Below are 72089 nucleotides of genomic sequence, written 5' to 3' on the forward strand. Positions count from 1 at the left end.
AAAAAAATCCCTTACCATTCCAATACCTATACCCACCCTAAAACCTAAAAATTCACTTACCACCCCAAAACCTATACCCACGAAAGCCTAAAAATGCCATTACCACCCCAAAACCCATACCCACTGTAAAACCCCATACTCACCCTAAAACCTAAAAATTCCCTTACCACTCCAAATCCCATATCCAACATCAAGTCTAAAAATGCCATTACCACCCTAAAACCCATACCCACTGTAAAACCTAAAAATGCCCTTGCCATCCAAAAAACCATACCCACCTCAAACCTATAAATGCCCTTACCACCCAAATCCCAAAGCCACCTTCAAATCTAAAAATGCCCTTACCACCAAAAACCCATACCCACCCTAAAACCCTAAAATGCCCTCACCATCCCAAATCTCATACCCACCATAAAACCTAAAATACCCTTATCACCCAAAAAGCCATACCCACCCTAAAACCAAAAAAAGCCCTTACCACTCAAAAACCCATACCCCCCTAAAATCTAAAAATTCCCTTACCACCTAAAAACCATACCCACACTAAAACATAAAAATGCCCTTACCACCCTAAGACCCATACCCACTCTAAATCCTAAAAATCCCCTTACCACCCCAAAACCCATACCCACCCTAAAACCTAAAAATGCTCTTACCACTCCAAAACACATATCCAACATAAAATATAAAAATGCCCTTACCACCCAAAAACCCATACCCACTCTAAAATCTAAAAATGCCCTTACCATCCCAAATCCCATACCCACCCTAAAACCTAAACAACCCTTACCATCCCAAATCCCATACCCACCATAAAACCTAAGCACCCCTTACCACCCCAAAGCCACCTTCAATCCTAAAAATGCCCTTACCACCCCAAATCCCATACCCATCATAAAACCTAAGCACCCCTTACCACCCCAAATCCCAAAGCCATCTTAAAACCTAAAAATGCCCTTACCACCCAAAAAGCCATACCCACCCTAAAACCAAAATATGCCCTTACCACTCAAAAACCCATACCCACCCTAAAATCTAAAAATTCCCTTACCACCCAAAAACCCTTACCCACCCTAAAACCTAAAAATGCCCTTACCACCCTAAAACTCAAACCCACTCTAAAACCTAAAAATGACCTTACCACCCCAAAACCCATACCCCCCCAAAAATGCCCTTACCACTCCAAACTCACATCCAACGTAAAATCTAAAAATGCCCTTACCACCCAAAAACACATACCCACTCTAAAATCTAAAAATGCCCTTACCATCCCAAATCCCATACCCACCCTAAAACCTAAACAACCCTTACCAACCCAAATCCCATACCCACCATAAAACCTAAGCACCCCTTACCACCCCAAATCCCAAAGCCACGTTAAAACCTAAAAATGCCCTTACCACCCAAAACCCATACCCACCCTAAAAACTGAAAATACCCTCACCATCCCAAATCCCATACCCACCATAATACCTAAAATGCCCTTACCACCCAAAAAGCCATACCCACGCTAAAACCAAAAAATGCCCTTACCACTCAAAAACCCATACCCACCCTAAAATTTAAAAATTCCCTTACCATCCAAAAACCATACCCACACTAAAACCTAAAAATGCCTTTACCACCCAAAAACCCATACCCACCCTAAAACCTAAAAATTCCCTTACCACCCTAAAACCCATTCCCACTCTAAAACCTAAAAATGCCCTTACAACCCCAAACCTCATACCCACCCTAAAACCTAAAAATGCCCTTACCACTCCAAACCCCATATCCAACATAAAATCTAAATATGCCCTTACCACCCAAAAAACCATACCCACTCTAAAATCTAAAAATGCCCTTACCAGCCAAAAACCATACCCAACCTAAAACCTAAAAATTCCTTTACCACCCCAAAACCTATACCCACCCTAAAACCTAAAAATTCCCTTACCACCCCAAAACCTATACCCACCGAAAGCCTAAAAATGCCATTACCACCCCAAAACCCGTACCCACTGTAAAACCTAAAAATGCCCTTGCCATCCAAAAAGGCATACCAACCCTAAAAATGCCTATGCTACCCAAAAACCCATACCTAACCTAAAACCTAAAAATGCCCTTACCACCCTAAAACCCATACCCACTCTAAATCCTAAAAATCCCCTTACCACCCCAAAACCCATACCCACCCTAAAACCTAAAAATGCTCTTACCACTCAAAAACACATATCCAACATAAAATATAAAAATGCCCTTTGCCACCCAAAAACCCATTCCCACTCTAAAATCTAAAAATGCCCTTACCATCCCAAATCCCATACCCACCCTAAAACCTAAACAACCCCTACCATCCCAAATCCCATACCCACCATAAAACCTAAGCACCCCTTACCACCCCAAAGCCACCTTCAAACCTAAAAATGCCCTTACCACCCCAAATCCCATACCCACCATAAATCCTAAGCACCCCTTACCACCCCAAATCCCAAAGCCATCTTAAAACCTAAAAATGCCTACCACCCAAAAAGCCATACCCACCCTAAAACCAAAATATGCCCTTACCACTCAAAAACCCATACCCACCCTAAAATCTAAAAATTCCCTTACCACCCAAAAACCAATACCCACCCTAAAACCTAAAAATGCCCTTACCACCCTAAAACTCAAACCCACTCTAAAACCTAAAAATGACCTTACCACCCCAAAACCGATACCCATCCTAAAAATGCCCTTACCTCTCCAAACCCACATCCAACGTAAAATCTAAAAATGCCCTTACCACCCAAAAACCCATACCCACTCTAAAATCTAAAAATGCCCTTACCATCCCAAATCCCATACCCACCCTAAAACCTAAACAACCCTTACCAACCCAAATCCCATACCCACCATAAAACCTAAGCACCCCTTACCACCCCAAATCCCAAAGCCACCTTAAAACCCAAAAATGCCCTTACCACCCAAAACCCATACCCACCCTAAAAACTGAAAATGCCCTCAGCATCCCAAATCCCATACCCACCATAATACCTAAAATGCCCTTACCACCCAAAAAGCCATACCCACCCTAAAACCAAAAAATGCCCTTACCATCCAAAAAACATACCCACACTAAAACCTAAAAATGCCTTTACCACCCAAAAACCCATACCCACCCTAAAACCTAAAAATTCTCTTACCACCCTAAAACCCATTCCCACTCTAAAACCTAAAAATGCCCTTACAACCCCAAACCCCATACCCACCCTAAAACCTAAAAATGCCCTTACCACTCCAAACCCCATATCCAACATAAAATCTAAATATGCCCTTACCACCCAAAAAAACATACCCACTCTAAAATCTAAAAATGCCCTTACCACCCAAAAACCATACCCAACCTAAAACCTACAAATTCCCTTACCACCCCAAAACCTATACCCACCCTAAAACCTAAAAATTCCCTTACCACCCCAAGACCTATACCCACCGAAAGCCTAAAAATGCCATTACCACCCCAAAACCCATACCCTCTGTAAAACCTAAAAATGCCCTTGCCATCCAAAAAGCCATACCCACCTCAAACCTAAAAATGTCCTTACCACCCAAAAAGGCATACCAACCCTAAAAATGCCTATGCCACCCAAAAACCCATACCTAACCTAAAACCTAAAAATGCCCTTACCACCCCAAATCCCATACCCACTCTAAAAACTAAAAATTCCCTTACCATCCCAATACCTATACCCACCCTAAAACCTAAAAATTCACTTGCCACCCCAAAACCTATACCCACGGAAAGCCTAAAAATGCCACTACCACCCCAAAACCCATACCCACTGTAAAACCTAAAAATGCCCTTGCCATCCAAAAAGCCATACCCACCTCAAACCTATAAATGCCATTACCACCCAAATCCCAAAGCCACATTAGAATCTAAAAATGCCCTTACCACCAAAAACCCATACCCACCCTAAAACACTAAAATGCCCTCACCATCCCAAATCCCATACCCACCATAAAACCTAAAATACCCTTATCACCCAAAAAGCCAGACCCACCCTAAAACCAAAAAATGCCCTTACAACTCAAAAACCCATACCCCCCTAAAATCTAAAAATTCCCATACCACTCAAAAACCCATACCCTCCTAAAATCTAAAAATTCCCTTACCACCCAAAAACCATACCCACACTAAAACCTAAAAATGCCTTTACCACCAAAAAAACCCATACCCACCTTAAAACCTAAGAATGCCCTTACCACCCCAAGACCCATACCCACCCTAAAACCTAAAAATGCCCTTACCACCCAAAAACCACACCCATACTAAAACCTAAAAATGCCTTAACCACCCAAAAAAACCATACCCACCCTGAAACCTAAAAATGCCCTTACCACCCTAAAACCCATACCCACTCTAAAACCTAAAAATCCCCTTACCACCCCAAAACCCATACCCACCCTAAAACCTAAAAATGCCCATACCACTCCAAAACCCATATCCAACATAAAATATAAAAATGCCCTTACCACCCAAAAAACCCATACCCACTCTAAAATCTAAAAATGCCCTTACCATCCCAAATCCCATACCCACCCTAAACCTAAACAACCCTTACCACCCCAAACCCCATACCCAACATAAAACCTAAGCACCCCTTACCACCCCAAACCCCAAAGCCACCTTAAAACCTAAAAATGCCCTTACCACCCAAAATCCCATACCCACCATAAAACCTAAGCACCCCTTACCACCCCAAATCCCAAAGCCATCTTAAAACCTAAAATGCCCTCACCACCCAAAAAGCCATACCCACCCTAAAACCAAAAAATGCCCTTACCACTCAAAAATCCATACCCACCCGAAAATCTAAAAATTCCCTTACCACCCAAAAACCATACCCACATTAAAACCTAAAAATGCCTTTACCAGCCAAAAACCCATACCCACCCAAAAACCTAAAAATGCCCTTACCCACCTAAAACCCATACCCACTCTAAAACCTAAAAATGCCCTTACCACCCCAAACCCCATACCCACCCTAAAACCTAAAAATGCCCTTACCACTCCAAACCCCATATCCAACATAAAATCTAAAAATGCCCTTACCACCCAAAAAACCATACCCACTCTAAAATCTAAAAATGCCCTTACCACCCAAAAACCCATACCCACCCTAAAACCTAAAAATGCCCTTACCACCCCAAATCCCATACCCACCCTAAAACCTAAAAATGCCCTTACCACAGCAAAACCTATACCCACTCTAAAACCTAAAAACACCCTTACCACTCCAAAACCCATACCCACCCTAAAACCTAAAAATGCCCTTACCACCCAAAAACCACACCCACACTACAACCTAAAAATGCGTTTACCACCCCCAAAACCCATACCCACCCTGAAACTTAAAAATGCCCTTACCACCCTAAAACCCATACCCACTCTAAAACGTAAAAATGCCCTTACCACCCCAAAACCCATACCCACCCTAAAACCTAAAAATGCCCTTACCACTCCAAAACCCATACCCCCCCTAAAACCCTAAAATCCCCACACCATCCCAAATCCCATACCCATCATAAAACCTAAAATACCCTTATCACCCAAAAAGCCATACCCACCCTAAAACCAAAAAATGCCCTTACCACTCAAAAACCCATATCCCCCTAAAATCTAAAAATTCCCATACCACCCAAACACCATACCCACACTAAAATCTAAAAATGCCTTTACCACCCAAAAACCCATACCCACCTTAAAACCTGAAAGTGCCCTTACCACCCTAAAACACATACCCACTCTAAAACCTAGAAATGCCCTTACCACCCCAAGACCCATACCCACCCTAAAACCTAAAGATGCCCTTACCACCCAAAAACCACACCCACACTAAAATCTAAAAATGCCTTAACCACCCAAAAACCCATACCCACCCTGAAACCTAAAAATGCCCTTACCACCCTAAAACCCAAACCCACTCTAAAACCTAAAAATCCCCTTATCACCCCAAAACCCATACCCACCCTAAAACCTAAAAATGCCCTTACCACTCCAAAACCCATATCCACCATAAAATATAAAAATGCCCTTACCACCCGAAAACCCATACCCACTCTAAAATCTAAAAATGCCCTTACCATCCCAAATCCCATACCCACCCTAAAACCTAAACAACCCTTACCACCCCAAATCCCATACCCACCATAAAATCTAAGCACCCCTTACCACCCCAAACCCCAAAGCCACCTTCAAACCTAAAAATGCCCTTACCACCCCAAATCCCATATCCACCATAAAATCTTACCACCCCAAAGCCATCTTGAAACCTAAAATGCCCTTACCACCCAAAAAGCCATACCCACCCTAAAACCAAAAAATGTCCTTACCACTCAAAAACCCATACCCACCCTAAAATCTAAAAATTCCCTTACCACCCAAAAACCATACCCACACTAAAACCAAAAATGCCTTTACCACCCAAAAACCCATACCCACCCAAAAACCAAAAATGCCCTTACCCACCTAAAACCCATACTCACCCTAAAATCTAAAAATTCCCTTACCACCCAAAAACCATACCCACACTAAAACCAAAAATGCCTTTACCACCCAAAAAACCATACCCACCCAAAAACCTAAAAATGCCCTTACCCATCTAAAATCCATACCCACTCTAAAACCTAAAAATGCCCTTACCACCCCAAACCCCATACCCACCCTAAAACCTAAAAATGCCCTTACCACTCCAAATCCCATATCCAACATCAAATCTAAAAATGCCATTACCACCCTAAAACCCATACCCACTGTAAAACCTAAAAATGCCCTTGCCATCCAAAAAGCCATACCCACCTCAAACCTAAAAATGCCCTTACCACCCAAAAAGGCATACCCACCCTAAAAATGCCTATGCCACCCAAAAACCCATACCTAACCTAAAACCTAAAAATGCCCTTACCACCCCAAATGCCATACCCACCCTAAAAACTAAAAATTCCCTTACCATCCCAATACATATACCCACCCTAAAACCTAAAAATTCACTTACCACCCCAAAACCTATACCCACCGAAAGCCTACAAATGCCATTACCACCCCAAAACCCATACCCACTGTAAAATCTAAAAATGCCCTTGCCATCCAAAAGGCCATACCCACCTCAAACCTATAAATGCCCTTACCACCCAAATCCCAAAGCCACCTTAAAATCCAAAAATGCCCTTACCACCCAAATCCCAAAGCCACCCTAAAACCCTAAAATGCCCTCACCATCCCAAATCCCATACTAACCATAAAACCTAAAATACCCTTATTACCCAAAAAGCCATACCCACCCTAAAACCAAAAAATGCCCTTACCACTCAAAAACACATACCCCCCTAAAAACTAAAAATTCCCATACCACTCAAAAACCCATACCCCCCTAAAATCTAAAAATTCCCTTACCACCCAAAAACCATACCCACACTAAAACCTAAAAATGCCTTTACCACCAAAAAACCCATTCCCACCCTAAAACCTAAAAATGCCCTTACCACCCCAAGACCCATACCCACCCTAAAACCTAAAAATGCCCTTACCACCCAAAAACCACACCCACACTAAAACCTTAAAATGCCTTAACCACCCAAAAACCCACACCCACACTGAAACCTAAAAATGCCCTTACCACCCTAAAACCCATACCCACTCTAAAACATAAAAATCCCCTTACCACCCCAAAACCCATACCCACCCTAAAACCTAAAAATGCCCTTACCATTCCAAACCCCATATCCAACATAAAATATAAAAATGCCCTTACCACCCGAAAACCCATACCCACTCTAAAATCTAAAAATGCCCTTACCATCCCAAATCGCATATCCACCCTAAAACCTAAACAACCCTTACCACCCCAAACCCCAAAGCCACCTTAAAACCTAAAAATGCCCCTACCACCCCAAATCCCATACCCACCATAAAACCTAAGCATCCCTTACCACCCCAAATCCAAAAGCCATCTTAAAACCTAAAAATGCCCTTACCACCCAAAAAGCCATACCCACCCTAAAACCAAAATATACCCTTACCACTCAAAACCCATACCCACCCTAAAACCTAAAAATTCCCTTACCACCCAAAAACCCATACCCACCCTAAAACCTAAAAATGCCCTTACCACCCTAAAACCCAAACCCACTCTAAAACCAAAAAATGACCTTACCACCCCAAAACCCATACCCACCCTAAAACCTAAAAATGCCCTTACCACTCCAAACCCACATCCAACGTAAAATCTAAAAATGCCCTTACCACCCAAAAACTCATACCCACTCTAAAATCTAAAAATGCCCTTACCATCCCAAATCCCATACCCACCCTAAAACCTAAACAACCCTTACCAACCCAAATCCCATACCCACCATAAAACCTAAGCACCCCTTACCACCCCAAATCCCAAAGCCATCTTAAAAAGTAATAATGCCCTTACCACCCAAAACCCATACCCACCCTAAAACCTGAAAATGCCCTCACCATCCCAAATTCCATACCCACCATGATACCTAAAATGTCCTTACCACCCAAAAAGCCATACCCACCCTAAAACCAAAAAATTCCCTTACCACTCAAAAACCCATACCCACCCTAAAATCTAAAAATTCCCTTACCATCCAACAACCATACCCACACTAAAACCTAAAAATGCCTTTACCACCCAAAAACCCATACCCACCCTAAAACTTAAAAATGCCCTTACCACCCTAAAACCCGTTCCCACTCTAAAACTTAAAAATGACCTTACCACCCCAAAACCCATACCCACCCTAAAACCTAAAAATGCCCTTACCACTCCAAAACCCATATCCAACATAAAATCTAAAAATGCCCTTACCACCTAAAAAACCACACCCACTCTAAAATCTAAAAATGCCTTTACCACCCAAAAACCCATACCCACCCTAAAACCTAAAAATTCACTTACCACCCCAATACCTATACCCACCCGAAAGCCTAAAAATGCCATTACCACCCTAAATCCCATACCCACTGTAAAACCTAAAAATGCCCTTGCCATCCAAAAAGCCTTACCCACCTCAAAACTATAAATGCCCTTACCACCCAAAAAGGCATACCCACCCTAAAACCTAAAAATGCCTATGCCACCCAAAAACCCATACCTACCCTAAAACCTAAGAAATGCCCTTACCACCCCAAATCCCATACCCACCCTAAAACCTAAAAATGCCCTTACCACAGGAAAACCTATACCCTCCCTAAAACCTAAAATTGCCCTTACCACCTCAAATCCCAAACCCACCCCAAAACATAAACAACTCTTACCACCCCAAATCCCATACCCACCATAAAACATAAGCACCCCTTACCACCCCAAATCCCAAAACCACTTTAAAACCTAAAAATACCCTTACCACCAAAAACCCATACCCACCCTAAAACATAAAAATGCCCTCACCATCCCAAATCCCATACCCACCATAAAACCTAAAATGCCCTTATCACCGAAAAAGCCATACCCACCCTAAAACCAAAAAATGCCCTTACCACTCAAAAACCCAGACCCCCCTAAAATCGAAAAATTCCCTTACCACCCAAAAACCATACCCACACTAAAACCTAAAAATGACTTTACCACCCAAAAACCCATACCCACCCTAAAACCTAAAAATGCCCATACCACACTAAAACACATACCCAAACTGAAACCTAAAAATGCCCATACCACCCTAAAACCCATACCCACTCTAAAATCAAAAAATCCCTTTACCACCCCAAAACCCATACCCACACTAAAACCTAAAAATGCCCTTACCACTCCAAAACCCATATCCAACATAAAATATAAAAATGCCCTTACCACCCAAAAACCCATACCCACTCTAAAATCTAAAAATGCCCTTACCGTCCCAAATCCCATACCCACCCTAAAACCTAAACAACCCTTACCACCCCAAATCCCATACCCACCATAAAACCTAAGCACCCCTTACCACCCCAAAGCCACCTTAAAACCTAAAAATGCCCTTACCACCCCAAATCCCATACCCACCATAAAACCTAAGCACCCCTTACCACCCCAAATCCCAAAGCCATCTTAAAACCTAAAATGCCCTTACCACCCAAAAAGCCATACCCACCCTAAAACCAAAAAATGCCCTTACCGCTCAAAAACCCAGACCCACCCAAAAATCTAAAAAATCCCTTACCACCCAAAAACCATACCCACACTAAAACCTAAAAATGCCATTACCACCCAAAAACCCATACCCACCCAAAAACCTAAAAATGCCCTTACCCACCTAAAACCCATACCCACTCTAAAACCTAAAAATGCCCTTACCACCCCAAACCCCATACCAACCCTAAAACCTAAAAATGCCCTTACCACTCCAAACCCCATATCCAACATAAAATCTAAATATGCCCTTACCACCCAAAAAAACATACCCACTCTAAAATCTAAAAATGCCCTTACTACCCAAAAACCAATACCCACCCTAAAACCTAAAAATTCCCTTACCACCCCAAAACCTATACCCAGCCGAAAGCCTAAAAATGCCATTACCACCCCAAAACCCATACCCACTGTAAAACCTAAAAATGCCCTTGCCATCCAAAAAGCCATACCCACCTGAAACCTAAAAATGCCCTTACCACCCAACAAGGCATACCCACCCTAAATATGCCTATGCCACCCAAAAACCCATACCTAACCTAAAACCTAAAAATGCCCTTACCACCCCAAATCCCATACCCACCTCAAACCTAAAAATGCCCTTACCACAGCAAAACCTATACCCTCCCTAAAACCTAAAATTGCCCTTACCACCCCAAATCCCATACCCACCCTAAAACCTAAACACCCCTTACCACCCCAAATCCCATACCCACCATAAAACCTAAGCACCCCTTACCACCCCAAATCCCAAAGCCATCTTAAAACCTAAAATGCCCTTACCACCCAAAAAGCCATACCCACCCTAAAACCAAAAAATGCCCTTACCGCTCAAAATCCCAGACCCACCCTAAAATCTAAAAATTCCCTTACCACCCAAAAACCATACCCACACTAAAACCTAAAAATGCCTTTACCACCCAAAAACCCATACCCACCCAAAAACCTAAAAATGCCCTTACCCGCTTAAAACCCATACCCACTCTAAAAGCTAAAAATGCCCTTACCACCCCAAACCCCATACCCACCCTAAAACCTAAAAATGCCCTTACCACTCCATAACCCCACATCCAACATAAAATCTAAATATGCCCTTACCACCCAAAAAAACATACCCACTCTAAAATTTAAAAAATGCCCTTACCACCCAAAAACCCATACCCACCCTAAAACCTAAAAATTCCCTTACCACCCCAAAACCTATACCCACCCTAAAACCTAAAAATTTCCTTACCACCCCAAAACCTATACCCAGCCGAAAGCCTAAAAATGCCATTACCACCCCAAAACCCATACCCACTGTAAAACCTAAAAATGGCCTTGCCGTCCAAAAAGCCATACCAACCTCAAACCTAAAAATGCCCTTACCACCCAAAAAGGCATACCCTCCCTAAAAATGCCTATGCCACCCAAAAACCCATACCTAACCTAAAACCTAAAAATGCCCTTACCACCCCAAGTCCCATACCCACCTCAAACCTAAAAATGCCCTTACCACAGCAAAACCTATACCCTCCCTAAAACCTAAAATTGCCCTTACCACCCCAAATTCCATACCCACCCTAAAACCTAAACACCACTTACCACCCCAAATCCCATACCCACCATAAAACCTAAGCACCCCTTACCACCCCAAATCCCAAAGCCACCTTAAAACCTAAAAATGCCCTTACCACCCAAATTCCATACTACTCTAAAACCTAAAAATGCCCTCACCATCCCAAATTCCATATCCACCATAAAACCTAAAATGCCCTTATCACCCAAAAAGCCATACCCACCCTTAAACCAAAAAATGCCCTTACCACTCAAAAACCCATACCCACCCTAAAATCTAAAAATTCCCTTACAACCCAAAAACCCATACCCACCCTAAAACCTAAAAATGCCCTTACCACCCTAAATCCAAAACCCACTCTAAAAACTAAAAATGACCTTACCACCCCAACACCCATACCCACCCTAAAACCTAAAAATGCCCTTACCACTCCAAACCCATATCCAACATAAAATCTAAAAATGTCCTTACCACCCAAAAAACCATACCCACTCTAAAATCTAAAAATGCCCTTACCATCCCAAATCCTATAACCACCCTAAAACTTAAACAACCCTTACCAACCCAAATCCCATACCCACCATAAAACCTAAGCACCCCTTACCACCCCGAATCCTAAAGCCACCTTAAAACCTAAAAATGCCCTTACCACCCAAAACCCATACCCACCCTAAAACCTGAAAATGCCCTCACCATCACAAATCCCATACCCACCATAAAACCTCAAATGCCCTTACCACCCAAAAAGCCATACCCACCATAAAACCAAAAAATGCCCTTACCACTCAAAAACCCATACCCATCCTAAAATCTAAAAATTCCCTTACCATCCAAAAACCATACCCACACTAAAACCTAATAATGCCTTTACCATCCAAAAACCCATACCCACCCTAAAACCCAAAAATGCCCTTACCACCCTAAAACCCATTCCCACTCTAAAACCTAAAAATGCCCTTACCACCCAAACCCCATACCCACCCTAAAACCTAAAAATGCCCTTATCACTCCAAACCGCATATCCAACATAAAATCTAAATATGCCCTTACCACCCAAAAAACCATACCCACTCTAAAATCTAAAAATGCCCTTACCACCCAAAAACCCATACCCAACCTAAAACCTAAAAATTCCCTTACCACCCCAAAACATATACCCACCCCAAAACCTAAAAATTCCCTTACCACCCCAAAACCTATACCCAGCCGAAAGCCTAAAAATGCCATTACTACCCCAAACCCATACCCACTGTAAAACCTAAAAATGCCCTTGCCATCCAAAAAGGCATACCCACCCTAAAAATGCCTATGCCACCCAAAAACCCATACCTAACCTAAAACCTAAAAATGCCCTTACCACCCCAAATCCCATACCCACCCTAAAAACTAAAAAAATCCCTTACCATCCCAATACCTCTACCCACCCTAAAACCTAAAAATTCACTTACCACCCCAAAACCTATACCCACTGAAAGCCTAAAAAATGCCATTACCACCCCAAAACCCATACCCACTGTAAAACCTAAAAATGCCCTTGCCATCCAAAAAGCCATACCCACCTCAAACCTATAAATGCCCTTACCACCAAAATCCCAAAGCCACCTTAAAATCTAAAAATGCCCTTACCACCAAAAACCCATACCCACTTTAAAATCCTAAAATGCCCTCACCATCCCAAATCCCATACGCACCATAAAACCTAAAATACCCTTATCACGCAAAAAGCCATACCCACCCTAAAACCAAAAAATGCCCTTACCACTCAAAAACCCATACCCCCCTAAAATCTAAAAATTCCCATACCACTCAAAAACCCATACCCCCCTAAAATCTAAAAATTCCCTTACCACCCAAAAACCATACCCACACTAAAACCTAAAAATGTCTTTACCACCAAATAACACATACCCACCCTAAAACCTAAAAATGCCCTTACCACCCTAAGACCCATACCCACCCTAAAACCTAAAAATGCCCTTACCACCCAAAAACCACACCCACACTAAAACCTAAAAATGCCTTAACCACCCAAAAACCCATACCCACCCTGAAACCTAAAAATGCCCTTACCACCCTAAAACCCATACCCACTCTAAAACCTAAAAATCCCCTTACCACCCCAAAACCCATACCCACTCTAAAACCTAAAAATGCCCTTACCACTCCAAAACCCATATCCAACATAAAATATAAAAATGCCCTTACCACCCAAAACCCATACCCACTCTAAAACCTAAACAATCCTTACCACCCCAAATCCCATACCCACCATAAAACCTAAGCACCCTTTACCACCCCAAACCGCAAGGCACCTTAAAACCTAAAAATGCCCTTACCACCCAAAATCCCATACCCACCATAAAACCTAGGCACCCCTTACCACCCCAAATCCCAAAGCCATCTTAAAACCTAAAATGCCCTTACCACCCAAAAAGCCATACCGACCCTAAAACCAAAAAATGCCCTTAGCACTCAAAAACCCATACCCACCCTAAAACCTAAAAATTCCCTTACCACCCCAAAACCTATACCCACCCTAAAACCTAAAAATTCCCTTACCACCCCAAAACCTATACCCACCGAAAGCCTAAAAATTCCCTTACCACCCCAAAACCTATACCCACCGAAAGCCTAAAAATTCCCTTACCACCCCAAATCCCATACCCACCCTAAAACCTAAACACCCCTTACCACCCCAAATCCCATACCCACCATAAAACCTAAGCACCCCTTACCACCCCAAATCCCAAAGCCATCTTAAAACCTAAAATGCCCTTACCACCCAAAAAGCCATACCCACCCTAAAACCAAAAAATGCCCTTACCGCTCAAAAACCCAGACCCACCCTAAAATCTAAAAATTCCCTTACCACCCAAAAACCATACCCACACTAAAACCTAAAAATGCCTTTACCACCCAAAAACCCATACCCACCCAAAAACCTAAAAATGCCCTTACCCGCTTAAAACCCATACCCACTTTAAAACCTAAAAATGCCCTTACCACCCCAAACCCCATACCCACCCTAAAACCTAAAAATGCCCTTACCACCCCAAACCCCATACCCACCCTAAAACCTAAAAATGCCCTTACCACTCCATAACCCCATATCCAACATAAAATCTAAATATGCCCTTACCACCCAAAAAAACATACCCACTCTAAAATTAAAAAAATGCCCTTACCACCCAAAAACCCATACCCACCCTAAAACCTAAAAATTCCCTTACCACCCCAAAACCTATACCCACCCTAAAACCAAAAAATTCCCTTACCACCCCAAAACCTATACCCAGCCGAAAGCCTAAAAATGCCATTACCACCCCAAAACCCATACCCACTGTTAAACCTAAAAATGCCCTTGCCATCCAAAAAGCCATACCCACCTCAAACCTAAAAATGCCCTTACCACCCAAAAAGGCATACCCACCCTAAAAATGTCTATGCCACCCAAAAACCCATACCTAACCTAAAACCTAAAAATGCCCTTACCACCCCAAATCCCATACCCACCTCAAACCTAAAAATGCCCTTACCACAGCAAAACCTATACCCTCCCAAAAACCTAAAATTGCCCTTACCACCCCAAATCCCATACCCACCCTAAAACCTAAACACCCCTTACCACCCCAAATCCCATACCCACCATAAAACCTAAGCACCCCTTACCACCCCAAATCCCAAAGCCACCTTAAAACCTAAAAATGCCCTTACCACCCAAATTCCATACTACCCTAAAACCTAAAAATGCCCTCACCATCACAAACCCTATACCCACCATAAAACCTAAAATGCCCTTATCACCCAAAAAGCCATACCCACCCTAAAACCAAAAAATGCCCTTACCACTCAAAAACCCATACCCACACTAAAATCTAAAAATTCCCTTACAACCCAAAAACCCATACCCACCCTAAAACCTAAAAATGCCCTTACCACCCTAAAACCCAAACCCACTCTAAAACCTAAAAATGACCTTACCACCCCAACACCCATGCCCACCCTAAAACCTAAAAATGCCCTTACCACTCCAAACCCACATCCAACATAAAATCTAAAAATGCCCTTACCACCCAAAAAACCATACCCACTCTAAAATCTAAAAATGCCCTTACCATCCCAAATCCTATACCCACCCTAAAACTTAAACAACCCTTACCAACCTAAATCCCATACCCACCATAAAACCTAAGCACCCCTTACCACCCCAAATCCTAAAGCCACCTTAAAACCTAAAAATGCCCTTACCACCCAAAACCCATACCCACCCTAAAACCTGAAAATGCCCTCACCATCCCAAATCCCATACCCACCATAAAACCTCAAATGCCCTTACCACCCAAAAAGCCATACCCACCATAAAACCAAAAAATGCCCTTACCACTCAAAAACCCATACCCACCCTAAAATCAAAAAATTCCCTTACCATCCAAAAACCCATACCCACCCTAAAAATGCCCTTACCACCCTAAAACCCATTCCCACTCTAAAACCTAAAAATGCCCTCACCATCCCAAATCCCATACCCACCATAAAACCTCAAATGCCCTTACCACCCAAAAAGCCATACCCACCATAAAACCAAAAAATGCCCTTACCACTCAAAATCCCATACCCACCCTAAAATAAAAAAAAGCCCTTACCACTCAAAAACCCATACCCCCCTAAAATCTAAAAATTCCCTTACCACCCAAAAACCATACCCACCCTTAAACCTAAAAATGCCTTTACCACCAAAAAACCCATACCCACCCTAAAACCTAAAAATGCCCTTACCACCCCAAGACCCATACCTACCCATAAACCTAAAAATGCCCTTACCACCCAAAAACCACACCCACACTAAAACCTAAAAATGCCTTAACCACCCAAAAACCCATACCCACCCTGAAACATAAAAATGCCCTTACCACTCTAAAACCCATACCCACTCTAAATCCTAAAAATCCCCTTACCACCCCAAAACCCATACCCACCCTAAAACCTGAAAATGCTCTTACCACTCCAAAACACATATCCAACATAAAATATAAAAATGCCCTTACCACCCAAAAACCCATACCCACTCTAAAATCTAAAAATGCCCTTACCATCCCAAATCCCATACCCACCCTAAAACCTAAACAACCCTTACCATCCCAAATCCCATACCCACCATAAAACCTAAGCACCCCTTACCACCCCAAAGCCACCTTCAAACCTAAAAATGCCCTTACCACCCCAAATCCCATACCCACCATAAAACCTAAGCACCCCTTACCACCCCAAATCCCAAAGCCATCTTAAAACCTAAAAATTCCCTTACCACCCAAAAACCCATACCCACCCTAAAACCTAAAAATGCCCTTACCACCCTAAAACCCAAACCCACTCTAAAACCTAAAAATGACCTTACCACCCCAAAACCCATACCCACCCTAAAAATGCCCTTACCACTCCAAACCCACATCCAACGTAAAATCTAAAAATGCCCTTACCACCCAAAAACCCATACCCACTCTAAAATCTAAAAATGCCCTTACCATCCCAAATCCCATACCCACCCTAAAACCTAACAACCCTTACCAACCCAAATCCCATACCCACCATAAAACCTAAGCACCCCTTACCACCCCAAATCCCAAAGCCACCTTAAAACCTAAAAATGCCCTTACCACCCAAAACCCATACCCACCCTAAAAACTGAAAATGCCCTCACCATCCCAAATCCCATACCCACCATAATACCTAAAATGCCCTTACCACCCAAAAAGCCATACCCACCCTAAAACCAAAAAATGCCCTTACCACTCAAAAACCCATACCCACCCTAAAATCTAAAAAATCCCTTACCATCAAAAAAACATACCCACACTAAAACCTAAAAATGCCTTTACCACCCAAAAACCCATACCCACCCTAAAACCTAAAAATTCCCTTACCACCCTAAAACCCATTCCCACTCTAAAACCTAAAAATGCCCTTACAACCCCAAACCCCATACCCACCCTAAAACCTAAAAATGCCCTTACCACTCCAAACCCCATATCCAACATAAAATCTAAATATGCCCTTACCACCCAAAAAACCATACCCACTCTAAAATCTAAAAATGCCCTTACCACCCAAAAACCATACCCAACCTAAAACCTAAAAATTCCCTTACCACCCCAAAACCTATACCCACCCTAAAACCTAAAAATTCCCTTACCACCCCAAAACCTATACCCACCAAAAACCTAAAAATACCATTACCACCCCAAAACCCATACCCACTGTAAATCCTAAAAATGCCCTTGCCATCCAAAAAGCCATACCCACCTCAAACCTAAAAATGTCCTTACCACCCAAAAAGGCATACCAACCCTAAAAATGCCTATGCCACCCAAAAACCCATACCTAACCTAAAACCTAAAAATGCCCTTACCACCCCAAATCCCATACCCACCCTAAAAACTAAAAATTCCCTTACCATCCCAATACCTATACCCACCCTAAAACCTAAAAATTCACTTGCCACCCCAAAACCTATACTCACGGAAAGCCTAAAAATGCCATTACCACCCCAAAACCCATACCCACTGTAAAACCTAAAAATGCCCTTGCCATCCAAAAAGCCATACCCACCTCAAACCTATAAATGCCCTTACCACCCAAATCCCAAAGCCACGTTAGAATCTAAAAATGCCTTTACCACCAAAAACCTATACCCACCCTAAAACCCTAAAATGCCCTCACCATCCCAAATCCCATACCCACCATAAAACCTAAAATACCCTTATCACCCAAAAAGCCAGACCCACCCTAAAACCAAAAAATGCCCTTACCACTCAAAAACCCATACCCCCCTAAAATCTAAAAATTCCCATACCACTCAAAAACCCATACCCTCCTAAAATCTAAAAATTCCCTTACCACCCAAAAACCATACCCACACTAAAACCTAAAAATGCCTTTAGCACCAAAAAACACATACCCACCCTAAAACCTAAAAATGCCCTTACCACCCCAAGACCCATACCCACCCTAAAACCTAAAAATGCCCTTACCACCCAAAAACCACACCCACACTAAAACCTAAAAATGCCTTAACCACCCAAAAACCCATACCCACCCTGAAACCTAAAAATACCCTACCACCCTAAAACCCATACCCACTCTAAAACCTAAAAATCCCCTTACCACCCCAAAACCCATACCCACCCTAAAACCTAAAAATGCCCATACCACTCCAAAACCCATATCCAACATAAAATATAAAAATGCCCTTACCACCCAAAAAACCCATACCCTCTCTAAAATCTAAAAATGCCCTTACCATCCCAAATCCCATACCCACCCTAAAACCTAAACAACCCTTACCACCCCAAACCCCATACCCAACATAAAACCTAAGCACCCCTTACCACCCCAAACCCCAAAGCCACCTTAAAACCTAAAAATGCCCTTGCCACCCCAAATCCCATACCCACCATAAAACCTAAGCACCCCTTACCACCCCAAATCCCAAAGCCATCTTAAAACCTAAAATGCCCTCACCACACAAAAAGCAATACCCACCCTAAAACCAAAAAATGCCCTTACCACTCAAAAACCCATACACACCCTAAAATCTAAAAATTCCCTTACAACCCAAAAACCCATACCCACCCTAAAACCTAAAAATGCCCTTACCACCCTAAAACCCAAACCCACTCTAAAACCTAAAAATGACCTTACCACCCCAACACCCATACCCACCCTAAAGCCTAAAAATGCCCTTACCACTCCAAACCCATATCCAACATAAAATCTAAAAATGCCCTTACCACCCAAAAAAACATACCCACTCTAAAATCTAAAAATGCCCTTACCATCCCAAATCCTATACCCACCCTAAAACTTAAACAACCCTTACCACCCCAAATCCTAAAGCCACCTTAAAACCTAAAAATGCCCTTACCACCCAAAACCCATACCCACCCTAAAACCTGAAAATGCCCTCACCATCCCAAATCCCATACCCACCATAAAACCTCAAATGCCCTTACCACCCAAAAAGCCATACCCACCATAAAACCAAAAAATGCCCTTACCACTCAAAAACCCATACCCACCCTAAAATCTAAAAATTCCCATCTCCATCCAAAAACCATACCCACACTAAAACCTAAAAATGCCTTTACCACCCAAAAACCCATACCCACCCTAAAACCTAAAAATGCCCTTACCACCCTAAAACCCATTCCCACTCTAAAACCTAAAAATGCCCTTACCACCCAAAAACCCATACCCACTCTAAAATCTAAAAATGCCCTTACCATCCCAAATCCCATACCCACCCTAAAACCTAAACAACCCTTACCATCCCAAATCCCATACCCACCATAAAACCTAAGCACCCCTTACCACCCCAAAGCCACCTTCAAACCTAAAAATGCCCTTACCACCCCAAATCCCATACCCACCATAAAACCTAAGCACCCCTTACCACCCCAAATCCCAAAGCCATCTTAAAACCTAAAAATTCCCTTACCACCCAAAAAGCCATACCCACCTCAAACCTAAAAATGTCCTTACCACCCAAAAAGGCATACCAACCCTAAAAATGCCTATGCCACCCAAAAACCCATACCTAACCTAAAACCTAAAAATGCCCTTACCACCCCAAATCCCATACCCACCCTAAAAACTAAAAATTCCCTTACCATCCCAATACCTATACCCACCCTAAAACCTAAAAATTCACTTGCCACCCCAAAAGCTATACCCACGGAAAGCCTAAAAATGCCATTACCACCCAAAAACCCATGCCCACTGTAAAACCTAAAAATGCCCTTGCCATCCAAAAAGCCATACCCACCTCAAACCTATAAATGCCCTTACCACCCAAATCCCAAAGCCACGTTAGAATCTAAAAATGCCCTTACCACCAAAAACCCATACCCACCCTAAAACCCTAAAATGCCCTCACCATCCCAAATCCCATACCCACCATAAAACCTAAAATACCCTTATCACCCAAAAAGCCAGACCCACCCTAAAACCAAAAAATGCCTTACAACTCAAAAACCCATACCCCCCTAAAATCTAAAAATTTCCATACCACTCAAAAACCCATACCCTCCTAAAATCTAAAAATTCCCTTACCACCCAAAAACCATACCCACACTAAAACCTAAAAATGCCTTTACCACCAAAAAAAACCATACCCACCCTAAAACCTAAAAATGCCCTTACCACCCCAAGACCCATACCCACCCTAAAACCTAAAAATGCCCTTACCACCAAAAAACCACACCCATACTAAAACCTAAAAATGCCTTAACCTCCCAAAAACCCATACCCACCCTGAAACCTAAAAATGCCCTTACCACCCTAAAACCCATACCCACTCTAAAACCTAAAAATCCCCTTACCACCCCAAAACCCATACCCACCCTAAAACCTAAAAATGCCCATACCACTCCAAAACCCATATCCAACATAAAATCTAAAAATGCCCTTACCACCCAAAAAACCCATACCCACTCTAAAATCTAAAAATGCCCTTACCATCCCAAATCCCATACCCACCCTAAAACCTAAACAACCCTTACCACCCCAAACCCCATACCCAACATAAAACCTAAGCACTCCTTACCACCCCAAACCCCAAAGCCACCTTAAAACCTAAAAATGCACTTACCTCTCAAAACCCCATACCCACCCGAAAATCTAAAAATGCCCTTACCACCCAAAAACCATACCCACACTAAAACCTAAAAATGCCTTTACCAGCCAAAAACCCATACCCACCCAAAAACCTAAAAATGCCCTTACCCACCTAAAACCCATACCCACTCTAAAACCTAAAAATGCCCTTACCACCCCAAACCCCATACCCACCCTAAAACCTAAAAATGCCCTTACCACTCCAAACCCCATATCCAACATAAAATCTAAAAATGCCCTTACCACCCAAAAAACCATACCCACTCTAAAATCTAAAAATGCCCTTACCACCCAAAAACCCATACCCACCCTAAAACCTAAAAATGCCCTTACCACCCCAAATCCCATACCCACCCTAAAACCTAAAAATGCCCTTACCACAGCAAAACCTATACCCACTCTAAAACCTAAAAACGCCCTTACCACTCCAAAACCCATACCCACCCTAAAACCTAAAAATGCCCTTACCACCCCAAAACCACACCCACACTACAACCTAAAAATGCCTTTACCACCCAAAAACCCATACCCACCCTGAAACCTAAAAATGCCCTTACCACCCTAAAACCCATACCCACTCTAAAACGTAAAAATGCCCTTACCACCCCAAAACCCATACCCACCCTAAAACCTAAAAATGCCCTTACCACTCCAAAACCCATACCCACCCTAAAACCCAAAAATCCCCACACCATCCCAAATCCCATACCCATCATAAAACCTAAAATACCCTTATCACCCAAAAAGCCATACCCACCCTAAAACCAAAAAATGCCCTTACCACTCAAAAACCCATATCCCCCTAAAATCTAAAAATTCCCATACCACCCAAACACCATACCCACACTAAAATCTAAAAATGCCTTTACCACCCAAAAACCCATACCCACCTTAAAACCTGAAAATGCCCTTACCACCCTAAAACACATACCCACTCTAAAACCTAGAAATGCCCTTACCACCCCAAGACCCATACCCACCCTAAAACCTAAAAATGCCCTTACCACCCAAAAACCACACCCACACTAAAATCTAAAAATGCCTTAACCACCCAAAAACCCATACCCACCCTGAAACCTAAAAATGCCCTTACCACCCTGAAACCCAAACCCACTCTAAAACCTAAAAATCCCCTTATCACCCCAAAACCCATACCCACCCTAAAACCTAAAAATGCCCTTACCACTCCAAAACCTATATCCACCATAAAATATAAAAATGCCCTTACCACCCGTAAACCCATACCCACTCTAAAATCTAAAAATGCCCTTACCATCCCAAATCCCATACCCACCCTAAAACCTAAACAACCCTTACCACCCCAAATCCCATACCCACCATAAAATCTAAGCACCCCTTACCACCCCAAACCCCAAAGCCACCTTCAAACCTAAAAATGCCCTTACCACCCCAAATCCCATACCCACCATAAAACCTTACCACCCCAAAGCCAGCTTGAAACCTAAAATGCCCTTACCACCCAAAAAGCCATACCCACCCTAAAACCAAAAAATGCCCTTACCACTCAAAAACCCATACCCACCCTAAAATCTAAAAATTCCCTTACCACCCAAAAACCATACCCACACTAAAACCAAAAATGCCTTTACCACCCAAAAACCCATACCCACCCAAAAACCAAAAATGCCATTACCACCCCAAAACCCATGCCCACTGTAAAACCTAAAAATGCCCTTGCCATCCAAAAAGCCATACCCACCTCAAACCTATAAATGCCCTTACCACCCAAATCCCAAAGCCACGTTAGAATCTAAAAATGCCCTTACCACCAAAAACCCATACCCACCCTAAAACCCTAAAATGCCCTCACCATCCCAAATCCCATACCCACCATAAAACCTAAAATACCCTTATCACCCAAAAAGCCAGACCCACCCTAAAACCAAAAAATGCCTTACAACTCAAAAACCCATACCCCCCTAAAATCTAAAAATTTCCATACCACTCAAAAACCCATACCCTCCTAAAATCTAAAAATTCCCTTACCACCCAAAAACCATACCCACACTAAAACCTAAAAATGCCTTTACCACCAAAAAAAACCATACCCACCCTAAAACCTAAAAATGCCCTTACCACCCCAAGACCCATACCCACCCTAAAACCTAAAAATGCCCTTACCACCAAAAAACCACACCCATACTAAAACCTAAAAATGCCTTAACCTCCCAAAAACCCATACCCACCCTGAAACCTAAAAATGCCCTTACCACCCTAAAACCCATACCCACTCTAAAACCTAAAAATCCCCTTACCACCCCAAAACCCATACCCACCCTAAAACCTAAAAATGCCCATACCACTCCAAAACCCATATCCAACATAAAATCTAAAAATGCCCTTACCACCCAAAAAACCCATACCCACTCTAAAATCTAAAAATGCCCTTACCATCCCAAATCCCATACCCACCCTAAAACCTAAACAACCCTTACCACCCCAAACCCCATACCCAACATAAAACCTAAACACTCATTACCACCCCAAACCCCAAAGCCACCTTAAAACCTAAAAATGCCCTTACCACTCAAAAACCCATACCCACCCGAAAATCTAAAAATGCCCTTACCACCCAAAAACCATACCCACACTAAAACCTAAAAATGCCCTTACCCACCTAAAACCCATACCCACTCTAAAACCTAAAAATGCCCTTACCACCCCAAACCCCATACCCACCCTAAAACCTAAAAATGCCCTTACCACTCCAAACCCCATATCCAACATAAAATCTAAAAATGCCCTTACCACCCAAAAAACCATACCCACTCTAAAATCTAAAAATGCCCTTACCACCCAAAAACCCATACCCACCCTAAAACCTAAAAATGCCCTTACCACCCCAAATCCCATACCCACCCTAAAACCTAAAAATGCCCTTACCACAGCAAAACCTATACCCACTCTAAAACCTAAAAACGCCCTTACCACTCCAAAACCCATACCCACCCTAAAACCTAAAAATGCCCTTACCACCCCAAAACCACACCCACACTACAACCTAAAAATGCCTTTACCACCCAAAAACCCATACCCACCCTGAAACCTAAAAATGCCCTTACCACCCTAAAACCCATACCCACTCTAAAACGTAAAAATGCCCTTACCACCCCAAAACCCATACCCACCCTAAAACCTAAAAATGCCCTTACCACTCCAAAACCCATACCCACCCTAAAACCCAAAAATCCCCACACCATCCCAAATCCCATACCCATCATAAAACCTAAAATACCCTTATCACCCAAAAAGCCATACCCACCCTAAAACCAAAAAATGCCCTTACCACTCAAAAACCCATATCCCCCTAAAATCTAAAAATTCCCATACCACCCAAACACCATACCCACACTAAAATCTAAAAATGCCTTTACCACCCAAAAACCCATACCCACCTTAAAACCTGAAAATGCCCTTACCACCCTAAAACACATACCCACTCTAAAACCTAGAAATGCCCTTACCACCCCAAGACCCATACCCACCCTAAAACCTAAAAATGCCCTTACCACCCAAAAACCACACCCACACTAAAATCTAAAAATGCCTTAACCACCCAAAAACCCATACCCACCCTGAAACCTAAAAATGCCCTTACCACCCTGAAACCCAAACCCACTCTAAAACCTAAAAATCCCCTTATCACCCCAAAACCCATACCCACCCTAAAACCTAAAAATGCCCTTACCACTCCAAAACCTATATCCACCATAAAATATAAAAATGCCCTTACCACCCGTAAACCCATACCCACTCTAAAATCTAAAAATGCCCTTACCATCCCAAATCCCATACCCACCCTAAAACCTAAACAACCCTTACCACCCCAAATCCCATACCCACCATAAAATCTAAGCACCCCTTACCACCCCAAACCCCAAAGCCACCTTCAAACCTAAAAATGCCCTTACCACCCCAAATCCCATACCCACCATAAAACCTTACCACCCCAAAGCCATCTTGAAACCTAAAATGCCCTTACCACCCAAAAAGCCATACCCACCCTAAAACCAAAAAATGCCCTTACCACTCAAAAACCCATACCCACCCTAAAATCTAAAAATTCCCTTACCACCCAAAAACCATACCCACACTAAAACCAAAAATGCCTTTACCACCCAAAAACCCATACCCACCCAAAAACCAAAAATGCCCTTACCCACCTAAAACCCATACCCACCCTAAAATCTAAAAATTCCCTTACCACCCAAAAACCATACCCACACTAAAACCAAAAATGCCTTTACCACCCAAAAAACCATACCCACCCAAAAACCTAAAAATGCCCTTACCACCCCAAACCCCATACCCACTCTAAAACCTAAAAATGCCCTTACCACTCCAAATCCCATATCCAACATCAAATCTAAAAATGCCATTACCACCCTAAAACCCATACCCACTGTAAAACCTAAAAATGCCCTTGCCATCCAAAAAGCCATACCCACCTCAAACCTAAAAATGCCCTTACCACCAAAAAAGGCATACCCACCCTAAAAATGCCTATGCCACCCAAAAACCCATACCTAACCTAAAACCTAAAAATGCCCTTACCACCCCAAATGCCATACCCACCCTAAAAACTAAAAATTCCCTTACCATCCCAATACCTATACCCACCCTAAAACCTAAAAATTCACTTACCACCCCAAAACCTATACCCACCGAAAGCCTAAAAATGCCATTACCACCCCAAAACCCATACCCAATGTAAAATCTAAAAATGCCCTTGCCATCCAAAAAGCCATACCCACCTCAAACCTATAAATGCCCTTACCACCCAAATCCCAAAGCCACCTTAAAATCCAAAAATGCCCTTACCACCCAAATCCCAAAGCCACCATAAAACCCTAAAATGCCCTCACCATCCCAAATCCCATAATAACCATAAAACCTAAAATACCCTTATCACCCAAAAAGCCATACCAACCCTAAAACCAAAAAATGCCCTTACCACTCAAAAACCCATACCCCCCTAAAAACTAAAAATTCCCATACCACTCAAAAACCCATACCCCCCTAAAATCTAAAAATTCCCTTACCACCCAAAAACCATACCCACACTAAAACTTAAAAATGCCTTTACCACCAAAAAACCCATACCCACCCTAAAACCTAAAAATGCCCTTACCACCCCAAGACCCACACCCACACTAAAACCTTAAAATGCCTTAACCACCCAAAAACCCACACCCACACTGAAACCTAAAAATGCCCTTACCACCCTAAAACCCATACCCACTCTAAAACATAAAAATCCCCTTACCACCCCAAAACCCATACCCACCCTAAAACCTAAAAATGCCCTTACCACTCCAAACCCCATATCCAACATAAAATATAAAAATGCCCTTACCACCCGAAAACCCATACCCACTCTAAAATCTACAAATGCCCTTACCATCCCAAATCGCATATCCACCCTAAAACCTAAACAACCCTTACCACCCCAAACCCCAAAGCCACCTTAAAACCTAAAAATGCCCCTACCACCCCAAATCCCATACCCACCATAAAAGCTAAGCACCCCTTACCACCCCAAATCCCAAAGCCATCTTAAAACCTAAAAATTCCCTTACCACCCAAAAACCCATACCCACCCTAAAACCTAAAAATGCCCTTACCACCCTAAAACCCAAACCCACTCTAAAACCAAAAAATGACCTTACCACCCCAAAACCCATACCCACCCTAAAACCTAAAAATGCCCTTACCACTCCAAACCCACATCCAACGTAAAATCTAAAAATGCCCTTACCACCCAAACACTCATACCCACTCTAAAATCTAAAAATGCCCTTACCATCCCAAATCCCATACCCACCCTAAAACCTAAACAACCCTTACCAACCCAAATCCCATACCCCCCTTTAAACCTAAGCACCCCTTACCACTCCACATCCCAAAGCCACCTTAAAAAGTAAAAATGCCCTTACCACCCAAAACCCATACCCACCCTAAAACCTGAAAATGCCCTCACCATCCCAAATCCCATACCCACCATGATACCTAAAATGTCCTTACCACCCAAAAAGCCATACCCACCCTAAAACCAAAAAATTCCCTTACCACTTAAAAACCCATACCCACCCTAAAATCTAAAAATTCCCTTACCATCCAAAAACCATACCCACTGTAAAACCTAAAAATGCCTTTACCACCCAAAAACCCATACCCACCCTAAAACTTAAAAATGCCCTTACCACCCTAAAACCCGTTCCCACTCTAAAACTTAAAAATGACCTTACCACCCCAAAACCCATACCCACCCTAAAACCTAAAAATGCCCTTACCACTCCAAAACCCATATCCAACATAAAATCTAAAAATGCCCTTACCACCCAAAAAAACACCACCCACTCTAAAATCTAAAAATGCCTTTACCACCCAAAAACCCATACCCACCCTAAAACCTAAAAATTCACTTACCACCCCAATACCTATACCCACCCGAAAGCCTAAAAATGCCATTACCACCCTAAATCCCATACCCACGGTAAAACCTAAAAATGCCCTTGCCATCCAAAAAGCCTTACCCACCTCAAAACTATAAATGCCCTTACCACCCAAAAAGGCATACCCACCCTAAAACCTAAAAATGCCTATGCCACCCAAAAACCCATACCTACCCTGAAACCTAAGAAATGCCCTTACCACCCCAAATCCCATACCCACCCTAAAACCTAAAAATGCCCTTACCACAGGAAAACCTATACCCTCCCTAAAACCTAAAATTGCCCTTACCACCTCAAATCCCAAACCCACCCCAAAACATAAACAACCCTTACCACCCCAAATCCCATACCCACCATAAAACATAAGCACCCCTTACCACCCCAAATCCCAAAACCACTTTAAAACCTAAAAATACCCTTACCACCAAAAACCCATACCCACCCTAAAACATAAAAATGCCCTCACCATCCCAAATCCCATACCCACCATAAAACCTAAAATGCCCTTATCACCGAAAAAGCCATACCCACCCTAAAACCAAAAAATGCCCTTACCACTCAAAAACCCAGACCCCCCTAAAATCTAAAAATTCCCTTACCACCCAAAAACCATACCCACACTAAAACCTAAAAATGACTTTACCACCCAAAAACCCATACCCACCCTAAAACCTAAAAATGCCCATACCACACTAAAACACATACCCACTCTAAAACCTAAAAATGCCCTTACCACCCCAAAACCCATACCCACCCTAAAACCTAAAAATGCCCTTACCACCCAAAAACCACACCCACACTACAACCTAAAAATGCCTTTACCACCCAAACACCCATACCCAAACTGAAACCTAAAAATGCCCATACCACCCTAAAACCCATACCCACTCTAAAACCTAAAAATCCCCTTACCACCCCAAAACCCATACCCACACTAAAACCTAAAAATGCCCTTACCACTCCAAAACCCATATCCAACATAAAATATAAAAATGCCCTTACCACCCAAAAACCCATACCCACTCTAAAATCTAAAAATGCCCTTACCATCCCAAATCCCATACCCACCCTAAAACCTAAACAACCCTTACCACACCAAATCCCAAAGCCATCTTAAAACCTAAAATGCCCTTACCACCCAAAAAGCCATACCCACCCTAAAACCAAAAAATGCCCTTACCGCTCAAAAACCCAGACCCACCCAAAAATCTAAAAATTCCCTTACCACCCAAAAACCATACCCACACTAAAACCTAAAAATGCCATTATCACCCAAAAACCCATACCCACCCAAAAACCTAAAAATGCCCTTACCCACCTAAAACCCATACCCACTCTAAAACCTAAAAATGCCCTTACCACCCCAAACCCCATACTCACCCTAAAACCTAAAAATGCCCTTACCACTCCAAACCCCATATCCAACATAAAATCTAAATATGCCCTTACCACCCAAAAAACCATACCCACTCTAAAATCTAAAAATGCCCTTACCACCCAAAAACCAATACCCACCCTCAAACCTAAAAATTCCCTTACCACCCCAAAACCTATACCCACCCTAAAACCTAAAAATTCCCTTACCACCCCAAAACCTATACCCAGCCGAAAGCCTAAAAATGCCATTACCACCCCAAAACCCATACCCACTGTAAAACCTAAAAATGCCCTTGCCATCCAAAAAGCCATACCCACCTGAAACCTAAAAATGCCCTTACCACCCAAAAAGGCATACCCACCCTAAAAATGCCTATGCCACCCAAAAACCCATACCTAACCTAAAACCTAAAAATGCCCTTTCCACCCCAAATCCCATACCCACCTCAAACCTAAAAATGCCCTTACCACAGCAAAACCTATACCCTCCCTAAAACCTAAAATTGCCCTTACCACCCCAAATCCCATACCCACCCTAAAACCTGAACACCCCTTACCACCCCAAATCCCATACCCACCATAAAACCTAAGCACCCCTTACCACCCCAAATCCCAAAGCCATCTTAAAACCTAAAATGCCCTTACCACCCAAAAAGCCATAGCCACCCTAAAACCAAAAAATGCCCTTACCGCTCAAAAACCCAGACCCACCCTAAAATCTAAAAATTCCCTTACCACCCAAAAACCATACCCACACTAAAACCTAAAAATGCCTTTACCACCCAAAAACCCATACCCACCCAAAAACCTAAAAATGCCCTTACCCGCTTAAAACCCATACCCACTTTAAAACCTAAAAATGCCCTTACCACCCCAAACCCCATACCCACCCTAAAACCTAAAAATGCCCTTACCACTCCATAACCCCATATCCAACACATAATCTAAATATGCCCTTACCACCCAAAAAAACATACCCACTCTAAAATTAAAAAAATGCCCTTACCACCCAAAAACCCATACCCACCCTAAAACCTAAAAATTCCCTTACCACCCCAAAACCTATACCCACCCTAAAACCTAAAAATTCCCTTACCACCCCAAAACCTATACCCAGCCGAAAGCCTAAAAATGCCATTACCACCCCAAAACCCATACCCACTGTAAAACCTAAAAATGGCCTTGCCATCCAAAAAGCCATACCAACCTCAAACCTAAAAATGCCCTTACCACCCAAAAAGGCATACCCACCCTAAAAATGCCTATGCCACCCAAAAACCCATACCTAACCTAAAACCTAAAAATGCCCTTACCACCCCAAATCCCATACCCACCTCAAACCTAAAAATGCCCTTACCACAGCAAAACCTATACCCTCCCTAAAACCTAAAATTGCCCTTACCACCCCAAATCCCATACCCACCCTAAAACCTAAACACCACTTACCACCCCAAATCCCATACCCACCATAAAACCTAAGCACCCCTTACCACCCCAAATCCCAAAGCCACCTTAAAACCTAAAAATGCCCTTACCACCCAAATTCCATACTACTCTAAAACCTAAAAATGCCCTCACCATCCCAAATTCCATACCCACCATAAAACCTAAAATGCCCTTATCACCCAAAAAGCCATACCCACCCTTAAACCAAAAAATGCCCTTACCACTCAAAAACCCATACCCACCCTAAAATCTAAAAATTCCCTTACAACCCAAAAACCCATACCCACCCTAAAACCTAAAAATGCCCTTACCACCCAAAAACCAAAACCCACTCTAAAAACTAAAAATGACCTTACCACCCCAACACCCATACCCACTCTAAAACCTAAAAATGCCCTTACCACTCCAAACAGATATCCAACATAAAATCTACAAATGTCCTTACCACCCAAAAAACCATACCCACTCTAAAATCTAAAAATGCCCTTACCATCCCAAATCCTATACCCACCCTAAAACTTAAACAACCCTTACCAACCCAAATCCCATACCCACCATAAAACCTAAGCACCCCTTACCACCCCGAATCCTAAAGCCACCTTAAAACCTAAAAATGCCCTTACCACCCAAAACCCATACCCACCCTAAAACCTGAAAATGCCCTCACCATCCCAAATCCCATACCCACCATAAAACCTCAAATGCCCTTACCACCCAAAAAGCCATACCCACCATAAAACCAAAAAATGCCCTTACCACTCAAAAACCCATACCCACCCTAAAATCAAAAAATTCCCTTACCATCCAAAAACCATACCCACACTAAAACCTAATAATGCCTTTACCACCCAAAAACCCATACCCACCCTAAAACCCAAAAATGCCCTTACCACCCTAAAACCCATTCCCACTCTAAAACCTAAAAATGCCCTTACCACCCAAACCCCATACCCACCCTAAAACCTAAAAATGCCCTTATCACTCCAAACCGCATATCCAACATAAAATCTAAATATGCCCTTACCACCCAAAAAACCATACCCACTCTAAAATCTAAAAATGCCCTTACCACCCAAAAACCCATACCCAACCTAAAACCTAAAAATTACCTTACCACCCCAAAACATATACCCACCCCAAAACCTAAAAATTCCCTTACCACCCCAAAACCTATACCCAGCCGAAAGCCTAAAAATGCCATTACTACCCCAAACCCATACCCACTGTAAAACCTAAAAATGCCATTGCCATCCAAAAAGGCATACCCACCCTAAAAATGCCTATGCCACCCAAAAACCCATACCTAACCTAAAACCTAAAAATGCCCTTACCACCCCAAATCCCATACCCACCCTAAAAACTAAAAATTCCCTTACCATCCCAATACCTCTACCCACCCTAAAACCTAAAAATTCACTTACCACCCCAAAACCTATACCCACTGAAAGCCTAAAAAATGCCATTACCACCCCAAAACCCATACCCACTGTAAAACCTAAAAATGCCCTTGCCATCGAAAAAGCCATACCCACCTCAAACCTATAAATGCCCTTACCACCCAAATCCCAAAGCCACCTTAAAATCTAAAAATGCCCTTACCACCAAAAACCCATACCCACTTTAAAACCCTAAAATGCCCTCACCATCCCAAATCCCATACCCACCATAAAACCTAAAATACCCTTATCACGCAAAAAGCCATACCCACCCTAAAACCAAAAAATGCCTTTACCACTCAAAAACCCATACCCCCCTAAAATCTAAAAATTCCCATACCACTCAAAAACCCATACCCCCCTAAAATCTAAAAATTCCCTTACCACCCAAAAACCATACCCACACTAAAACCTAAAAATGCCTTTACCACCAATTAACCCATACCCACCCTAAAACCAAAAAATGCCCTTACCACCCTAAGACCCATACCCACCCTAAAACCTAAAAATGCCCTTACCACCCAAAAACCACAGCCACACTAAAACCTAAAAATGCCTTAACCACCCAAAAACCCATACCCACCCTGAAACCTAAAAATGCCCTTACCACCCTAAAACCCATACCCACTCTAAAACCTAAAAATCCCCTTACCACCCCAAAACCCATACCCACTCTAAAACCTAAAAATGCCCTTACCACTCCAAAACCCATATCCAACATAAAATATAAAAATGCCCTTACCACCCAAAACCCATACCCACTTTAAAATCTAAAAATGCCCTTACCATCCCAAATCCCACACCCACCCTAAAACCTAAACAACCCTTACCACCCCAAATCCCATACCCACCATAAAACCTAAGCACCCTTTACCACCCCAAACCCCAAGGCACCTTAAAACCTAAAAATGCCCTTACCACCCCAAATCCCATACCCACCATAAAACCTAAGCACCCCTTACCACCCCAAATCCCAAAGCCATCTTAAAACCTAAAATGCCCTTACCACCCAAAAAGCCATACCGACCCTAAAACCAAAAAATGCCCTTAGCACTCAAAAACCCATACCCACCCTAAAACCTAAAAATTCCCTTACCACCCCAAAACCTATACCCACCCTAAAAACTAAAAATTCCCTTACCACCCCAAAACCTATACCCACCAAAAGCCTAAAAATTCCCTTACCACCCCAAAACCTATACCCACCGAAAGCCTAAAAATTCCCTTACCACCCCAAATCCCATACCCACCCTAAAACCTAAACACCCCTTACCACCCCAAATCCCATACCCACCATAAAACCTAAGCACCCCTTACCACCCCAAATCCCAAAGCCATCTTAAAACCTAAAATGCCATTACCACCCAAAAAGCCATACCCACCCTAAAACCAAAAAATGCCCTTACCGCTCAAAAACCCAGACCCACCCTAAAATCTAAAAATTCCCTTACCACCCAAAAACCATACCCACACTAAAACCTAAAAATGCCTTTACCACCCAAAAACCCATACCCACCCAAAAACCTAAAAATGCCCTTACCCGCTTAAAACCCATACCCTCCCTAAAACCTAAAATTGCCCTTACCACCTCAAATCCCAAACCCACCCCAAAACATAAACAACCCTTACCACCCCAAATCCCATACCCACCATAAAACATAAGCACCCCTTACCACCCCAAATCCCAAAACCACTTTAAAACCTAAAAATACCCTTACCACCAAAAACCCATACCCACCCTAAAACATAAAAATGCCCTCACCATCCCAAATCCCATACCCACCATAAAACCTAAAATGCCCTTATCACCGAAAAAGCCATACCCACCCTAAAACCAAAAAATGCCCTTACCACTCAAAAACCCAGACCCCCCTAAAATCTAAAAATTCCCTTACCACCCAAAAACCATACCCACACTAAAACCTAAAAATGACTTTACCACCCAAAAACCCATACCCACCCTAAAACCTAAAAATGCCCATACCACACTAAAACACATACCCACTCTAAAACCTAAAAATGCCTTACCACCCCAAAACCCATACCCACCCTAAAACCTAAAAATGCCCTTACCACCCAAAAACCACACCCACACTACAACCTAAAAATGCATTTACCACCCAAACACCCATACCCAAACTGAAACCTAAAAATGCCCATACCACCCTAAAACCCATACCCACTCTAAAACCTAAAAATCCCCTTACCACCCCAAAACCCATACCCACACTAAAACCTAAAAATGCCCTTACCACTCCAAAACCCATATCCAACATAAAATATAAAAATGCCCTTACCACCCAAAAACCCATACCCACTCTAAAATCTAAAAATGCCCTTACCATCCCAAATCCCATACCCACCCTAAAACCTAAACAACCCTTACCACACCAAATCCCATACCCACCATAAAACCTAAGCACCCCTTACCACCCCAAACCCCAAAGCCACCTTAAAACCTAAAAATGCCCTTACCACCCCAAATCCCATACCCACCATAAAACCTAAGCACCCCTTACCACCCCAAATCCCAAAGCCATCTTAAAACCTAAAATGCCCTTACCACCCAAAAAGCCATACCCACCCTAAAACCAAAAAATGCCCTTACCGCTCAAAAACCCAGACCCACCCAAAAATCTAAAAATTCCCATACCACCCAAAAACCATACCCACACTAAAACCTAAAAATGCCATTATCACCCAAAAACCCATACCCACCCAAAAACCTAAAAATGCCCTTACCCACCTAAAACCCATACCCACTCTAAAACCTAAAAATGCCCTTACCACCCCAAACCCCATACCCACCCTAAAACCTAAAAATGCCCTTACCACTCCAAACCCCATATCCAACATAAAATCTAAATATGCCCTTACCACCCAAAAAACCATACGCACTCTAAAATCTAAAAATGCCCTTACCACCCAAAAACCAATACCCACCCTAAAACCTAAAAATTCCCTTACCACCCCAAAACCTATACCCACCCTAAAACCTAAAAATTCCCTTACCACCCCAAAACCTATACCCAGCCGAAAGCCTAAAAATGCCATTACCACCCCAAAACCCATACCCACTGTAAAACCTAAAAATGGCCTTGCCATCCAAAAAGCCATACCCACCTGAAACCTAAAAATGCCCTTACCACCCAAAAAGGCATACCCACCCTAAAAATGCCTATGCCACCCAAAAACCCATACCTAACCTAAAACCTAAAAATGCCCTTTCCACCCCAAATCCCATACCCACCTCAAACCTAAAAATGCCCTTACCACAGCAAAACCTATACCCTCCCTAAAACCTAAAATTGCCCTTACCACCCCAAATCCCATACCCACCCTAAAACCTAAACACCCCTTACCACCCCAAATCCCATACCCACCATAAAACCTAAGCACCCCTTACCACCCCAAATCCCAAAGCCATCTTAAAACCTAAAATGCCCTTACCACCCAAAAAGCCATACCCACCCTAAAACCAAAAAATGCCCTTACCGCTCAAAAACCCAGACCCACCCTAAAATCTAAAAATTCCCTTACCACCCAAAAACCATACCCACACTAAAACCTAAAAATGCCTTTACCACCCAAAAACCCATACCCACCCAAAAACCTAAAAATGCCCTTACCCGCTTAAAACCCATACCCACTCTAAAACCTAAAAATGCCCTTACCACCCCAAACCCCATACCCACCCTAAAACCTAAAAATGCCCTTACCACTCCATAACCCCATATCCAACACAAAATCTAAATATGCCCTTACCACCCAAAAAAACATACCCACTCTAAAATTTAAAAAATGCCCTTACCACCCAAAAACCCATACCCACCCTAAAACCTAAAAATTCCCTTACCACCCCAAAACCTATACCCACCCTAAAACCTAAAAATTCCCTTACCACCCCAAAACCTATACCCAGCCGAAAGCCTAAAAATGCCATTACCACCCCAAAACCCATACCCACTGTAAAACCTAAAAATGGCCTTGCCATCCAAAAAGCCATACCAACCTCAAACCTAAAAATGCCCTTACCACCCAAAAAGGCATACCCACCCTAAAAATGCCTATGCCACCCAAAAACCCATACCTAACCTAAAACCTAAAAATGCCCTTACCACCCCAAATCCCATACCCACCTCAAACCTAAAAATGCCCTTACCACAGCAAAACCTATACCCTCCCTAAAACCTAAAATTGCCCTTACCACCCCAAATCCCATACCCACCCTAAAACCTAAACACCACTTACCACCCCAAATCCCATACCCACCATAAAACCTAAGCACCCCTTACCACCCCAAATCCCAAAGCCACCTTAAAACCTAAAAATGCCCTTACCACCCAAATTCCATACTACTCTAAAACCTAAAAATGCCCTCACCATCCCAAATTCCATACCCACCATAAAACCTAAAATGCCCTTATCACCCAAAAAGCCATACCCACCCTTAAACCAAAAAATGCCCTTACCACTCAAAAACCCATACCCAGCCTAAAATCTAAAAATTCCCTTACAACCCAAAAACCCATACCCACCCTAAAACCTAAAAATGCCCTTACCACCCAAAAACCAAAACCCACTCTAAAAACTAAAAATGACCTTACCACCCCAACACCCATACCCACTCTAAAACCTAAAAATGCCCTTACCACTCCAAACAGATATCCAACATAAAATCTACAAATGTCCTTACCACCCAAAAAACCATACCCACTCTAAAATCTAAAAATGCCCTTACCATCCCAAATCCTATACCCACCCTAAAACTTAAACAACCCTTACCAACCCAAATCCCATACCCACCATAAAACCTAAGCACCCCTTACCACCCCGAATCCTAAAGCCACCTTAAAACCTAAAAATGCCCTTACCACCCAAAACCCATACCCACCCTAAAACCTGAAAATGCCCTCACCATCCCAAATCCCATACCCACCATAAAACCTCAAATGCCCTTACCACCCAAAAAGCCATACCCACCATAAAACCAAAAAATGCCCTTACCACTCAAAAACCCATACCCACCCTAAAATCTAAAAATTCCCTTACCATCCAAAAACCATACCCACACTAAAACCTAATAATGCCTTTACCACCCAAAAACCCATACCCACCCTAAAACCCAAAAATGCCCTTACCACCCTAAAACCCATTCCCACTCTAAAACCTAAAAATGCCCTTACCACCCAAACCCCATACCCACCCTAAAACCTAAAAATGCCCTTATCACTCCAAACCGTATATCCAACATAAAATCTAAATATGCCCTTACCACCCAAAAAACCATACCCACTCTAAAATCTAAAAATGCCCTTACCACCCAAAAACCCATACCCAACCTAAAACCTAAAAATTACCTTACCACCCCAAAACATATACCCACCCCAAAACCTAAAAATTCCCTTACCACCCCAAAACCTATACCCAGCCGAAAGCCTAAAAATGCCATTACTACCCCAAACCCATACCCACTGTAAAACCTAAAAATGCCATTGCCATCCAAAAAGGCATACCCACCCTAAAAATGCCTATGCCACCCAAAAACCCATACCTAACCTAAAACCTAAAAATGCCCTTACCACCCCAAATCCCATACCCACCCTAAAAACAAAAAATTCCCTTACCATCCCAATACCTCTACCCACCCTAAAACCTAAAAATTCACTTACCACCCCAAAACCTATACCCACTGAAAGCCTAAAAAATGCCATTACCACCCCAAAACCCATACCCTCTGTAAAACCTAAAAATGCCCTTGCCATCGAAAAAGCCATACCCACCTCAAACCTATAAATGCCCTTACCACCCAAATCCCAAATCCACCTTAAAATCTAAAAATGCCCTTACCACCAAAAACCCATACCCACTTTAAAACCCTAAAATGCCCTCACCATCCCAAATCCCATACCCACCATAAAACCTAAAATACCCTTATCACGCAAAAAGCCATACCCACCCTAAAACCAAAAAATGCCCTTACCACTCAAAAACCCATACCCCCCTAAAATCTAAAAATTCCCATACCACTCAAAAACCCATACCCCCCTAAAATCTAAAAATTCCCTTACCACCCAAAAACCATACCCACACTAAAACCTAAAAATGCCTTTACCACCAATTAACCCATACCCACCCTAAAACCTAAAAATGCCCTTACCACCCTAAGACCCATACCCACCCTAAAACCTAAAAATGCCCTTACCACCCAAAAACCACAGCCACACTAAAACCTAAAAATGCCTTAACCACCCAAAAACCCATACCCACCCTGAAACCTAAAAATGCCCTTACCACCCTAAAACCCATACCCACTCTAAAACCTAAAAATGCCCTTACCACTCCAAAACCCATATCCAACATAAAATATAAAAATGCCCTTACCACCCAAAACCCATACCCACTTTAAAATCTAAAAATGCCCTTACCATCCCAAATCCCACACCCACCCTAAAACCTAAACAACCCTTACCACCCCAAATCCCATACCCACCATAAAACCTAAGCACCCTTTACCACCCCAAACCCCAAGGCACCTTAAAACCTAAAAATGCCCTTACCACCCCAAATCCCATACCCACCATAAAACCTAAGCACCCCTTACCACCCCAAATCCCAAAGCCATCTTAAAACCTAAAATGCCCTTACCACCCAAAAAGCCATACCGACCCTAAAACCAAAAAATGCCCTTAGCACTCAAAAACCCATACCCACCCTAAAACCTAAAAATTCCCTTACCACCCCAAAACCTATACCCACCCTAAAACCTAAAAATTCCCTTACCACCCCAAAACCTATACCCACCAAAAGCCTAAAAATTCCCTTACCACCCCAAAACCTATACCCACCGAAAGCCTAAAAATTCCCTTACCACCCCAAATCCCATACCCACCCTAAAACCTAAACACCCCTTACCACCCCAAATCCCATACCCACCATAAAACCTTAGCACTCCTTACCACCCCAAATCCCAAAGCCATCTTAAAACCTAAAATGCCATTACCACCCAAAAAGCCATACCCACCCTAAAACCAAAAAATGCCCTTACCGCTCAAAAACCCAGACCCACCCTAAAATCTAAAAATTCCCTTACCACCCAAAAACCATACCCACACTAAAACCTAAAAATGCCTTTACCACCCAAAAACCCATACCCACCCAAAAACCTAAAAATGCCCTTACCCGCTTAAAACCCATACCCACTTTAAAACCTAAAGATACCCTTACCACCCCAAACCCCATACCCACCCTAAAACCTAAAAATGCCCTTACCACTCCATAACCCCATATCCAACATAAAATCTAAATATGCCCTTACACCCAAAAAACATACCCACTCTAAAATTTAAAAAATGCCCTTACCACCCAAAAACCCATACCCACCCTAAAACCTAAAAATTCCCTTACCACCCCAAAACCTATACCCACCCTAAAACCTAAAAATTCCATTACCACCCCAAAACCTATACCCAGCCGAAAGCCTAAAAATGCCATTACCACCCCAAAACCCATACCCACTGTAAAACCTAAAAATGGCCTTGCCATCCAAAAAGCCATACCAACCTCAAACCTAAAAATGCCCTTACCACCAAAAAAGGCATACCCACCCTAAAAATGCCTATGCCACCCAAAAACCCATACCTCACCTAAAACCTAAAAATGCCCTTACCACCCCAAATCCCATACCCACCCTAAAACCTAAAAATGCCCTTACCACAACAAAACCTATACCCTCCCTAAAACCTAACATTGCCCTTACCTCCCCAAATCCCATACCCACCCTAAAACCTAAACAACCCTTACCACCCCAAATCCCATACCCACCATAAAACCTAAACACCCCTTACCACCCCAAATCCCATACTACCCTAAAACCTGAAAATGCCCTCACCATCCCAAATCCCATACCCACCATAAAACCTAAAATGCCCTTATCACCCAAAAAGCCATACCCACTTTAAAACCCTAAAATGCCCTCACCATCCCAAATCCCATACCCACCATAAAACCTAAAATACCCTTATCACGCAAAAAGCCATACCCACCCTAAAACCAAAAAATGCCCTTACCACTCAAAAACCCATACCCCCCTAAAATCTAAAAATTCCCATACCACTCAAAAACCCATACCCCCCTAAAATCTAAAAATTCCCTTACCACCCAAAAACCATACCCACACTAAAACCTAAAAATGCCTTTACCACCAATTAACCCATACCCACCCTAAAACCTAAAAATGCCCTTACCACCCTAAGACCCATACCCACCCTAAAACCTAAAAATGCCCTTACCACCCAAAAACCACAGCCACACTAAAACCTAAAAATGCCTTAACCACCCAAAAACCCATACCCACCCTGAAACCTAAAAATGCCCTTACCACCCTAAAACCCATACCCACTCTAAAACCTAAAAATGCCCTTACCACTCCAAAACCCATATCCAACATAAAATATAAAAATGCCCTTACCACCCAAAACCCATACCCACTTTAAAATCTAAAAATGCCCTTACCATCCCAAATCCCACACCCACCCTAAAACCTAAACAACCCTTACCACCCCAAATCCCATACCCACCATAAAACCTAAGCACCCTTTACCACCCCAAACCCCAAGGCACCTTAAAACCTAAAAATGCCCTTACCACCCCAAATCCCATACCCACCATAAAACCTAAGCACCCCTTACCACCCCAAATCCCAAAGCCATCTTAAAACCTAAAATGCCCTTACCACCCAAAAAGCCATACCGACCCTAAAACCAAAAAATGCCCTTAGCACTCAAAAACCCATACCCACCCTAAAACCTAAAAATTCCCTTACCACCCCAAAACCTATACCCACCCTAAAACCTAAAAATTCCCTTACCACCCCAAAACCTATACCCACCAAAAGCCTAAAAATTCCCTTACCACCCCAAAACCTATACCCACCGAAAGCCTAAAAATTCCCTTACCACCCCAAATCCCATACCCACCCTAAAACCTAAACACCCCTTACCACCCCAAATCCCATACCCACCATAAAACCTTAGCACTCCTTACCACCCCAAATCCCAAAGCCATCTTAAAACCTAAAATGCCATTACCACCCAAAAAGCCATACCCACCCTAAAACCAAAAAATGCCCTTACCGCTCAAAAACCCAGACCCACCCTAAAATCTAAAAATTCCCTTACCACCCAAAAACCATACCCACACTAAAACCTAAAAATGCCTTTACCACCCAAAAACCCATACCCACCCAAAAACCTAAAAATGCCCTTACCCGCTTAAAACCCATACCCACTTTAAAACCTAAAGATACCCTTACCACCCCAAACCCCATACCCACCCTAAAACCTAAAAATGCCCTTACCACTCCATAACCCCATATCCAACATAAAATCTAAATATGCCCTTACACCCAAAAAACATACCCACTCTAAAATTTAAAAAATGCCCTTACCACCCAAAAACCCATACCCACCCTAAAACCTAAAAATTCCCTTACCACCCCAAAACCTATACCCACCCTAAAACCTAAAAATTCCATTACCACCCCAAAACCTATACCCAGCCGAAAGCCTAAAAATGCCATTACCACCCCAAAACCCATACCCACTGTAAAACCTAAAAATGGCCTTGCCATCCAAAAAGCCATACCAACCTCAAACCTAAAAATGCCCTTACCACCAAAAAAGGCATACCCACCCTAAAAATGCCTATGCCACCCAAAAACCCATACCTCACCTAAAACCTAAAAATGCCCTTACCACCCCAAATCCCATACCCACCCTAAAACCTAAAAATGCCCTTACCACAACAAAACCTATACCCTCCCTAAAACCTAACATTGCCCTTACCTCCCCAAATCCCATACCCACCCTAAAACCTAAACAACCCTTACCACCCCAAATCCCATACCCACCATAAAACCTAAACACCCCTTACCACCCCAAATCCCATACTACCCTAAAACCTGAAAATGCCCTCACCATCCCAAATCCCATACCCACCATAAAACCTAAAATGCCCTTATCACCCAAAAAGCCATACCCACCCTAAAACCAAAAAAATGCCCTTACCACTCAAAAACCCATACCCAACCTAAAATCTTAAAATTCCCTTACCACCCAAAAACCATACCCACACTAAAACCTAAAAATGCCTTTACCACCCAAAAACCCATACCCACACTAAAACCTAAAAATGCCCTTACCATCCTAAAACCCATACCCACTCTAAAACCTAAAAATGCCCTTACCACCGCAAAACCCATACCCACCCTAAAACCTAAAAATGCCCTTACCACTCCAAAACCCATATCCAACATAAAATCTAAAAATGCCCATACCACCCAAAAATCCCTACCCACTCTAAAATCTAAAAATGCCCTTAGCACTCCAAAACCGATATCCAACATAAAATCTAAAAATGCCCTTACCACCCAAAAAACCATACCCACCCTAAAACCTAAAAATTCCTGTACCACCCCAAAACCTATACCCACCCAAAAGCCTAAAAATGCCATTATCACCCAAAAACCCATACCCACCCTAAAACCTAAAAATGCCCTTACCACCCAAAAACGACACCCACACTAAAACCTAAAAATGCCCTTACCACCCCAAAACCCATACCCACCCTAAAAGCTAAAAATGCCCTTACCACTCCAAAACCCATATCCAACATAAAATCTAAAAATGTCCTTACCACCCAAAAAACCATACCCACTCTAAAATCTAAAAATGCCCTTAGCACTCCAAAACCGATATCCAACATCAAATCAAAAAATGCCCTCACCACCCAAAAACCCATACCCACCCTAAAACCTAATAATTCCCTTACCACCCCAAAACCTATACCCACCGAAAGCCTAAAAATGCCATTACCACCCCATACCCACTGTAAAACCTAAAAATGCCCTTGCCATCCAAAAAGCCATACCCACCCTCAAACCTAAAAATGCCTTACCACCCAAAAAGGCATACCCCCCTAAAACCTAAAAATGCCCTTACCACCCGTAAACTCATATCCATCCTAAAACCTAAAAATGCCCTTACCACCCCACGTCCCATACCCACCCTAAAAATGCCTTTACCACCAATAACCATTACCCACCCTAAACACCACATATATATTCAACCCACTTAATACTTACCTGTACTTACCTTTGGAACCTTTACCACACATACACCTTTACCATTCATGCCTTTATAGTGAAATGTGTTTGCAACGAAATTCATTGTAAAGGAGTGGGGCTCCTGGTACTTGGACTACTAGTGGGGCCTAACCTGAACGTCTCATCATGAATGGGGAATAACCACTACAATTGGAGAGAGGGAAGTGGGACTCAGGGACCTACCTATTGAGCACTGGAGTACTGGCCTCAGGAGACTGTGGGGCATATTTAAGGAAAGGGATGCTGCACCAGGTGCAGCGCCACTTTCCTTGCCCCCCCCTTAGTGTCCCCCTGCCACCAGCATGTGTGCGCCGTATCTAAGATTCAGCACACCATGGCATAGGGTAGGGGGCAATAGCGTCATTTTTATTGATTCTATTGATGTACCTTGCAGGAGTAGCACCAAACTATTGGCCCTACTCCTGCAGAGTACATAGGGGCCCATCATAAATAATGGAAGCCCCCTTTTAACGCCTGCTTTAAGCAGGCGTTAAAAGTGATGTAAAAAATGATGCAAGGAAATCTGTTAGATTTCCTTGCGCCATTTTTTTGCCCCCCCTAACAGGGGAAAGCCCCCTTTACATACATTATGCCTTGCGCAGGCATAATGTAGCGCAAAGGGTTACAAAGTGGCACAAATCATGCATTGCGCCACTTTGTAAATATGGCATGAAGATTTTGGCCTTGTCGGGCCACATTTTAAAAAAAATATGTATTTATTGATTTTGCTTTTAAAAGAAGGAAACATCATTAAACAACCAAAACAGCATACACAGTAAGATACACAACACTGATTCAGCAGGGCGGGCTCTCAGGAACGCAAAACAGGTCCAAATTGTGAAGAAAATCCACAGAAGAGACATGTCCCCTACAGGAGCACCTCCATTCTGTAGCGCAGGTGAACTTAGGAGACGAAAAACAACAGAGATGAAGGGAAAAGAGAGAGCAGAACAGGGTAAGGAAAAAGAGGGAAGTAGCTCCCAAGCATAACACTCGTAATGTAGGGGGGGCACACATCCATATCGCAGCCAGTAGAACCATTGCACATGAACCAACCAGAAGTAGCTCAGAAAGTCAGCCATCTCCATGCGCACGAGCTGCAAGAAACATCACCAAGGGGGCCCAGATATCCCTTGGGCGGGAGCCCTCCATCATCAGCTCCCAATACGCCGCTAGCTGCTCCTGACAGTGTGCAGCATCTCTCAGCCAGTCGTCACAGCGAGGCACCCACCTCTGTCCCCAGCACATCACCAATTTCCTAGAAACAGAGGGAACCTCCTCCACATAGCCCAAAAGCTCCACCATGGGAGCCAGCGGCAGCGCAAACCCAGTCATCTCATTGATTGCATGCAGTACCTCTGACCAGTAATCACGCAGTGCACCGCAATCCCACGCCAGATGCATGAAGTCCGCCTCCGAAGCCGGGCAGCGTGCGCAACCAGCATCTGCTCTAAGGCCCATTTTTTTCAAGCGACTAGGAGTATAGTACAGTTCCAGATCCAAGGCTGCAAGACCACCCTGTTCAAACGGAAAAGTCAGGGTCTCCCATGCAATTCTGGCCAGTCTCCCCGCCCACACAAGGGCCACGAGGAAGGAACGAAGAAGTTTCAAGAAACCCGACATGAGCGTCAGAGGCAGATTAACAAACAAATACAAGAACCTGGGTAAGACCACCATCTTGGCTATCGCGATCCGTCCAGTCAGCGATAGCGGCAGTGAACGCCTGTCCTCCAGCCACGCAACTGCCGTACCGTAATAAGCCGACGACCACAGTTCATCCACCTTCTGGCTCAGCCAAATACCAATATAGCACACCAGCCCATCAGCCCAACATAAGGGATACCTAGATAGGCAGTGGCATCAGACAGTGGTAGTACCACTGACTTGGACCAATTGATGTTTATCCCAGAGAGCCGACCGAACTGAACAATCTCATCGAGCAGCACCTCCAGATGCACCCGGGGATCACAAACATACAACGCCATGTCATCCACATAAAGAGAAATAAGGACAGGCCGCTGCTGAAACGTCATCCCTCTATGATTATGGTGTTGTCGTAGTCACTCCGCCAGGGGCTCCATGGCCACCGCAAAAAGTAGCAGAGAAAGGGGGCAACCTTGACGGGTGCCTCTAGCAAGCCGAAAGCGTCCCGCTAATTCTCAAGCGGGCGGACGACTGGGAATACAGAAGGCGGATCAGTTGAATAAATCTAATGCTAAGGCCCACTCTAGCCAACAGACCAAACATATATGACCATACATATATGGGCAGTCCAGCAAATCAAACGCCTTCGTGGCGTCCAGAAAGACCGCTGCCGCACGGTCGTCAGCTCCTACCATATTAGAAACCCCAAAGAAGATGTGAGGGTTATACAATATCGAACGCCCACGCACAAAACCGGACTGATCCGGTAAAACCAAGGATGTAAGCAAGGGTTGTAGGTGCACTGCAATAAGCTTTGCCAAGATCTTGTTATTAATGTTTATCAACGAGAGCGGCCGGTACGAGTCGCAGTTACGAGGATCCTTCCCCGGCTTCAAAATCTTTACTATTAGAGCCTACCGCAGCAAAGCCGGAAGAACACCACTTTCAAGGGCCTCAGCATAAACCTCAAGAAGGTGCAGTGACAAGATATCTGCATACTCCTTATAGAAAGCTGGCATCAAGCCATCCGGCACAGAGCCTTATCACCCGGCAAGCCATGTCTGGCCTGAATCCCATCATCAACCGAAAAGGGAACATCTAAGTAGTGCCTATGAGAGTTCTCGAAGAGCCAGAGCAGGCTAATCTCGTCAAAGTAAGCATCAGTTTCCACCGCACTCACACTGTGCATATAAATCCGAGTAGAAGTCAGACATGACACAGCGAACCTCCATGGCACCTGACCAAAGGATCCCAGTCGAGTCCGTCAGCTCAACAATGTAATTCCCAGCCCACGGCCTGCGGAGCATAGATGTGAACGTCCGCCCGGGCCCGCTCGCCCTCACTGTAGCGACGAGCCCTCGCCTCCTTGCGTAGAAAGCACACCTCATGCATCGCCACCTCCTCATAGCAGGCCAACGCCTCTCGTATCTCTGCCAAAAGGTCTGCCTACCACCCAGAAGCCAGCCGCCTCTCCAACTCGACCAGGCGCCCCTCCAAATCTGACAATTCGCGACGAATGGCCTTCAACACACCATGTTGCTTAGCCATATAGACACCAAGGATCACAACCTTAAAGGCTTCCCAGAGAGTGCCCATGGACGACACCGAGCCTTGGTTCATCCAGAAGTAATCCTCAATCGCTTTGCAAATCTCGTCCCGAAAGACACGATCCCTCAGCGCTCCACTGGGCAGCCGCCACATAAATGAACGGCTGGCCCTGTCAGGCAAATGCAACTAAAGCAAAACCGGGGAGTGATCCGAAAGAGTACGAGGAATTTGTTCAATGGATGTCGTCCATAGCTCCACATTTCTGGTGTCAAGCCACCTATCTTATGTAGACCAGCTGCCATGCGCATAGTTAGCGCATGTACCTTGTCTGTCTTCACCATGTCGGACCCTCCACAAACCCACCAAAGCGCCGTCCGTCATGATATGGGTAACCGCCCTTGCAGCCCCCGTATGCTGAGGCCTGGCCTTACTCTCGTGATCTGCCACCGGGTCCAAGACCACATTGAAATCACCACCCCACAAAATAGAGCCCGGGCCCAGCAAGCCGATCAAACACCAAAATTCCCCCCAAAACTCTGGGCCATCAACATTAGACCCGTAAAGCGATATCAAAGAGAACGGTTTACCATATAAGGTGCCCCTGAGCAGCACGTATCACCCTCCCCGGTCAGTCACTACCTCACCAGTGTGCCACGGCAAGCCCTTCCGAATCAAAATCGCCACCCCTCGCGCATAGCCCGAGTACATCGCCATGTGGTTCTCGACTATCCAGCCAGCTTTCATTCTCGCTCTCGTGCCCTCATGCAGATGGGTCTCCTGCAGCATGCAGATATCAATCGCGTGGCGCTGCACATAGGCCAACACCCATTGCATCTTGCGGCCATCATTTAGCCCCCTGACTTTCCAAGTGAGACATCTAACAACTGCAGCACAAGTAGTCACCGCCCCGACAGCCATCTAGATGCACGCACGTCACAATCAGTCCGCACTACGCAGCAGCTGCTAAAGAGAGAGGAAAGAAAAGACAAAGGAAAGGGTAGAACAGCACAACACTTTCAACCAAAATTTCCCCACCCCACCAAACGCTGGCCCCCCAATCGGGCCAGGCCGACGAACTTACCTTCACCTGAACACAGAACCCAAGACAACACAATGCTCATTTGAAGAGGACTCATCCAAGGGAGCATCAGCGAGGCCGTCCAAAACCTCCCCAAGGGGGGTAGTGGGGCTGGAGCAACACGATAACGTAGAACGTCCGGGATCAACACTGCGAAGGCCGTTAGGATGCTCAAGATAAATCCATCACCTCAGCGGGGGACGCCCTAGACCTCAGCAACAGAACCAAGGTCAATCAGTATCGCTGTCAGCAGGGGCCTCCGCCTCCCCCCTCCCGGCCCGCACATCGGCCGGGGGCGCTCTTTTAGGGATAGTCTTGACATACTTGGGTCCATAAAGAAGTGCAATTTGCCCTTATGCAATACGCGCAGCTTGGCAGGGTAAATGAGGGTAAAATTGCCATCCGTTTGACTCTAAGTGCGCTTAACTTGAAGAAACGCTTTTTGAGCGGCCTGCACCCCAGGAGTGTAATCCAGAAACAATTGTTATTGTAAATCACTGGTCGCTGTTTGCCAGCCAACCGGAGTATTGTGTCTCTGTCTCAGTAGTTCAAGAGGCGCACAATGATGGGACGTGCTGGCACCCCCGGCAGAGGCTGGGGCCAAGTGACTGGTGTGCTTGCTCCACCACCAACACCTGAGAGAGTTCACCAGAGAATAGCGTTGCAAACATAGTCTCCATGTAGTCCTCCATGCGGCCCATATCCGTCGACTCCGGCAGTCCTAAAATACGCACATTATTGCATCGGAAGCGGGCTTTTAGGTCCTCGTTTTTATTGCAGATAAGTTCTAACACCCGTTCCATCTGCAGCAGCTTCTCACCATCTTCACGACAACCATCCTCTAAATCTGATGTGCGTGACTCCACATGGTCAAGCCAGGTGGCGTGGACATCCACTCTTTCCTTCAGATGGTCCATCTGTTCAGTCAGGTGATCCAACTTCCCATTAATGCTAGCCAGGCTATGCTTGAGATCTACAAACATAGCTTTCACAGAGGGCACAGAGACATCCTCCTCCTGAGGAGGGTCGACAGATGTCCGACCCGCGAAGGTGGACTTCTTCTTACCCTCAAAGGTGAGTTTAGGCTGCTTTTGGTCTGCCTTATCCATGGCGAGCAGTACGTGTCACGCGGCCCCAGCGAGCACCTGTGAGCGTGCCTGCACAGGCAGCCAACCAGGCCAGAAGGAGGACAGTGGTCACTAACAGTCTCCCAAAAATGCTCAGGGCCAAGCCCCTCCACCAGCAGAGTCCAGTGAAACACAGCACCTCACAGATGAAAGTAGGCCAGCGCCAAGGTCTTCCAGTGAAAACGTCACCGCCCTGTCCCAGCCGCGGCCACCAAAGCTGCAGCCAAGTGTCACCAATTGCAGTCATCTCACCAGCAGGTCGCAACCAGCAGCCCACCTCCAAGGAATCAGCCAGGGCCTCAAAAAATACCACCAGGGAAAGGGGGGCCTCAGGCCGACCCCCAACAAGCCACCGCCGGAGCAGCTTCGGCCGGGCCCCGGCCCATGGCAACAGGCCCTCCGGTGCGACTGCCGCCCTAACGGGCCCAGCCGCAGCCAGCACTGTCACCTCTCCGCGCCAACGGCGCCACCTATATGGGCCACATCAGAAGGTCCACCCCGGGGGTGCCAGACAGGGCCCCAAAAATATGCCGCCAGAAAAATTGGGGAGGGTCGCCTGCCAGCCGCGCCCCCCCCACAGCCGGTCAAGACGCAGCCATGGGGCGCAACCATATGCCCCTCCGGCGGGAAGCACGAGGTCTTCCCTTTAGGCCTCGTGGAGGAGTGGAGCACCAGCGTAGCCCTGCCCGCCTGCCTAGGCCGTTGACGTCCGGGCGCCAACCCCCCCAAGGGGCCCGCGGGCTGAGAAACCCACCAATGCAGCCCCCTAGATGCGCAAGTTCTACGGACCCCACAGCGCTGCCCAGAAGCCGCGGGGTCGACCACAGGCAGAGGAAAGCAGGGAGGGGGCAGCCGTACCACCCATCCAGCCGCGGGAGTGCCTTTACGCCAGGCTGCTCCCACGCAAAGTCAGTGGGGCGGCGCCAGGCCCACCACTCCTCCCGCGGGTCTTGCCGGCCAAGGGGTCCCCCGTGCCTCCGGCCCCCACCGCAGGCCGCTGCCCCCCAGAGTCAGGGGGCAGCCGATTTTGACCCTGGCCGGCGGTCCTGGCAGGAAAAATGCCAGAGAATCGCTCCTGCCCAGCGGAGCATCACGAAATGGCAGCCATTCGCGGGACGGCCAAGCCACGCCCCCCCATTCATTGGGCCCCATTAGCATAAAAAAACAATCATGTTAATGTGGCGCAAGGTGGCACTAGGGGCTTATAAATATGCCTCTGTGTGTATTATTTGTGTATGCCATATTTTACTTTATGTTTGTATATAATTACTCCTTTTTCAGAAAAACAAGCATTTGACTGGACAATGATTTATTCCTGTTATTGAATATATTTTGTGTTGTGAGCCTGTGTCCACCCCCTGCGTTTAATCCCCCTCTCCGACTGAGAAGCCTTAGACTACTTGACCCACGCTACTTCTGAGGGTCAAGGGCTGCAGGGGTCCTTGATCCATTTGCTTATGATCCATAATAAGTCTGGACCGGGAGTAAAATGCCTCAATCCTCACAGCCCTCTGAAAGGGGTTCTGACATCTGGGTCCAAACTGAGGTTGCATTGTGGGCAAAAGAACCATGGGCTGGAAAGCTACTCCAAGAGTCTACCAGTTGTTTGACTTATTACAAGCAATCCTCCCAACCACATTAGTGTGCTTGATGTAAAACCCTAAGTGGCAAGGGTATGCCCAGATGTGGGTCCCATACTGACTCTACCTCTGGAACCAAGCTACACCTAACTGAAAAGCCCCAATCAGGGTTAAACTGGTCTTGGGTTTCTTCTGTTCTAGTACAGGGAAGACATGGACTGGCAGTCCAGGCTGGACTGTTCCTATTGGAGCAAGATCAAGACTGGTTTTCATATTGATTGGTCCAAACTGAGGTGCGATGGTGGCCAAAAGAACAATGGATTGGTATGCTACCCCAAGTGATTGCCAGTGGTTGGACTTGTCAAGTATTCCTCCCATCACCTTTTTTGCTTTATGTAAAGCCCAAAGTCACAATGGTATCTCTGAACAAGGGACCCATGCTCAACATGCCACTGGAACTAAGCCGGACCCAAGAATCCAAGCAGGGCGAAACAGGTCTTGGATTGTTTGTGTTCCAGGCCAGGGAGGACCTGGCCTGACAGTTCAGGCTGGGGTGTTCCTGTTGGAGCATGGTCAAGACAGATTTACATATTGCAGGATTCAAACTGAGGTGGCATGGTGGGCAAAAGAACAATTGGTTGGAATGCTACTCTGAGTGATTACCAGTGGTTAGACTTACTGCAAACATTCCTTCTATCACTTTTTGTGTGTTTGATGTTTTTACAAACAATCCCATTCCCATGAAAACTCCACTGACTCGTGATCATGTTCAGACTCCTTAGTTACATGCCCCAGCTTTTCAAAAGATACATAATCTTCAAAAAAGGGAATATTTTACAGGAGAGCAATAATCACTGGGCCAAGCAATTCATCAGCCAACCCTACCATTCAAGCCTTTCTCTGAGAGAACTGACTGTGCATTAGCAAAACTCCAAATTTCCTCTGAACTTCATCCCAGAAGCAAGGGTCTTAGTATACTCTTCTGTCCTTCATAAAGATACTGAACAACTGCCTAGCCTTATAACTTTAGACATTCTGAAATGGGAAGACAGGCAACAAGTACCTTGTTTGTTTTACAGAAAGGATGTACAACGTAGGTCCAGCTATTCAGGATAAGCAGTGACTGTGTAAATAACTTAGAGTGACTATGTATAATATTAACAAACAAGAATATTGTAAAAACATGTCATGGCCACTTTGACCTAGGCGGAATAACACTATCTTAGAGTCTTACTACCTCAAGCAAGGGTGCTCAACATAGGTCCAGGAGAGCCATATCCATGTCAGATATCCAGCAGATTACTCTAAACCTATGCAAATGAGCTAAATTTAGGATTAAGAAGACTGAAAAGACAGACTGAGGCTGCTTCAACCAGTTCATAAAAGTCTCAGAAACCAAATGAGTGTTCCATGTAAGCAGACAGAACTTACATTTACTGGGGAAGAGTTTGGAGCAAACTTCCAGCACTGCTGACATATTGGTGTACATTTCTCATTACACTGGAGTAATTTGAGTTTATAATATGTTTATTAACTCAGAAGTAATTGTGACACATTCACAGCCAGCATGTGAAGAGAGGAGCAGTGCTGGGCCACAGGAGGTTGGAGGGGGAGGAAGAGAAAGTGCACCTAAGTGCGCATTTATGTTTGCCCGTCCGTCTTAGGCCAGCCAAACACACATGCACACTTAGGTTTCTCCAACCCGGCTGTGTTGAACAGCCGGGCTGGAGAAACTGCACAGATCCCAAGGTTGTGTCTGAGTGGCAGTCCAAGCCACTCATGCCAGTCCTGATGATGCTTTCATGCTAGGTGTAGCATGAAAGCAGCACCAGGATTGCTGGGGAGCCTGTGCTGGTGTCCCAGTGAATGCTGGGGCACCAGAAGAGGAGCGAGGCGGCAGGAAATGGCAGCGGCAGGAGGCAGTGGTGACAATGAGATTGGTACGTGGGTTTTTTTTTGTTTCCCCTTTCCACGTCGTCCCCTCTGCCCCCCCTCCTTGAAATTTGCAGTGGCTGCCGTTGATTGTAGTTACAGGTAGTGCTGCAACAAAAGCAGATTTCACATACCAATCTCGAGCTGTTCACCATGGGAAAGTCAGGGTCCTGCAAAAAGTTAATCTTTGTCCTCCATGTACAAATATCACTCATACCCAATCCACAGCTAAGATAACAGAGCTTCGCACCTGGAAAATAAGGCACATATGTAAGAAAAATGGAAAATTCCAATATCTGAAATGTTCCATTCCACATGAGAAAATATAAGGTAATAGCTGACACCCATTGTATTAAAATGTCTTGTGGAAAATACTTTTTAATTCCTTAATTCTCCACTCCCAATCTAACCCTCTAAATCTCCTTGGACATTTTGACTTGTTCACTGATAGTGCTTCCATTTTCACATGCTGGATTTAATGTGCGGTCAACAGCATCATATGTGGATTTTTCTTTTAAGAGGTTTTCACAAAAAGTAAACATTTACGTCACTCTCAGTGTTTCAGATTGTATTTTTTTTATTGTAAGAGCTTACAAAACTCAAAGAAGTATGTCTTTCTTACTGTATTTAATTTTAAAAAAATTGAAATCCCAGAGCAATACATCAGCTTGTTTGCAAAGGATAATAGTTTACATGTAAATGTAAGAAAATATTATCTGTGTCACAACAACCATCGGAGTTTGTTTTGTTCTGGGATCACTACTCAAGGTTACAGAGAGCTGGGACAGTAGATAGTAATCTGGGTGGGAGGAGTTCGGAACAGGATTGTTTGGAAAGGGACTGTAATAGCAGGAAAAAGGAAATTGTAAGAAATTGGGGTATTAGTTGTGAAGAATGAGAGTCCGTCACAAGTAATAGGTGCACATTGTCTGTTTACTAAGAACCACTGTAGCATTTGACTCTCTCAAGGTAGCAAAGCAGAGCAGTCCAAATCTACTCAAGGGAGGTGGTGAGGGCTAGTAATCCCAATTCACTGGTATGCATTAACACTCAATAAATTATTGTCCACTCAGTGCTTTTTCTTTTAAGAAGGAAACATACTTTTATTACATATACACTTCCAACTACTATGCAGTAGCTTACAAATATTCTCATCAGGTAGATGGGAATACCATTACCCCCCCTAATACATTACACACCTGGTGGGTCCCTCAGTCACAATACCTCCTACCTATACCACATAAAATATCACAATTAGAGGTTGCCATTTTAAATAAGGCAGGTGAGGTAATGAAGTACACCGTTCCTTTCCGTGTCACAACAAGTTTATTGAAGAATAGGTTCAGAGTAAAGAAGCCTCATCCTGTCAGCAAGACGTTCCTAGTCAACTGCCCCACCAGGAACCTAACTACAAGCTCCCCATTCCACATTCTAAGTTCTTAGAACTGTCTTGCTCCCAAGAATGAGTGTTTCAAAAAACAACAAGAGAATATATACATAGTGCTTAACAAGAATTATCTAAAATAACAATAAGTGTACAGTAACAATAAGTTTACAATACTACATCACCTCCCTTACATTACCAACTCAAAACATACAAAAGAGAAAGTGATGAACATAATTACACATAATCTCGTAGTCTCTCAGGTCTCCTAATTAATCTCACAGGTCTGGAACTCATCTTTTTTGCGGAATCAAAAACAATATGAGAACCATTATCAAGTGTATCAGATACACTAGACTTTGAAGTGACAGATTCCTCACTAGACTTTGAAGTGACAGACTCCTTAAACTCATCTGGCTTACAGATATCACATTTTGCTACTCTGTTTAAGTTCCATATTTTATGATCATTTGTCTTTATTGCATTTTTAAAGAGTTTCACAACTTTAAACGGACCTAAGTATTTACTAATTGTTTTTCCACCTCTCGGAGACTTTATTTTTATCCAATCACCAACTTTTATACTGGTTTCCTTTACACCTTTTCGTGTATCATACCATTTTTTCCTTTGAATTTTTTTCTCACGTTCTTTATTCCTCCAACCTTTCACATCACCAATCAAGGGATCAACACACAAACGTTTCTCTTGCACCCATCCAGGAGCTACCTCATGACACGGTAACCTTCCCTTAAATAAGCGAAAAGGAGTCACCCCTGTGGAGGAATGTGGAGTCAAACGATATTCACGCACCTTTTTCTTTATTTCACTCTTCCACTCATTACCTTGCCTTTGTGCCAATTGAATACTTTCTTTAAGAACCTTGATAAATCGTTCTACCACCCCATTGGATTCAGGATGATATAAAGCAGCTTTTTTGTGATTAATCCCTCTGTCTTTCAAAAAGGATTCTGTAGCTTTCGAAGTAAATTTAACTCCATTATCAGTAAGGACAGAGGAAGGAAACCCTTCCCTTTCAAAAAGTTCCTCAAGAAAGGCAATTATGTCTTTAGATTCTACAGAACTCACAATCTTTATTTCTGGCCATCTTGAATACATATCAATAGAGACCAACACGTACCTGTCCATTGAGCCTAACCTCACTGGTCCTAGAATATCTAAGGCTACATCCATCCAAGGTCCTAAGGAGTCCTCCCTTAACACCATGGGTTGTATCCTGCATTTTAAGACTTTATCCGATTGGGCACACAAAAGACAATCCCTTACTTCTCTCTCCACCATAGTATCCATGGCAGGCCACCAATAAGTACACCTCAATCTCTCTTTAGTTTTGGAGATACCCATATGGCTAGAGTGAGCATGCGCAACTAACTTTTTCCTCAAAGAAAGGGGAGGAACCAACTTACTACTTCTAAGTAACAGATCATCTATAATCGTTAACTCATTCCTTACTTGCCAAAACGGCACAACACCTTCTTCACAATGTTTTTTAACACCCCATCCATTTTTCGTTTGTTCAATTACTTTTTGTAAGGTGACCGCCTTTCAGTAATTCATCTCTCCATTCCGATTCTTGAATAATCGAGTTCGTAACAAGACAAACTTTAACATCCTGGTCAAATTCATCACTCGTAAAGTAGTCATCATCATCACTGCCACACTCCCTGTCAGTTTCATCCAAAGAATAGGATTTACAAACCCTAGAGAGACAATCAGCTTGCAAATTGAGAGTGCCAGGCATATAGACCACTGTATAATCAAACTCTTGCAAAGCTACCACCCATTTGCGAATACGGTGTGACACCAAGTCAATACCTTTGTTCTTGAAAACTTCTTTCAGAGGCTTATGGTCTGTGATTACTTCAAAGTTACAACCCCATAAAAATTTTCTTAATTTTCTTATTGCCCAATAAACACTTAGTGCTTCTTTTTCGATCACAGAATAATTGTATTCAGCACCTTTCAAGCTTCTAGACAAAAATAAAATTGTCCTATTGACACCATCTGCTCTCTGTGTTAGTACTGCTCCAATGCCTTTCAAGCTGGCATCACACATTAATTTGATCTCATCATTAGGGTCATAACTACCTAAATTACCTGCCTTGCGTAGGGAACATTTAATATCTTGAAATTCATTATCACATTGAGCACACCAGGAAAATTCACTCCCTTTCTTCAAAAGATCTCTCATGTTCCTTGTTCTCTCAGCAAACTTAGGTACAAATTTATTATAAAATTCTGCCATCCCAAGAAATTTTACCAGTTCCTGCTTGTTTTCTGGAGATGGAATATTTATGATTGTGTCAACCAAAGCAGATTTAGGACGGATGCCTTTTCCTGAGATTTCATGACCTAAATATTCTATGGAGGACATGTTAAACTTACATTTTTCAGATTTCAGAGTAAGACCTGAGTTTCTCAATCTGTGTAAGACTATTCTCAAACTCTCGTCATGTTTAGTTAAATCATTTCCATATATTAAAATATCATCTAGGTAAATCTTAACACCTTCCACACCACTTAATACCTTTTCAAGTGACCTTTGAAATACAGAAGCTGCTGAGATTAAGCCAAAAGGCATCCTGAGAAACTTAAAGGTACCAAAAGGGGTAATGAAGGTTGTGAGATCTTGTGAAGAAGGATGCAGTTTTATCTGATGGTATGCAGCGGAAAGATCAAGAGTTGAAAAGTGTTTTGCACCATTAAGAGAGCATAACATTTCATTAATGTTAGGAAGTGGATGATGGTCTACTACTACAGCCTTGTTTAACTCTCTGAGGTCTACACAAAGTCTAACTTCGCCATTAGCTTTCTTAATCATAACAACAGGAGCTACCCACTCAGATGCCTCTACCTCTTGAATTATACCACTACTCAATAATCTGTCTATTTCTTCTTTCATTTTAAGTTTGACAGTGAAAGGAACCGATCTCAACTTTATTATTTTGGGTTGAGCGCCAGGCTTTAAACTAATTGCAAGTTGATAATTATTGAGACAGCCAATTTCTTTTTTGAAAACATCAGGAAATTTGTTAATCCATGTTTGTCCCTGTTCATCCACTTGAATAACAGAAGAAACATCCTTAAGAAGTACCGATGGGACCTCATTAGGGTCAAGGTAAACACGCAAATCACGTTGGTGAAACCATCTTATCAAAGAATCCCCTTTTAGTGACACATACACTTTTGCCGGAATTATACGTTCTTTGAACTCAATAGTACCCCAAAAGTATCCAAGAAGTTTGATAGGTACTCCACCATAACCTTTGGGAGAGATATCAGGCTTCTGTAAGATAAGTTTACCTTTCAAGTATAAATCATAAAAACTTTTAGGAACTAAAGTTATTTTAGCTCCAGAATCAAATAAAACTTTCACACTTGCACCATTCACCAAAATTGTTTCTAGGGGACCATCCAAGTGTCCACCAGTATTCTGCAAGATGTCAATTACGTTTATCACATCAACATCATCATTCGTGTCTTCAAAAACTACTTCACTAACTTTCCTAGAACCTGTTTTTGTTTTACAACATTTTGCTAAGTGACCTCTCTTTCCACAATTTCTACATAATACTTTCCAAGCAGGACAATCCTTATTATTAGCCATGTGACCTACATTGCCACATCTAAAACATTTCCCCGTAAAAGACTTTAAGCTCTTAATATCATTCTCTTCTTTGAAATGCTTGACTTCAATTTTACTACTTTGAACAGTTTTAACAGAACCCCCTTCTTCTATATCATATTCACAAGTTGTAGTTTTTTGGTTCTTCAAAATCTGAATACAGTTCTTAGAATGTTCACAGGCTTTGGCCATAGAAACTACTTCATCTAACGATGGGTTGTCTTTTTGCCACATATTTTCTCTAGCCTTTTCCAATGAGCAACCCAACATGAATTGGTCTCTTAAGCGCTCTTCATAAGAAGCCCCAAATGAACAGTTAGTGGCAAGACCACGTAGTGCTGTAATATATTGTTCAATTGATTCTTCTTGTCGTTGTAACCTCTTTCCAAATTGGTAACGTTCCAAAACTGTACAGACTTTAGGTAAAAAATGTAAATCAAGTTTTTTGATACAAATTTCATATTCGTTGAGACCAGCCGAATCATTATCCAATAAATCAAGCAGGTTTTCAAAAATTTCCTGTCCCTCGGTACCTAGACAGTGCATTAACAAGGAAGTCTTTCTCTCCGCACTAAGAGACGTGCCGCAGACTTTTGCATAATTTGTAAACACTTTTTTCCACTTTTGCCATTTAATGGGAGGTTCTCCTGGAGATACCAAGAAAAAGGGTGCTGCAGGTACATTTTGCATGCTGTCAGTATTATTTAAATTCTACAGATGAACACAATTATACACCAGATTAAATTGTTATTATTATTATTGTGCAGAATTATGAGGAATCATGTACATTTGAATTAGTTATTATTAATAAAGTCTCCGGAAACAAATATGTACTACACAGTACACTTTGGAGTCTCAAAAACAAATGTATGCCACGTTGTAAAGCAAAGAAGCAGCTTAAGGTCAGCTTCACGTTGTTGTTGCCAAATGTATCCCGCGATGTTAAACCGAAATGCAGCACAAAGTCAGCTTCACTTTATAGTTAAGACAGAAACATCGGAGTGCGCGTCTCTCGTTGCTTGGGAGACGCGTATTTACGTTGTGTAAACAGGCCTCGAATCACGCACTGTATTTTTGCAGAAAGCGTCTCTGTTGCCTTGGAGACGTATAATGACGTTGTATGAGAGCACCTTAATTGAAGGAGGCGTCTCCACGTTGCCTAGGCAGCATGCGTTGGCATTGCACGCGTCAGGAATCCGAAACGTCGAAACACAGTGCGTGTGCAGAAATTTAAAGCAATATACTTCGCGTAAGATATAAAACCAATGAGACCGAACAGTCAGGGTATTTCCTGCTCGCTGACTCGTAAACCTCAAACTCACCCGTAGGAGGAGAAAGCACAGTTGTCCTCAGACTGGTTACGTAGCCGACATAACTTTGAAGTGCAGATCGTCCAGTTGAGGCTTCAAGGCTGTGAAGTTTTCACCACGCTCGTCGCCAAAATGAGGTAATGAAGTACACCGTTCCTTTCCGTGTCACAACAAGTTTATTGATGAATAGGTTCAGAGTAAAGAAGCCTCATCCTGTCAGCAAGACGTTCCTAGTCAACTGCACCACCAGGAACCTAACTACAAGCTCCCCATTCCACATTCTAAGTTCTTAGAACTGTCTTGCTCCCAAGAATGAGTGTTTCAAAAAACAACAAGAGAATATATACATAGTGCTTAACAAGAATTATCTAAAATAACAATAAGTGTACAGTAACAATAAGTTTACAATACTACATCAGGCTTACTGGCTTTGTTGTGGGTTTCACACCACAATATCATAGTAACACAACTACATGTTATACTTCACATCTTCAGCTGGCACTTTGTCAATGTAACACATTGTAATGGGGTTTAGTATGTATAAGGTAGACCTACTGGCTTTTTTAAGGGTATCACCACATAAAATCAACTACAAGTCATTTTTCAATATTGATTGTTCAACAACAACAAGGAGTCCCCCCCCAGTGGCCAACAGCAAAAGCTCTAGCTTTAAAGGTGGTTGAAAACATAGTAATGTTTTCTTGAGGTATATCCTCAAGGCCATAGGAAACATTGGGGCCAAATTTATGTGGAGAGGCTTGGGAGGCTTGCCACACCTCCTACAGCCCCCCCGCAATACACCAGGAGAATGTTGGTGGTGCCACTGCCCATTAAGGATGATCCCAAGCAATATAAATATGTAAACTAGCCCATGCAGGGAATTATGCAGTGCTCCATTGGTATTTCCATGCATACTTAATTGGCGATTTCCCAAACGCATGGCCCATGCTTAGCCACAGTCCACAGGTGGCAGCAGTTTCCCTTCTTGGCTCCCACAATACAGTGCTCCCTGCCCACAAGCAGCACTGGCAGGGAGGTAAGACCCTGGCTTGCCCACTTTCCAGACACTTGCATAGGGAGAGCAACATGTCCATCCCTAGGCCTGTTGCTTCCTTTGTTGTCATAGGGGATGGGGGTCCATGGAATATTTGCACATTTGGCCCCGGGGGTGGTGTCCCCGGAGCTGAAGTTGTTTAAAGGATGGGGCCCCTTTGCCGTCCCTCTTCCAAGAAATTAATAAAATAATGTTGCACCAACTGCCAGAATCTTTGCAGTATGGCAGAGTGCTACACGCATGCTTTTGGGTTTCTTCTCTTCAACAAAGGCAAATCCTTAAAACTTCATGTATCTGGCCCTGTTTGGCCGATTTTGATCATCCTTGGCTCATTATGCTCCTGATGGACACGCCTAGCCACCAACAGCATTTGCATCATACCTCTTGGCCGGTAAAGGGGTTAATTTTGTGTAAAGCTGCATTTTCTTGCTCCATGCGCCATCCTTGTCCTTGCTGCACTTCTCATATCCCAGAGCCTCCTGGGATCTTGAAGGGCACCTGGGTGGCAATGAAGTCCAGGTCCTTTCCCCCTAACTAGCCCTGAGGGAAAAAAGGGGGGTCAACCCCACTGGCCCTGGAGAAACCCATTTTATTCCTGGGGTTCTACGGGAGTCGAAGTCCTTGGTCCATCTTTTAATCTCTTTCTAGCTGGGCATCCTTTCACAGTCATTTCCTCCAGAGTCTTCTCAGCTGTCTCTCCCTTGAGAATGAATTTTTTAAAGTGGGGTTGGAAAGTTTTAAAGGGTGGGTGTCCCTGGCCAATCCTATGATGCCACATGATCTGTCCACCCCTGTCACAACCCTCCTGCCCAGCATTCTGGGACAAACCAAAATGGCAGCTTCAAGTTTTCTCTGGTTAGAGCTCCTCTGATGGTTTCTGCTTGGCCCCTAACTGACGCAGCTGCCTGAATCCTTCCCACCAAAAGTTCAAAGGCAAGCCCAGGCTGGCCAAGCCCAGGTGCAATGTGACATAAGTGTATAAGTATCAGATGCGGATTTCCTCCCCACCCCTTCGTTTCAAAGGAACTGAGCTAATTAATGTGGATTGCCCTTTTGTTTGGGGAGGCACTTGATCCCTCTGCTGGGGACTAGAATAATTAACTTGTTTCAGTTGGTGTGGGGTGGGGACAGGGGGGTTGCTTGGGGGTAGGCCTGGAATCTGATTATAAGCTTAGCCAGAGAAATATGATAAATACCGAAGCCCCATAAGATATGGATGTGGGTTATTAAGGACTGCAAATTCACACTTGGTTTGCGTTAGTGCAGTGTAACTGTACTTTAGGACAGATTTTGCCTATATATATATATAATACAGTATAATACAGTGAATACACCACAGATTTTCCAATAAGCACTACAGACCTACACTTTGATGTCCCACTTATAAAATAAGACCTAACCCAGGTCCAGTTACCTATGCACAGATACCTGGCTGCACACAATAGTAGTCTCAAATGTGCAGCCTGCACATGCACGCACACATACGTGCTCACATTTTCATGAGTATCCAACCCAGTGGGTTTTACCCTAGCCGAACAGCAGCAGCCTTATCTGGAATGACACCGGGGTTAACATACTCAATCAAATTACCATGAATTTACCATGACTCATGTGTTGAGCCTCACTTACAGTAAAAATAAAAAACAAAATGCGCAGTCAAAAGTGAAAACTCCTGACAGACTAAATGGGTGGAACACATTTGCTAGAGAAACAATACAAGATGTACAGCATGAATATTAATGTGCTGAGGAAAATTCTATTTAAATAATTTTCTAATTTCATGGAATTGCAAAATAAAAACAATCAATTTATACCCCTTGAAAAAACCACCTAAAGTTGTCAAATTGCATTTTTTCCTGCACAGTATTTGCTATATACAGCTCAAGTTCTCTCCACTCCAGGTAGCACACTTGAAAAACTTTTCTTAGGTGATGTAAACAGCCTAGACTTGTTTACGTTTGTGTTTGTGCCATGGACTACTCCATACTATTAAAAATGCAGCTGCAAAGTTTATTTTTTTCTTTTTAAACACATCCTGTTTTCCTTTAAGGAAAACAGGCTGCATTAAAAAAACAAGATTGCTTTATTAAAAAGCAATTACAGACATGGTGGTCTGCTGACCTCAGCGGGCCACCATCCCTGTGATGGCTGTTTTTCCTAATAGGTCACAAATTGTGACCTACCTCATTGATATGCATGAGGTAGGTTTATTTGCTACCCATTAGGAATTACTAATGAAACTCAAAAGAGTTTCATACATTAGGGATACTGATTTCCTAATTTCGCAATTAGGAAGTTGGTTTTTCTAATGTTAGTAAATGTGGCCAACAGTTTGCAATAGAAAAGTGATTTCATTAATTTCAAGAAAGTCATTTCTAACTGGAATGGCTCTGTTAAGATGGCACTGCTACCATGGAAATTTTAGCCTGGATTGAAAATGGGGAAAACTAGATCAAAAAGTGTACCCCTCCCCTCTTCTACAATGAAAAATGACAGCTTTTGTGGACTAGAGAATTATGCTGCTCGAACTTTCTTTAGTTCTAATATTGTTCAGGATATTGTCATATCTTGTGATGCGAGTGTTGAGCTCTGTAGTGTGCACTTGTGAATTCATCACATCTAAAGGGTGAGCTAGATATCTGGGTTGGCTTACCTCAGGCCGAGAAAAACTGTACCAAAAATGTTTTGTTCCTCGAGGATATAAACAAACAGAGGCCTGCTGGCTGCTGTACCTCCATCCTTGGAGCCATTTTAAGCATCATAGTAGGAAGAGCAGAGGTGACAAATAAATGCAACTGGCACTGAAGTGCATGCCCTGCTGCAATATTAAAGAAGTGGTAGCAGGAGAGAAGTGTGCACTCTGTAGGAGCGTCTCAGAAGATGTGGCAGTAGAATATTGACACTATGGCCCATATGTACAAAAGCATTTTACGTTTCCTATTGGTACGATGCACAATTTCATGCTGTTAGGTTATCATTCATCTTATACCAGCAGTTTCTATTACAGTACAGCATGGCAGGAAAGTAGTATGAGGTCCTATTGCATTTGCTAACCAAGACCATGTGTCCTTCATTGACCAATTTATTCCACCCCTTCATTGTGCTTCAATGATTCAGAATCAATAGCTCTGCCCCTCCATCACGAAAAGCTTTGGATGGCTTGACTACCTGGTGTTTCTAACATTATCAAGCAACAAAATGCACAAAGAGATATTTTCAGTGGAAGATACTGCTTACCGAACATAGTGATGTATTGCAGTTGTAGTTAGTTATAAAAATAGTAATGGAGATGTATATGACATCGAAACTGTTTAATGTTTTTTCTAGCTGCACAGACCACCAGTGCCGGGGCTAGCGGCAGTGCCAGTGCTTCAGATGTGGCAGCAGAGGTGGTTGAAGGGGGAGTACAAGCTGTGGCAGAGACGGCCAGTGGTAAGACACATTGCTTGTTTATTGATAAAATTATTAGTTGCAGCATGTTGCAATTTTACACTGCAGTGTTGGTTGTGCAATGTGCGTCTACTTCAGCTAATGCATTGCAAACCGAAAACAAGGTGTGTTTCCCTCCAACTGCCCTCTCATTCACATCCTAGCACATTACTCCTTTATTATTTCCTTCTGTCCCAGCTTGCTAAAAAAAAGGAAAAATCCATTCTTGGCATGTACCACATTTTTCTTGCCAAGTCAGTTATGAACATATATTTCATGGATTCCAGAATAGATTTACGTCTGTTCAAATTTTTCCCTTTTGCGTTTCAGCATTCATCAACTACACTCACTATATAAGCCAAAGCTTAGCACAAGATAATCAGTGATAACAAAATCTGTACCTACCAGCCTAATTCTTCTAACTTACCCTGCAGTAGAGTAAGGTTCCTTACTGCCAAGCGAATGCATTTGTTGAAAATAATTTGTGGTGGAAAGCATAGCCAGGGAGTAAAAGAGGACTAAGGGCCACATGTACAAAGCATTTTTCTAGTCACAAATGGGCTGATTCACAGAGTCTGCCCGTTTAGGGTGAGAAAACTGTTTTTTGGGATGTACAAAAACCAAACTGCAATTTGGTAACAAGTTACCCAATCGCAATTTGGGTTTTGCGATTCGGAATAAAGAAGGGGCGTGTTCATGGTGTCCCTTCCAATTACTGAATCTGAATGGTATGTATGATTGTTGTGCAACCTTGAATGTGGTTGCAAAGCAATTGCAGTTAACACCAATTTCAAATTGGTGCTAACTCATTCGCAAACGGGAAGGGTTTTCCAAGGAACCCCTTTCCCTTTGTGAATGGTAGCAAAAATACTTTTTCAGAGTACACAGTGATGCCATTGACCACTGTCTACTCTGAACAAAATGAAAAGAAAACTTTTCATTTTTATTTTTGAAATGCATCTTATTTTCCTTTACGGAAAACAAGCTGCATTTCAAAAAAACAAAACTACTTTATTTACAAAGCAGTCAAAGGCATGGTGGTCTGCTGTCCCCAGCAAGCCACCGTCTCTGTGAGCGCAGCCATTCCCAATGGGGTCGCAAATTGCAACCTACCTCATTAATGTTGATGAGGTAGGTAATTTGCAACCCGATTGGGAATCACAAACAGTGTACTTAACAGTGTTGTACATTTTTTTTTGTGACTCACAATTTGCGATTCCCAAACGTATTGCCAATTGCGAGTCGCACAACTAAAGGTTGTACTTCTGGCCCTAAGTGCCTAATTTTGCATTTTGTGGATGCGATACTCTGATGAACATGCCAAATAAAATCTATATCTCATTCTTTTTTCTAAACTGTAGTGCATCGTTTTTACGATCGTCTACTTCATCATCATATACTTTATTCGACCATAGGTCATAAAAGTTACATATTAAATTGTACAAAAAAGGTACGTTTTCTTCATTATACTTTTAAACTGGCTGAAAATAGTAAGGTTTAGAATAGGAAAAGCTTCTGTAGGCAATGGCCTACTATAATCCACCATTGATCCCGATACATAACTTAACATTTAGATACCAGGGTTTCTGAGACAATTGCTTCATAACGTTAAAATAGTACAAATATTTAAAACTCTTAAAACAATATGGGGTGATTTCAAAATACATATTTCCCAGATGGTATCATCATCAAGATAAATACAAACTATCCGACCCAAGATGTAAAAATTTAAAGTGCTGATTTGATGTTACATAATAATATAATTCCTTAATAATTTAGATGGCATACTTTAACAAAGAGAGCCTACTACCGGCACAATCATTTGGCAAATTTAAGCACTGTCAAGTCGTTAAGACACAAGCACAGTGTGATAAAAAGCTTATATATTAACTTAAAATGGTTATCGGATTCATGTTAAAATGGCACGAGTACCAGACAGGTGCATAAAAAAATAGCTCTTTATGGCTAAAACTAGTGTTAAAATGGCAGAAACACATAATGATTACCTACATAATGTCTGAAAAATCTATTCCAAGCCCTATCCAACCCACTTCATCCAGATCATCTTCATCATCAATTTAGTTCATCAATGACCATAAAAGCACATAAAACAGAATATAATAATTCTTAAGTAAATAAATAAATACATGTCTGTAAATAGGTGTAAAATATTAAAACAATAACTTGATTTGCACATATGGCTCTAAATCTTACCTATATAGAGATAAGACCTTAAATAACTTTTTGAAGATGGCAACGTATGCGCCAAGCTGTTGCTAAATACTTACTTACTGAAAGAATTACGTCAGCTGAATTATGGCTTTTTAGAACCCGTAGAGCCAAGGAGCAATTCTTGAATCCCATGTCCCTGCAAATCTTGCGGATCCATTTTGTTCGCGGAATCGCATAGGCTGGGCAGAAGAACATAAAATGCTCAATGGTTTCAAAAATACTGCCACAGGCAGGGCATGTATCGGGAAGATTAATCGACCCCCACCTATGAATCAATGACATCAGGGGCAGTGAGCCAAAACGAAACCTTGCGTATAAGCTCTTGCCTTGCAAGTCCGGTATCACATCCAAATAGGATTCAAACTTTGGGGACCATTTAATATCAGTAAAGGAATTAGTTAAGCGACCATGGGATTTATGGATTATGTAGTTGTCCTTAACATAAGACCAATAGGTTAACTTTAAAACATTTTTGTGCCGTCTCTCTAATTTGTGGGGATTTTCCCAATAGTCGCCCAAGCCCAAAAGCCTAAGCCAATGGGCCACATGGCGAACCCAGGGAAGAGTATTAGCATTTTGGCATTTCAGTAAATCAAGTAATGCAGTCTTATATATATCTAGTTCGGGGGTTGTCCATAATCTAATCCAATAAAGGAGAGGTCTTAGAGTAGCTAGATCTGCTACTCGGCTTAACCCCAGATCTAGAAATAATGGAAGCAAGGGTGTAGTGCGTGGACATGCAATTAAAGCCCTTGCAAAGTTGTTTTCCCCCACACTGATCTTATTGCAGTTAGCGTAACCCCATACCTCCGCTCCGTACAGGGCTGCACTTTGAGCCTTAGCCGTGTAAATTTTTATTGCTGGGGAAACAACCTTTGTAAAGGAGCTTTGATAAAAACGCAATATGGATGAGGCTCAATGTTGAAGGAGCCCTGCACTTTTCGTAATCTGCTCTTCCCATAGTAGTTTACTGGTTAACCTAACTCCCAAGTAATCTATAGAGCTTACTTCCTTCAGCGGTACTCCCTCAATGTGGATGGAACATCTTTTCCTAGGTCCCTTGGATAAGACCATCAATTTTGTTTTGTTAATGTTAACCTCCAGCCCATAATCGCTACAGAATTGGTTAAACCGGTCAACAAGGGTCTGCAACCCCATTGGTGTCTTAGAAATGAGGAGTGAATCATCGGCAAAAAGCAGGATAGGGATTTTTTGTGTATTCAGGGAAGGGGCATCATTCTGGCCTGTGGACACAGCCTTTACTACTTCGTTGATAAATATAGTAAACAGTAGGGGGGCTAACACGCAACCTTGGCGAACTCCTCTTCTGATTGGAATCCGTTCTGTCAGTTCGCCTTGTTCACCCCACCTCACTTGGGCATAAGTGTTCTCATGCAGTCGTTTTAACAGGAGTAATAGATCCTCTGGGATTCCCAATCTACCCAGCACTTCCCACAGTTTGGCTCTTGGGACCAAATCAAAAGCCGATCGCAGGTCTATAAATACCACATACAGGCATTGTTTGGCCACAAGTACATATTTCCAATGCAATATGGCCAATCGAAAAACCTGGTCTATCGTGCTTGTTTTTGCACGAAACCCTGCCTGTAGATGGGAAAGGATTAGGTACTCCTCAACCCAATTGATTAACCTCTGTAAAATGTGTTTTGCAAAGATCTTTTGTAGGTTGTCTATAAGGCTAATTGGCCTGTAGTTGGCTGGGAGATTAGCATTCCCTTTTTTATAAATGGGTATGATCTCTGCCCCCTTCCATGTACCTGGAATTTGCCCCCCTGCCGCTATACTATTTGAAATGGCATTTATATACCAGGACCAGATATGTGGTTCTGATCTATAAAGATCTCCAGGAAGCTTATCTGGTCCAGGTGCTTTGCCAGGTTTTAGGCTATTTATAGCCTCAAGGGTCTCTTCTATTTTAAAAATGAGGCAACGCTCAGGGACACACTGAGACTCCACTTGGGGGGCCATACGGGAATTTGGTTCCAACAATTCTGTTGGAGAGTGGACCACATTGGTGTCCATTGGGCCCTCTGGTAGGGCATAGAGAGTAGTAAAATGCTCTACCCAGCTTTCTGGTTGGATATGGTTGCTGGGACAACTCCTACCTCCATTTTCTCTTTTAGACAGAAGCTCCCAGAAACGCTTATTGTTCTTCTCTCTGGAAGCATCTAATAATTCCTGCCACAGGGAATCCTCCCACTGCTTTTTAGCATAAGACAAAGTTGCTTTGTATAGGGACCTGGCTTGTTTAATTTCCCCCTGGGAACCAGACATTACTGCAACTCTTAACCCAGACTTAGCCTTTGAGCACCTCTCATCAAACCATCCCTTGCTTGCCCCTTTCCCTTCATGTGTCTTTGACCGCCTTGTTTTATAAAAAAAAGACCGTAGTTGGGTATACATGTTGTCATGTATTTTGAGAATCGGAATATTCCCCACTGCCTGGTCTTCATACTCTGCCAAATTATTTAAAAAAATCTGATATATTGCTCTGATATGATGAGGGTTGGACACCACTTTTGGCCATGTAATCTTGGTGAATTTGTTATTCCAACAAGATGGCGGAATGATTGTGACATGGTTATTAAATGTTCTGCTGAACGTTTCTCCAGAAAGAGTAAGGAGCAAGGGGAAATGGTCACTGTCACATCTTACTTCTATTTTCATATCTACCAATTGGGGCCACAACCTAACATCGACCAAGAAGTAATCAATAGTGCTTGTCGACATGCCCCTTTTAAAAGTAGGTGCGCTGTTCATGTCAGATGGAGTTCTACCGTTACAGGCCCTAAGGCCATGATTTAAACATAATGTGGCTAATTGCATGGCCACCCGAGATTTTTTGCAAGGCTGGGTAATAGATAGTTGTGGGATCCCCCACTGCTCATCTTCTTCATCAGTTAAACCACTTGTGAGAATAGAAGGCTCGAAGGTACAGTTAAAATCTCCAGCTATGATTAGAATAGTTGAGGGGTGGAGGCTGCCTACAAATTCAGACAGAATAGCCAGGGTATGGGACTCGGAGCCATTTGGGACCGATCGTATATAAGCATTAACAATAACAATTGATAATCTTCTGTTAAACGTAATACACATGGCTTTTAGATCTACAGAATCAATTCCCAAAAGCTTGTAGTCACACTGCAAATTCTTGTTAACAAGTAATAAGAGCCCACCTTTTGCCCGGCCCCTCCCCTTCTCTGGAGGTATAGCAGGTGCACTAAATGAGAGAAATCCATCTATGTTGGTGGCATCCTCCGCCCAAGTTTCCTGAAACAAACATATGTCTGTTTTTTTAATAAAAGAGGCCCATTCACCATCATCTAGTTTCTTTGCCAGGCCGGCAACATTCCATGACATAAGTTCTAATGTACATTTATCTTGGTTTGTCACCACGGGTGTGCATCCAGCGTCTACCACACTCGAGTCAGTACTACAAGTGTTTGGTGATAATGTTTTGTCATCCCCCGTAAAATGTAAGGCCTTGGAGCAGGCCGTCACATTAGTTACTAGTTCAGTAGTCAGTCATACAGGATTGGGCAACAGCCTGGGATTAACTTCCTTTTGTGCAGCACCTCCGCGGGAATTAGTTAAACCATCAGATCCTGCCAGTCCCATGGCTTGTCCAGTATTTTGTGGGTGTAACATGAGTCTAATTCCCTCCCTGGTTGTTGCATATTCCAAGTGGGTACGACGATCAAAATCCATTAATTGTGTCACCATATACTTGTCTTCAAAATAGATAGTTATTATGTCAAGATTGGTCCCTGTGATGCTGCTTCTCTTGGCCGATATTATGTCAGAACGAATAACAGAGAGACAACTTCGTCGGGAACGTATCCAATGTATGACTTTGTTGATCAAGGAAGCTTGATTCTCAGCTAACCCTGGCGATAGTTTTGGAACATTAGTCAAATAGATTTTATTTGTTCCCTGACTTATAAACAGGTCCTGTTCTTTATTAACTATACTCTCAGTATTGTATCAGGAGAGAGTGATGTTGTTAGAGGGAGTCTTATGTGACTTGTTGGGGGGTTGTGTAAGGCTGGAATCTTGGACAGTTTCCGGTGGGTCGGATTTGCTAGTCCTACCTCTGACCCTGTCACTAGTAAGATTACTTGACCAACTACCTTGACGGTCTCTGTGCCTAGGTACATATGTAGACCTCCTGGGTCTCATGTTGTCGATATTGGGATCACAACGGTAGTCTTCCCTCCCTAGAAGAGCTGCCCCCCTTCTAGTGGGGAGACAACAATTGTCCCTTAGCTCCGTCCCCATTGGTGGGGCAGATAATGGGAAGGCTTCTTCCCCCCTGACCTCCCCACAGACTTTACAAAGTCCAGCACAAGCACGATTGCTCTTCATAAGATCTATTAATACTAAAACCAGTCCCTTAACTTCATCAACTCTCTGGAGAACTGTAGCCAGGTTGTCTCTACTAGCTGCTGGTTCTTTGCCTTCTGGCTCGAGCTGGGGGATCGGTGAAATAACACTAGGGTTGGGTTTTCCAACTACTGACTTGCACTTGGGCACACTCGTGGGCACGGGCGAGTCCTCTATTACCAATAGAGGTTCAAAACGATTAGTACAGAATAGGCTAGGGACCACCTTGATCACCGGAGTCAATGGTAGAAGGGTTGGTGTATGTGGTACGTGTGGGAGACCCAGCTGGGATACTGGAGAACTCGCTATGTTATAAGTGGGTAACGGTAGGGGGCCCTTGCAATTATGCGGGCCCCCGTCTCCATCTACCCCTATTATAGTATCTGTAGGATCCCTTGACCCCTTCTTTTTAAATAACTCTGGGATTTTCCTATCGTTAGGGGGGCCTCTCTTTAAATTAGTTGCCCCTAGAGTTGTTTGTGTACCTAACATAGACTCAACTTCTTTAACTAGGAGATCTATTTCATCCAATGGGTTTAACCCATTGGGTATAGCTGGATTCAAAGGTCTACTTGGGCGTTTTTTTGCGATTTTAGTACCCTTGGATTGTGCTGGTAAATCTATAGCCTTCCTTTTCCCCATATTGGGAAGATGCCCGCAATGGGGTAGCTTAGAGGAGGAATTAATGGGGGAAGGGCTGAGTGAAGAATAGGCTTCTCAATTTAGGAATAGTAGGATGGTGCTATAATCTGTACTCTCTTAAACAACTCTTAGATAACAAGTAATTCTCTTACTACAGGTGAAAGAGATGGGGCCCAGCCCAGCCTCCTCCGGTCTCTGACGGGCTAAGGACGGGCCCGCCCGCGCGCGTCCCGCGCTGCGGGAGCGCGAAGATAATTTAAAGGGCTCCTGCCCTATTGCGTGACTCTCCTCCCGGCCTCCCGGCTGTGACAGCGCTACCCGCGACGGCGGGAGCGCGAAGATAATTTAAAGGGCTCCTGCCCTATTGCGTGACTCTCCTCCCGGCCTCCCGGCTATGACAGCGCTACCCGCGACGGCGGGAGCGCGAAGATAATTTAAAGGGCTCCTGCCCTATTGCGTGACTCTCCTCCCGGCCTCCCGGCTGTGACAGCGCTACCCGCGACGGCGGGAGCGCGAAGATAATTTAAAGGGCTCCTGCCCTATTGCGTGACTCTCCTCCCGGCCTCCCGGCTGTGACAGCGCTTACGATCGTCTACTTATGGCAGACAGGATATCCACATTTTATATGTGATGTGTGTGACATAGTATCATTATTAGTCATCTGCCTCTTTGGAGTCAAGGTTGAATTGAAAGGCATTTGGAGAAGTGCAGGGCCATTGAAATTAAAGTAAGATAACTGTCCATGACAGCTACCCCAGCTGCAGACTACTGAGAGTAGCGAAGTACTTGATGTGATAGCATGCTCCATTAATTTAGCACAACATGAATACTTTTACTACATAGTGCATAATTTATTTATCTTTCTTGCACGCAAAGCGTCTGTTTATTTTTTTAACTAGTATATCCATAAAAAGAAAAAAATCACTTTTTTGAAAGTCTGGTGCTATTATATTTGAGTTTAAGTCCTTGAAGCCAGTCAGTGCATTTATGTGGGGCATGTGTGGGTAAAAAATGGCCTGTGACTCCAAATCACATCAAATTCCAATGTCCCTATGGGACCAGCAATGTACTGCTACTGTGCCACTACACAATTTTAAACAAGTGTTTCCACATAGCACTGTTTACAAGTTGTTTTTATATTTATTTTTTCCTTTCTTGATATAGCTACTCCTGCTGGTCCACCAGGACCACCTATACAGCAGGAGATCACAGCCCGGCTGCGGCAGCAGAGGATGGAGGCTATCAAGGAAGAATACAGCTGGCTGGTGGTTTGTGGAAGAGGGGGGAGAAGGCCATATGGCACTGCCCCGGGACCCGGTTTCTCCAGCTGGCCACAAGGGCCTCTGTTTCAGGCACAGCATCACCAGCACTGCCAGCAGCTGGGAGCCGCCCGAGCCACAGTTGCTGGCCCCATACTCAGACCACTTCTAACACTGCATGATAAACGAGCTGACACTGCTTTACCAGCAGGTGGCAAACCTCAAGCATGAGATGGGAAGACTACAGACCTGCATCGATGATGCCCTCTTCTAAAGCCCTTTTTTATTTTTTGTTTTGCTGGGAGCGATTTTTGTTGTGGGTGGAAAATGTGGGAATTCAGATTGGACCAGGAGTTTTGGTTAACATTGGTTAGGGAAGAGCGATTTGTTTGGGAGGAGGGATGGGCCATTTTTGGGTGAGAGGGTTGGTTTTTCAATTTTTATTGATATTATTGAACTTTTAATTAAAAAGTAAAGGGAAAAATTATTGATTCTTATAATTAGGACTGGAATAGATTTTTTTCGTGTTTAACTTTCAATTTGCAT

Source organism: Pleurodeles waltl, chromosome 4_1, assembly GCF_031143425.1.
Source record: "Pleurodeles waltl isolate 20211129_DDA chromosome 4_1, aPleWal1.hap1.20221129, whole genome shotgun sequence".
NCBI classification, from domain to species: domain Eukaryota; kingdom Metazoa; phylum Chordata; class Amphibia; order Caudata; family Salamandridae; genus Pleurodeles; species Pleurodeles waltl.